Source organism: Amblyraja radiata, chromosome 6 (genome assembly GCF_010909765.2).
Source record: "Amblyraja radiata isolate CabotCenter1 chromosome 6, sAmbRad1.1.pri, whole genome shotgun sequence".
Taxonomy (NCBI): Eukaryota; Metazoa; Chordata; class Chondrichthyes; order Rajiformes; family Rajidae; genus Amblyraja; species Amblyraja radiata.
The window spans coordinates 52675594-52747682 of NC_045961.1; the positions used below are offsets into that span (position 1 = coordinate 52675594).

The following is a 72089-nucleotide window of genomic DNA, read 5'->3' on the forward strand; positions in this document are numbered from 1 at the left end:
TATGACACTTCCAGTTCAGCTCACTGTCAAGCTGCACCCCAAGGTACCTGTGGTTAGCGACCACCTCCACCTCAGTGCCCTTAATGGTGATTGGTGTTGCTTGAGTCCTCCTCCTCCCCCTCCTGAAGTCCACAACTATCTCCTTGGTTTTTTTGGTGTTAAGATGGAGGTTATTGTGTGCACTCCACTCCACAAAGTTACTTATTAGTGATGCTGTCAGATGTAAAACCTCAAAATATTAACGCATCCCCAAGGAAGAAATGACGATCAATCCAAGTGAGAGCAGTTTGTACCAGGCCGGATCAGTATTCAATATTTTTCAGCTGTTTTCCATGTTGCTTTTGGATGCCATCGGTTTGCGAGATGCTGTCTCAGTAAGTTGCTCCAAATGGTAAAGGTGGTAATGAATAGGTATTAGTCAAGTAGACTATTGTTTTGGTGATGGTAAGCATTTTGGAGTATTACAACAGCACACGTCCAGGCAATCATTCTATTATATGCCTGGCAATTATGCTTTAACCATAGTACTGCTCCAAAAATAAATTGTTAGAATAATAATAAATAAAAATTGAGGCCTCCTACTTTGGTGAATCAAGCATCAAATGAGCGACTGTTTTGCAGAACACGTGTACTCTCCACAACAAACACCTTGAGCTTATGGTTGCATATCATTTTAACTCTCCTACTCCCTCATGGACCTGTTCTGTTCTGTTCTTGACCTTCACCATTCCTACAGAGACACTAATTGCAAATAATTTAATATTCCCCTTGGGTGGCATATAACCTAATGGTATGTATGTTGAATTTTCCCATTGACCCACGCTCTTGGGACCAAACATCGCGGAGCTGCGGGTCTGTGGAGCGGCCAGCCGCAGGCGGCGGCGCTGAACTTTAACATCAGGAGCCTGGGATTTCTCACCAAGATCGCCAGTGGTGGAGCTCCATCCAGCGTTGGCTTCGGAAGCCGCGATCTCCGGTAAGAAAGCGGCCGCTCCAGGCATCCCAAGCCGCTGAGAGGGTTCTCCCGACGCCAGAGCACCATCACCCGGCGAAGAAGGGCCTGTAACATGGCCCCCTTAGCGGCGACTGCGGAGGCCTCAATATGCCCGACTATGGGTGGACATGGGGATGGGGACTGGACTTTGTGCCTTCCCTCATAATGGGAACCATTATGGGGGGATGTTTTTTATGTTTTTTGTTAAATTCTTTAATGTGTCTTTTATCTGTGTGCTGCACGGCAGGTCAAATTTCACTACACTAATTGGTGTATGTGACAATAAATGTCCTTTGTCCTTTTCCTGATCAAATTTGCCTGTCTGTCCATTTTTCTTCTCTCTGTTCATCCCTGTCATCTTCTCCTTCCACCTGGTTCCATCTACCCATCTCGTTCAATCTTTCAACAACCAACCTCTATCCCACCTTCTTACATACTGTTATATATTGGCAAACTTTCCTGTTTTCCCTTACTCCCGATGAGGGTGTCAACCCGAATGTTCACTTGTACCTTTTGCTTGCACAAATGCTGCTTGACCCAGTGAGTACTTCCAATGGTCTGGTTTTATTTTAGATTCTAACAACTGCAGTCTCTTGCAGGCCATGTGCATTTGTTCTTCATATCAGTAGTGGTCTTAATCCTGTTGGCAGCTCAGGATATGTATATTTGTGCTTCATATCAGTAATAGTCTTATCACAACATCTGCTCAGGATATGAAATTCAAAGGGCTTTTTTGGAACATTCTACATCTGCCCATTTATATATGGCATTAAGGAAAATTAGTTCTATTTTCTTAGTTTTGTTAACATTTTGTGTATTTACTATTTAGAACAATGTAATTGTATGTTGAATACGTTAAACAAATCAATAAAAAATTAATAATGGTTTTGTAGTTAATATTTTGTTGATCTTTATGTTAACGCCAAACACAGAATATATTTTCTTTAAAGAATCGTGCTTCATATTCTGCAGAACAGGAAGTAACTTGTTTTCTTTTTTTAATGATTACGGAGTTATTTTAAGAATCTTAATGTTTCAGTACCTTGCGTTTCCTGGTTATGGAGCCAAAAATGTCAATTTGGCGGTAAATAAACAATACAAGCTATTTTGGAAAACTAATCAGCTGTTCTTTTTGCAGCCAATGTCTATTCATATTACCTGGTGATGGGTTAGATATAAAATGGGTCAATTAAAATTGCAGTTTATAAACTTTTTGCAGAGCTTAATTAATGTTGCTGTTTTTAACTGTTTGCTCTTGTACTTTAGAAGTTAAATGAATAGACTAGAGGGCATAGCTTTAAAGTGAGAGGGGCAAAGTTTATAGGAGATGTACAGGAGAGGAGAGGTTTTTTTTTTACACAGAGTGGTGGGTGTCTGGAACTTGTGCCGGGGGTGGTGGTGGAGGCAGATATGGTAGTGATGTTTAAGAGGCTTTTAGATGGGCATGCTGGGAATGGAGGCATATGGTTCATGTGTAAGCAGCTGAGATTAGTTTACCTTGGCATTATGTTCAGCACAGGCATTCTGGGCTGAAGAGGCCTGTTCCAGAGCAGTACATTTTCTATGCTTTTAACAGATGTGGGCCACTAACATTTCTGGCCAATCTGCCCAACTTCAGTACTCAAGATAATGAAAAACATTTATACAAATTCTTATAATTTACACCCCATTTCTTTCTCCCGCCCATTCTAATTTTAGTCTGGCAAGTCTCTCTGTGTTTCTTCAATGGCTAGCGTTTTGTTCTAGAACTACAGTGCCCATTGTCAGTATCCAGCTCCATTGGGGTTGAATCTTGATTGTCGGGTCTGTAAGGCAGCAGTACTACATGCTGCTCCACTGTGCCACCAAGCATGAATGAATTAATGCAGAGAGCTGCACTGAGTGGGAATGGATTCCAGGTACCACACACTGCAGGTATGAATTCTGTGCTTGAACCGCCTGGGCAACACTGTGGCGCAGCAGACAATGCAGCAGCTCTGACAGCCTAGATTCCTTTTTTACCTCTGGTGTTGGCTGTGTGGAGTTTTGCATCCTCCCTGTAACAGTGAGCTGCCCCAGTTTCCTCCTACATCCCAAAGGCATGTTGAGTGACAGTATAATTGGCCACTGTAGATTACCCCTCATGTAAATGATGGGTAGGGTTAACGGGTATGTGTGAGAGAATAGGTTACGTGAGAATGGTATTGCTTTGAGAGTCACCATTGTCTCAGTTGGCTGAATTACCTCTGCCTGTATCATAATTAGAAAGAACCTGAAGGGTGTATATATACCAGTATTGTTAAGAATGTTTTAACTCCTTGCAGTCTAATTGATGAAAGAAGCAATACATAACCTTACTCGCTGAGGACATACATGACCTCCTTAGCAAAGAGGTGATAACAAATTGAAAATTAACCAAGGACAAATATTTGGTCTGGAGAAGCAGAGAGTTTCTCTCCATGAGCACAAAATAATAATTTTAATGTTGTTGCAAATGCTAAAAGACTGTAAATATAACATTGAATTCTATTCATTAGCTGGTTTGAGGCAGAAACAGAGGATTCTTGTATACTTCAGTGTTGGATGCTATTTGGTTTTGCTATTCACGGTTACGTTGGTGCTTGCATTTACAATTCAGTATTCATTCTTCTTGAAGTCCAAATGTGTACTTTGGTTGTCAATCAATCTTTGGTTTGCTGAGGATTAAACTGGAACAAATGAACTGTTTTTGTATTATAACATCTTTGCATTGGCCCAGGCAGTGGCAGTGGCAGGAACTGCCCACTACATATTCCATTATGAAGAGATGGGCATGAATATCTCTATAAATCTGCAGATGACACAAAGCTGGGTGGCAGTGTGAGCTGTGAGGAGGATGCTATGAAGCTGTTGGGTGAGTGGGCAGAAGCTTGGCAGATGCAGTATAATCTGGATAAATGTGAGGTTATTCACTTTGGTGGCAAGAACAAGAAGACAGATTATTATCTGAATGGTGTCAGATTAGGAGAAGGGGAGGTGCAACGAGACCTGGGTGTGCGTGTACATCAGTAACTGAAAGTAAGCATGCAGGTACCACAGGCAGTGAAGAAAGCCATTGGCATGTTGTCCTTCATTGTGAGAGGATTTGAGTTTAGGAGCAAGGAGGTCCTAATGCAGTTGTACAGGGTCCCTGGTGAGACTGCACCTGGACTTTTGGTCTCCTAATTTGAGAAAAGACATTATTGCTATTGAGGGAGTGCAGCGTAGGTTCACCAGGTTAATTCCCGGGATGGCGGGACTGATGTATGATGAAAGCATAGGTTGACTGGGTTTGTTTTTGCACGAACTTAGAAGGATGAGAGGGGATCTTACAGAAACATATAAAATTCTTAGAGGATTGGACAGGGTAGATGCAGGAAAAATGTTCCCAATGTTGGGGGAGTCCAGAACCAAGGGTCACAGTTTAAGAATAAAGGGTAGGTCATTTAGGACTGAGATAAGGAAAAACGTTTTCACCCAGAGAGCTGTGAATCTGTGGAATTCTCTGGATGTTTTCAAGAGAGAGTTAGATTTAGCTCTTAGGGCTAAGGAATATGGGGGAAAAAGCCAGAACGGGGTACTGATTTTGGATGATCAGCCATGATCATATTGAATGGTAGAGCTGGCTTGAAGGACCGAAAGTTGCTTGGGGATAAGGGCCCTTTGTTAGAATTGAGAAAGGGAGAATATAAATTAGTTTTAAGTCGCAGAGAGTGTATGAACAAAACATTTGGAATATCTGTGGCAGTGTGACCTTTAACATCGGGAGAAGAATGAAAAACAGGGGAGAGACAATGACTTTGCCTTCCATCCCAGTGAGGAGGAGATTCACTGTGATGGATGTTTGTGTTAATTGTGTGTCTTTTTTTTTTCTTTTCTTTTTCTTCTTGTATGACGGCAGAAACCAAATTTTGTTTATTGTCATTTGAGGTTCAAATGACAATAAACGGTATTGTATTGTATTGTATTGTATAAGGATACATGGGTATTTGATTGGTATTTTCAGGAGAAACGTAATGGAGAAAGTGGACAAGAATATATATACATCCAGGTTCAAGAAAAGCTTCTTACTATCAAACTCTTAAACTACCCTGCACAACCCTAACTACAACCTTAACTCACCAAAAACGACTATGGACTTTACACTACCTACTTTGGTTTGCACTATTGCGGTCTGTTTACCTTATTAAAGTGATAATTTAGTGTATTTTTATTTATTATATATTTGTTGCGTTGATGTGCCTGTTAAGCTGTAGCAAGTAAAAATTGTATTGTTTCATACCCATTGCGTATGACAATTAAACACTCTTGACAATAGAAATAAATATCTTCAGGAGACTGGGCAAGGAAAGAATGGACATGTGTCCTTTTAAAATTGTTGACTACTTTACTCATTCATCTGGTTTAAATAAGTTACATATTTTCTGCTTTTTTTTTTAGATTCTCCAATGTGAAGTCTGAACTTTTGCCACATCATCCCCTGGAAGTTTCAGAAATCAATGTAAGTCTGAAAATGTTGTGCTGTACTGAAATGCATTGATACTGATTTATGTTGTGTCTGCTGATATCAAGTGGGGTAAGATTAGGATGCTTGACTCAGCAAGTTTGGATTTGATGGTAGAATGCATGATTTCTGCTCTTTATTGCCCTAATTCATGTTTTTTTTTTAAATGGAGGTGAATCTTTTAAGGGATGGATGGATGGATTTTTCCATCCAAGCAATAATTTTTCACATTACTCAATGGTCAAAATGTCAATAGTGTTTAATTGTAATATGCTCTCTGATATCTTGGATCTAAATAATATTTGAATCTTTTGAAATTATACTTCCTTATAGTTATATAGCCACAGTTTATTAATCCAAAATGGCCATTTGGTCGTGATATCTGTTAGTTTTAACATTCAGTCAAATTATCCCCAAAAACTGCGAATTGGAAAAATTGTTTACAGCTGCCACACAATCTAGTAAAATTTAGAAATGTAAACAAGATACCTCACACGCAGTGGAGACATGATGCTGCAGATGCTGGATTCTGGAGCAACACTAGAAAGTGCTGGAATCGGTTCAGCAGATCGAGCATCATCTGTGGGTGGGGGAAGGGGTGGTGTGGGGAAGGAATAGTCAACATTTAGGTGAAGACCCTGCATCAGGACTGAGAAAAGGAAGATATCTGGTGAAAAGAGGACGATGGAGAGTTGAGACAGAAGCGAGTAGGTGATAGGTGTACTGAGGAGAGGATAAGGACAAGGAGATGCAGACAGTTAAGGGGGGAAGTAGTAGATGGAGCCTGTGAGGATGGTGGTGGAGATGGTTGTTGGTGGAGACTGCTGTCGCAATGCTTGAGATCCTAGCTGGAGCCAAACCGGGCAGCCTGGAATTGGAGCGGAAGGCACATGAGACTTGATAAAGGCAAAGAATGACTGTGGCTTAAGTAACGAGATTTAGTACACCTCTCCTCAACTTCTCCACTCTTCTCAACTTCACTGTGTCTGAGTACACAGCCTTCCACTCACTTGGCACCAATCGCAACCTAGTCATCAAACCTGCAGACAAGGGCAGCGCCATTGTAATCTGGTGCACTGACCACCCTTGCAATTGCAGGAGGTGGGACACTTGTTCTTGCACCTCTTCCCTGACCACTATGTAGAGACCTAATCAACCCATCTAGGTGAGAGAAACATTTATGTGTACCTCCTCCAATACTGCATTTGGTGCTTCCAATGTGGTCGTCTCCTCATTGACAAGACCTAACTCAGACTAGTGACCTATGTAGAGGTCACCTGCACTTTGTCTATTGTTGCTGTCCCAAACTCCCAGTTATATTGTCATTTTGACACCTCTTCTCATTCCCACTGACCTGTCCTATTTTTTTTCTTTCGTTTCCAATATTATCCACACGGCTGCCTCCCAACTCCATCACCACCCCGCCCAACTGGCCCCATCTGCCCTTTTTTCCCCTTTATTTGCCAAACACCTCTAGCCTATGTTTCCCAACTCCCCCCCCCCCTTCCCCCCCCCCCCCCCCCCCCCCCCCCATGGCTCCTCGGCTTATTATCCTTCACCCTTCCTTAGTCCACCTGTAACCTACTGGCCCCATCTCATCCTTTTCCCTCCCTTTATACTGGCTATCCTCCCTCTCAACCTGGACCGTCAACAAATATCTCCCCTACTTCACCTTTCCCCTTTCGGATGCTGTTCAACAAGCTAAGTATTCCCAGCAGTTCAACAATCATGTTTGATGCAAATCGGAAATTGATTTTCCGATTTCCGATTTCACTGAATTGCTTTCATTTTGCACCTGTGTCCTAGAAATTAATGTTTTCTTTATTCAGTTCCAGCTCAATAAAAATCAAATGAATTTTGCTACATTGAGAAATATTCAAGGATTATCCGCTCCACTAAAGTTACAAATGGAATACAAAGCAGTAAAGCAGGTACACCATTTATTATTTTAGTTAAAACTAGACCAATTGCAGACCCGTTGGGTCTGTTCCCCCAACGTGCGGTTGTGGGGGGGGGGGGCGGCATGCAGCGTCACACACTAACTATTCCCCCCCCCCCCGCACTCACGCTAATTTCCCCCCTTGATATTATATTAATATTATTAATTTGCTCCTTTTACCCCATAACCACCCTATCTACTGATGCATAGCCCCCAACTTGCAGTCACATCTAGAGAGGGGGGTGGGGGGAGGGGGTAGAGAGTGAGGGCAGAGAGAGAAGGGGCAGAGACACAGAGAGAAACAGTACACAGAGAGAGGGGCAAGAGGGATAGTGGGGTGGAGAGGAGGAGAAGAGGGAGGGTGGGTAAGGGGGGAAAGGTGGGGGAAGAGGGGAGGAGAGAGAGGGGGTGCTGAGAGGGGGTGGTGAGAGTGAGATGTGGGGAGCAGGGAGGGAAGAGGTTAGGGGGTGTGGAGGGGAGGGGGTTTAGGGGGGGAGGAGAGGGGGGGAGGGCGTGCTGAGAGGGGGGTGAGATGAGTGGAGGGGGAGAGGCGGGGAGGGAAGGAGGTAGGGGTGTGGAGGGGAGGGGCGTTTAGGGGAGGGATGGTGGGGGAGGGGGAGAAAAGAGGAGAGAGACGGGGGGGAGAGGAGAGAGGGAGAGGGGGGAGGAGAGGGGGGGGAAGAGAGGAGATGGGGGAAGAGAGAAAGAGGGATAGGGAGAGAGGGGGGTGGGAGAGAGGAGAGGGGGGGAGAGAGAGAAAGAGAGAGGGATAGGGAGAGAGTGAGAGGTGGGGAGAGAGAGTGCCTTTTTACTTCAACCCAAACCCAAACAACCATTTGCAGGCAGAGCTTTTTTACTTCAAACTAACTATATTTTCATTTTCAAACCAAATTAAGGGTACTCGCAGTGCTGTAAACATTTGTTCAGTGTCATTCAGAGCTCAGAGTGACAGAGACTAATTGACAGAGCTCCATCTTGCAGACTAATTGAGGCACACCACTTCCTGGTTTTATAGTCCCTCCCTCCCTCTGCTGCCAGCGGGGGCAGCAGAGAGAATGGGGAATTTTGTAAAAACATTAATATCTCTGTCCTTTTTCATCGACTGGAAAAATCCTCGGCACACATGCGGCGGAGGGGGGCTCTGAGCGAGGTGGCCAAAAATGACGGCCGTAGGTGGCGGCGTTCTCTCGGAAATCGCAGCACATATGGCCAAAACCGGTCAAGAACAGACTTTTAGTAATATATAGATAATTAAATTAATTGCATTTGAGGTTTTTGTTTGCTTTTTATGTTGACATACAGCATGAAATCTGACCCTTTGGCCTAACTTGTCCCTGTTGACCAGGTTTTATAACTGAGTTAAGGACCTGTCCCATGAGCATGTGACTCCATGCGGCAAGCGTGACCTAACGTGGTTGCTTGAGCCGTATGGCCTCTCGGGGCCGGTCCCACTTCGATCGCCGGAGCCGTATGGAGTTGTGCGGAGCTGGCCCCGACATCGCGCGGGGCTCCGAAAAACTGACCGTGTTCAAAAATTCTGCGCGGCAATGGCCTGCCGGTCTGCAGCCGCCTCGACGCCGTACACCGCCTCGACGGGCATACGCAGCGTCTCAAAGCTGCACGTCACGCGCGAACTTCCCGCGGACTTCGCTCGAACTTCACGTCACTCACCCGACCTCCGCGCGACCCCCACTTCTGGTTTGGTCGCGCTTGCCGCATGCTGGTGGGACAGACCCTGTACGGGGATCACTCAACCTCCGCACGGCCCCCGCTTCTGGTTTGGTCGCGCTTGCCGCGTGCAGGTCGCATGCTCGTGGGACAGACCCTTTAGTCTCATTTGCCTGTGCTTGGCCCTTATCCCTCTAAATCTTTCCTATTAATGTTCTTTAAATGCTGTTAATGAACCTGCCAGTACAACTTCACGTGGCAGCTCATTCCATATATGCACTATCTGTGTGAAAAAATTACCCATCAAGTCCCTTAAATCTTTCCCCTCACATCTAATGGTGATGTAATTAATGTACACTTTCTGAAAGTATGTGCATTGAAAGTGTAGACACAAGGAAGTGCAGGTGCTGATTTACCAAATTGGACATAAAGTGCAGGCAACATCTCTGGAGAACATGGATAGGTGATGTTTTGGGTTGGGACCCTTCAGTGACTGGACCATTTGAAGCTGCAGTTAATGAAAGTAGAGCATGTCGTGAAAACACACCATATATTTTGGATATTCAGCAGATAAGTTTTGGAAAGAAAATTGAACATTTTGTAAACAGGGCGGTGTCGCTAGTAGAGCTGGTGCCTCATTGTTCCAGCGACCAAGATTTGATTCTGACCACTGGTGCTCACGGTGAGGAGTCAGCACGTTCTCCCTGTGACCACATGGGTTTTGCCTGGGTGCTCTGGTTTAATCCCACATCCCAAAGATGTGCGTCGGCAGGTTAATTAGCTACTGCAAATACCCTGTAGTATATAGGTGAGTGATAAAATGGGGAGCTGAGTGATGGTATGGGATTTGATGTGATTGTTGAGAGAATAGATCACAATTGGTGTAGGAAAGAACTGTAGATGCTGGTTTAAATCGAAGGTCGACACAAAATGCAGGAGTAATTCAGCGGAACAGGCTGCATCTCTGGAGAGAAGGAATGGGTGACGTTTCGGATCGAGACCCTTCTTCAGACTGATTGACTGATCACAATTGGTACTGGATTAATGTAATGCAGCTTTGGTTCGTACTGTTATCTCAATCAAGAATATTTCAGTTCCATCCTGGTTCTATAGAGCAGTGTTGGATTCCAACAAAGTATTGGAATTACCCTGTCCTTTAAGTACGTGATTGAACCTTGTGCACGTGGTAAGAATTTCTTGACAAAAAACAAATAGGTTCTCCTGAACCTGGTCAATATGCGCCCTTCAAATAATAGTTCCACAATTGCAAATGAATTGTCATATTTGTGAAGGCGTGAATGTACTTCAAGGCATGGTGAAAAAAAATAGTTGGATTCAAAATGTCGCTATTATTTCCGATAATCAAGTTAAATATAGTAATACTGTATTTCAAATTTAGGTACAGCGTTTGCCTTTCCTCATAAGCTCAAACATTGCACTGGAAACGCTTCAAGGGAATGATGAATGTCTTGGCTTTGAAGACATACTGAATGGTAATATTTTTATTCCTGGTTTTGTTTGTTTTAACATGGTAACTGAATTCAAAGCTGTACAGCACACGTTTAAGGTTAATCTTTATGTTTAAATCTCTTGCTTCAGTTACCAATAGCATAAATATATTTGGATCTAGAACAGAGAAGTTGATTGGATATCTGTACTTCAATATTTTTCTAAATTGTTATAATAAAGTTGGGTGTCCAGCAATTTCCTGCATCAAACAATTTCAAAATTCTGTGAGAATTGTTACTTAATTTTCATCTCTTTTTAGATCCAACTCAAAGTGAAGTAATGGGAGAACCGCATCTTATGATGGAATACAAACTTGGCTTGCTGTAATTCACCTGCATTCCTGAGAATTTCCCAGAGACAAGTATTGCTTCCCGCTGCTTTGCATAGGAGGTTATGAAAATAACATGAACTTGTAAAATATAGATACTTCATAATGTAACTGGCCTAAAATGAGTGTAATTGAAAACTTTCTCATCGAATTAAGTTAGTAAGAAGGAGAAATTTGTTAGTGACTTGAAGAGTTGGTTTGCGAACAGCCCAAATCCCATCACTGTAACTGACGATAAAACTTGAACCCCAGATGCACACATGTTTAACAAAAGTGTTAATTTGTACACTATTAAATACAATTTATAGCAGCGCTAAATATGAAAAGCACATAATTGGAGCGCATACTAGTTATTTCCAATGTAATCACACACAATATTTAATGGTAATTTTGGATGCAGCACCATTATTTACTCCCTTAGATCTTTGTTTTTATACCAAACAAAACACTGAAGACAAATAGTCCAAGTATTTGTACAACAGCAAAACGTTGTACTACTTTGTATCCAAACATTTGGATATATTTGAAATCTTGTCTACTTGCCAGAGACATTTAAGGAAATATTTTTATTTCTCTCTTTGACTTTGCACGTATTGAGGGAATGTTGTCTCATTAAAACACACCTTTCATGAAAATTATCCATTAAGTTTATACATGCTATTTACTGTCAGATTCCTGCAGATTAATAAAAAACCATTGGGCTCTGTAATTCGCTAATGTTGAACAATTCTGTTGTGGAAAATACATACACATTAAAATTTGCAAAGACAAAGACTTTTAACATCAGCAAAAGAAGTTGATGAGTATTTAAATGTCAGGCTGTTAAAAATTTAAATTTATCATATTCCCAAAAATAAACTGGATTTTAGTTTATTTCACCAATAATGGAATTCATTAGGTTTGCAAACTGGTCACTTTGAAGAGAAATATAGTTGAATAATTTTTTTTTTAATAATAAAAATAATATTTCCGTTTTTTCACTTGTTTGCTTGTCCCGTATGGATGATTAATCTCTACAGTGGATTGTGGAATGAAGAGGGAAAGAGTTTGTAATGTTTTGATTGGTTTGTTTTGGGCTGGATGTCAATGGTTAGTTAGCACTCTAAAAATTTAGATAACTTTGCTTATTTAAAAGAAAACACTCAAGGTAACAACTTATGAACCCCATAAGGTGCAAATAAATCAAGACCCTTACAAATAACTTGCAGGCTTGTTTGCCATAATTATTTCTTCTAAATTGGCTTTTTTTTATGTAAAGATTTTTGTAAGTAAGTTTTTTGTTGCCTGTACTTTCAATCTCTTCACACCAGCCTATCACTGAAGCATCACACAAACAAATGGTCGGTGGTCTGCAACAAGAATCCCAAAGTGTGTTGCTTATCCATTTCCGCAACAGGGATTACTTATTTTCAAAATGGATCTGTCTGAAAAAGATTGGCAACTCAAAATGTCACCGGCTCATTCCTTCCACAGATGCTGCGTCATCCAGTTCCTTCAGCACCTTTGTTCAAGATTCCAGCATCTGCAGTTCCTTGTGTCTCCAAGAATTATTCATGGTGGCTGGAGTAAAGATTTGAAAAAGGGAGATTAATTCTAATTGTCATGATCTGAGAGTCTTGAAGGGTACCTACTCGAAAAATTACTCACCCATATCGACACAAAACGTCACCCTTTCCTTCTATCCAGAGATGCTGCCTGTCCAGCTGAGTTACTCCAGCATTTTCTGTCTATCTTTGGTGTAAACCAGCATCTGCAGTCCCTTCATACACATGCTGCCTGACCCATTGAGTTACTACAGTTCTACACAAGATTTGCGTCTCTGGATTAAAAGACATAGATAGGAACATGGAGAAAGTCTTTAAAGAATATCAAGAATTGGGTTGTAAAAGCACAACCCCTTAATAGTCGTAAACCCTGGATTATTACCTGAATCGTGCGCAAATTGGAAAACAAGCGGACAGATCCAAGAGCATTAAAGTGTGGGAAAGCGTGGTTACTTTTCATGGTGACACAAACACCAATTCTGGGACAGGAAAGAGCTGTTCCTGGTCTAGGAAGCATCCTAGGGTGGGAGCTATAAAATAGAGAACCTAAAAATAATCAGAGCAGGAAATGATAGCATAAGGAAGGATAAAGGATGAGAGGATATTGATGACAAGAGAGCAAATAAAATTGCAAAAGAGTTTAAAAAGATAATCAACCATAGAGTGAAGGGAGACAAGATTAGATGCTGGAAACGCGAGTGGAAAAAAACAACACATTTTTGAGGGAACCCGGCGGTCAGGCAGCATCTGGGTCAAGATTCTTCACCTGGAATTAATAGGAGCAAAGGGGTGATGGGGTTCCATCATAAAAGATGCTAGAGGCAATCATTTATCAGGTCAACCCGGGCATAACAGATGACTAATATTCAGGCCATTCAGACCTTGGCACCTGCTGCAATGTTTGATAAGAGCATTGCTGATCATTTACCTCAGCAGCATTTTGTGCACAAGCCTCATTTATATTTATTCTCTGAATATCCAAAAATCTAACAACCTCAGTCAGCAACTTAAGAAGATAAATTGTATGTCACCCACTATTACAAGAGAATTCTAATTCAGAAGTAAATAATTTTTACCACAATTATACAGGGTTTTGGTGAAACCACTGCTGGAGTATTTTATACAGTTTTTGTCCTTGCCATAAGGTCATAAGGAATAGGAGTAGAATTAGGCCATTCGGTACATCAAGTCCATTCCACCATTCAATCATAGCTGATATATCTCCCTCCAAATCTCATTCTCCTGCCTTCTCCCCATAACCTCTGACACCTGCCATAGCAAGAAAGCAGCAACGGTTCACTAGTCTGGCTTGAGGGAAGGTAGATTTTCCACAATTTCCAAAAGCTTTGCAAGTGCCTCTTTAATAATGCTCTCTTTTAACATTAATGCCATGTTAAGCAGTCTATAATTTCCAGCTTCAACACAAGGTTTCAAAGGTCTTTTGTCAAGTGCACCAATTAAGGTACAGTGAAATGCGAATTACCAAAGTTCAAAGAATGTTTGAAAATGACTACCAATCATCCACTGTTACTATAGTAATTTTCTTACACATTCTGTGACGCAGTTTAGTAGGTCTTAGTAATTTATCAACCTTCAATCCCACCAGTTTTTCTGATACTACTGATTACCATCACTTCTTCCAGGTTCCCTATCATTTCTGGGGGAGCTCCACTGAACACAGACCCAAAGTATTTGGTCTGCTGTTTCTTTACTCTTTATTATAGATTCCCCTTTTTCTGACTCTAAGCACCTTACATTTGTCGTTGGCAATCTCTTTCACTTATCGTATCTATAGAAGCTTTTACGGTCACTTTTTATGTTCCCTGCAATCTTGCTCTCCCTCTTAATTAATCCCTTGGTCCTCCTTGCTGTGTGCCAATCTGATCACAGTTCTTAGGTTTGCAACTTTTTCAGACTAATTTATATACATAGAACATGGAGCAGTACAGCACAGGGATGGGCCCTTTGTGTAGAGTGCATTCAGAAATTATTCAGACCCCTTCATTTTTCCACATGTTGTTACGTTACAGCCTTATTCTAAAATTGATTAATTCTTTTATCATCAATCTATACACAATACCCAATAATAAAAAAACTAAATCGGGTGTTTAGAAATGTTTGCAAAATAATTCAAAATAAATAACTGAATCCTCACATTTATATAAGTTTTCAGACCCTTTACTCAGTACTTTGTTGAGGCACCTTTGGCAATGATTATAGCCTCAAGTCTTGGGTATGGCGCTACAAGCTTTTCTCCCATTCTTCTCTGCAGATCCTCTCAAGCTCTGTCAGGTTGGATGGGGAGTGTCAATGCACAACTATTTTCAGGTGCCTCCAGAGATATTCGATCGGGTTCAAGTCCGGGCTCTGACTGGGCCACTCAAGGACATTCACTGACTTGTCATGAAGCCACTCCTGCGTTGTCTTAGCTGTGTGCTTAGGATCGTTGTCCTGTTGGAAGGTGAACCTCTGCCCCAGTCTAAGATCCAGAACGCTCTGGAGCAGATTTACATCAAGGATCTCTCTCTATTTTGCTCCATTCATCTTTCCCCCGATCCTGACTAGTCTCCCAGTTCCTGCCGCTGAAAAACATCCCCACAGCGTGATGCTGCCACCACCATGCTTCACCGTAAATATGGTATTGGGTTGGTGATGAGCTTGGTGCCTGGTTTTCTCCAGACACGACACTTGCCATTCAGGCCAGAGTTCAATCTTGGTTTTCATCAGACCAGAGAATGTTGTTTAGGTGCCTTTTGGCAAACCCAAGCGGGCTGTCACGTGCCTTTTACTGAGGAGTGGCTTCCGTCTGGCCACTCCACCATAAAGACCTGATTGGTGGGGTGCTGCAGATATAGTTGTCCTTCTGGAAGTTTCTCCCATCTCCACAGAGGAACTCTGGAGCTCTGTCAGAGTGACCACCTCACTGGCCAAGGCGCTTCTCCCCCGATTGCTCAGTTTGGCCGGGCGGCCAGCTCTATGAAGAGTCCTGGTGGTTACAAAGTTCTTCCATTTAAGAATGACAGAGGTCACTGCTCTTCGGGATCTGCAATGCTGCAGAAATTATTTTATACCCTTCCCCAGATCTGTGTCTCGACACAATCCTGTCTCTGAGGTCTACGGACAATTCCTTCGCCTTCATGGCTTGTTTTTTGCTCTGACATAGACTTTCCAAATCATGTACAATCAATTCAATTTACCACTGGCGGACTCCAATCAAGGATAATCATTGGAAACAGGATGCACCGAAGCTCAATTTTGAGTGTCATATGTTATTGGGCACATTGGTCGGTATGGACAAATTGGGCCAAAGGGACTGTTACCGGCTGCACAATTTTGACTCCATAAGCCTATGCAGTGGAAGCAGTGAGGGAAACAAGAGATATAGACGGTGATATAGAGATACTGTATGGAACAAATGAATGTAAGGCAGCGACTCTACCACTGCGCAACCTTTCATTCATTTGTTCCATACAGTATCTCTATATCACCGTCTATATCTCTTGTTTCCCTCACTGCTTCCACTGCATAGGCTTATGGAGTCAAAATTGTGCAGCCGGTAACAGTCCCTTTGGCCCAATTTGTCCATACCGACCAATGTGCCCATCTGGAGGAGGGAGCCATCTTGGGGAACGGCTGCTAACCAACAGCCGTCCGTTTAATCAATTTTTTCCCCCAGTTTTTTAGTAAGTCTTGTTTTTCGTTTGTAGGAGAAATGGACTTCTTAATGTGGGGGGAAGGAGGTAATCTTACTTCTAGGTCCCTACCTGGTTGGTGAGGCAGCTTTTTCTCTGGACTGCCCGTCGACCCGTCCTCGTGGCCTACCAGCGGGCTTGGAGCGCCGTTTCCCGGCGGGGACCGCCCAGCACCTCGGCTTCGTTGGCGGCACAGCGCTGTAGCGCTATCATGGAGCGGAGCGGGCGATGCCTGGGTCGCCGCGCTGGATCGACGCGCTGGAGCTCCGGTGAGCTGTGACCGCTGTGTTCAACACCTCCGGGCTGCGGGTCTGCGGAGCGGAGCGGGCGGCGCCGACTTTAACATCGGGAGCCTGGGAGCTCCAACCCGGTGCGTCCCTGTCGGCTTCGGAAGCCGACAATCCCCTGCTAGGAAGCGGCCGTTCCAGGTGGCCCAGCCACTGTGAGGACTCTCCCGACGCCGGGGCAACTCCACCCGGCCAGAACGGCCAGGAACATCGGGCCTCCGTAGAGGCAATAGCGGTGGCCTCAATAGGCCTGACTTTTGTGAGAACTGGGGATGGGGACTGGACTCTGTGCCTTCCCCCACAGTGGTAACCAATGTGGGGGGATGATTTTTTTGTATGTAGTTACTATGTTAGTCTGTGTCCAAGATGGCTGTCGGAAGGGAGAGTGGACGCTGGCGCGCTTTAGCTGCCGCTGCTCTCTCTTCACATTGTGTTTTTTGATTTTGTGTCTTTGGAGCGATTTCTATCTTTAATTTGTATATTGATGATGTCCTTATTATTTATTATTCTCCGACTATATGTTTTTTCTCTTCTGTTAATCTTTGTAAGGTGTCCTTGAGATTTGAAAGGCGCCCGAAAATAAAATTTATTATTATTATTATTATTATCTAAGCAAGTCCCATTTGCCAGCTTTCGACTCACAAACCTCTGAAATATTCCTATCCATGTCCCTATCGAAATGACTTTCAAATGTTATTGTACCTGCCTCAACCAATTTATTTGGCAGATCATTTCATATATCTTACCTCCATATCATTTAGGAATTATAGAGAATGGAATTGGGCCATTTGGGCCAAATATGATGCCCCATCTAAGTTAGTCTCCAATTTACCTGCACTTGGCCCATATGAATCATCTTTTGCCTGCATTCTTCGTGGTGGACTTGGAAAAGATAACAAGATTTTATTATTTTTTTCAAACAAGTTAATTATGACTGTGCTACCGACATCTGTGCAGAGCAATGGAATCCAATTATGGATTACCATCTCAAGCATTTTGGAGAGCACCTCCATCAACAGCATATGAACAGGTCAAATATGGCCTGGTTCGGTGACTCAAACACCTGAGCATGAAAGAGATTATAAAGAGTGGTAGATACTGCCCGGTTCCTCACATGTACTGGCCTTCCCACCACTGAAGGGATCTACAGAGAGTACCACATCAAGAAGGCAGATAATATCAGATGACCTCTGAATACATTCTCATCTTGCTGCTGTTCTGGGGAGAAGGTACAGAAGCCTGAGAACCATTATCTCCAGGTTCAAGAACAGCTACTTCCCAACAACCATCAAGCTCTTGAACCACCCTGTACAACCCTGTCTCAGCACTGAACTACTGTGGACATTGCGCTATGTTCTTCGGCTTGCACTATCTAGCCCTAACCCACTTTTCCTCATTGACAAAATAGTTTTTATAACACTATTTTCCATAACTCAACGTGTTTCTCAGGAACACAACTCATATTTTAGCAGCACAGCCTATATTTTGTATTCTGCACTGACACCTTGTGGTTAGGATCTGTGCAGCATTATGGTTATTGACAATTTGTTGTTGATGAAAGAAAAATCAATCCATAAAATAAAATTTAAAAAGAATTGACACCATGCAAAGAGAGTTACTGGTTTTTTACTGTAATTGGAAGTATTGGCTTTAGTTCATAGTTTGTTTTAGATAAATAATTGAATAAATCAGGGAAGTAACTGTTATGCGCTCCCTCTGCTGGTGTTATAGGGTACTCACCTGTTTCTGTTTTCTCCTGAGTGCAGGCCTTCACGGGGTTAAAGGCTCCTGTACCCGATTGGCCAAGCTGCATCATGTGACTCATCTGAAGCTTAAATACCAGAGTCTCCCAGGATTCTCTCTCTTCTTCGTAGACCCTGACTTGTGAGCAGCCTGCTGGTGTGAGCTGAGGAAGATCTGGCATAGATCTTTGTGTGCTTTCACCATTACTTGTTAACAAATATTGAATTGGGACGGATAAGGGCTGACCTTAGTGTTTTCGGGTATTTTGTTTCAGGGTTATATCTCTTTAGGCAGGTTTTAGAGTCTCCGGTTCGACGGCCCATTATGTGGCTGGCTGGAGCACTGTTTAATTGTTTGTTAGCCCATCCCTATCCCTGACTGGGTTGTTTGAATCAGGTTTGGGTTTTGTGTTCCATTGAATAATTAAAACTATTTTTGAACTTGAACCTGGTTTTTTGACTTATGTTACGCGGCTCTGAAGTACCTGCATTCGGGAGTCGTAACAGTAACCTTAACCCAAGCACTGGGACCATTTACGATGCCTCATTTTGCAAGGAGAAAGATTTTGTAATTATACTTTAAAAATGGAAACTCTCGGAATTTCATAAGCTGCCCGCCAGAATTATTTATGTTTCAAAAATCACCACTTACTCGACTAAATTCCAGATAGTACAAACCCATTCGGATCACCCCTATTGTCCCATGAATCAATCCACTGAATCTTCACTCCAGTAACTCCAGGGCTTGTATTTGAATTTGATCTTGTAGCATTATTTCTGCATTAACATTTCCTAGAACAAATGATTTTTTTCCTGGTTATTTGCATAATTTTGTGTGACTGCAGTTGATGGGGGGTGCACATGTTTGCTGCCCTTCTCTTTTTTGATTGCCACATTGCAGACTTGGAAAGAGCTGCTGGAATAATTACTTGCTCAATCACCCTATCAAGCCTGTGTTTGCAAAAGACCATGACATACTTACTGAAAAGTATCCATTTCCATTTGTGTACAAGTCTACATGATTCCATGTATCAGATGGAATTATGAAATGACAGAGCATTGAAGATCACATGTCCATCATACCTCTACCAATTCTGAAGAAGCTATCCAGCTAGTCTCATTCCTCTCTTTATCCCAACAATCCTCGATACTTTCCCTTCTGATTTTGACTTCATTTTTGAAAATCACTGAGCAGTTTCCTTTCATACCCTTTCGAGCATGGTATTCCAGACCACGTTCTCTGATCCTTAATTCTTTATACTTTGGTTAGTGATCTTGCGGCCACTGGGAAAATATACTCCTTTCTTCATTCATGATTTTGAACCTTTCTCAAATCGTCTTCAGTCTCACGTGGCCTTTATTGTGGTAAATTATTTTTGTATACTTTCTAAATTCTTTCAAAATGTGATGATGGAATGGAACAAAATAATCCATTGTTGAGCTAATCAATACTTCATAGGATGCAGTGTACCTTTGATGACCTTAAACTCTATATCTCTATTAATAAAGATATTAATATTGATATTTGTCCCTTTACAAAATGTGGAGTAAGAACATGAACGTTGCTGGCATAAAGTTGGGAGGAGGCTCATGTGAAATATAAAAATCAGCTGATAAAGATGTTGCTGGATGTTAGACAGGTACATTGTTAGGAAAGGTTTGTAGGAAATGGGCCAAACGCAGGAAAATGGGATGAGCTTTGTCGAGTATCTTTTGTCGGCATGGACAAGTTGGGCCTAAGGGCCTGTTTCTCACTATATGGCTCTATGAATGTTATATACTAGCGTTGTATATGCCATGTATGTTCATATACAGTCTGCAATTCGCATATAATTGATTTTGAGTTGTAAGAAGTCAGCTGTTGCAGGTAAGTACATGGTTTTCAGATCCGACAGCTACAAAAGCTGTCAAAATTGTATGTATAAATGCAATCTTTAATTACATGGCAAATGATGCCATCATGGATGCACTATAGCTAAACCAGTCCCATCTTTATCACACACGCAATCCTCTGGTGTGTTCCAAGATTTATTCAGGAACACAATATACCCAGGAACACAATTTACCCAGGAACACAATATACCTCTACTCTTGCCCAACTAAAATTTATGAACACGCTATAGACAAATATAGTGAATTTAGTTATTGAATAAACAAGACACACAAGGAACCAAGAACCAGAGGACATAGGCTTAAGGCGAGGGGGGAAAGATTTAATAGAAATCTGAGGGGCAACTTTTTTTGTTTACACAAATTGTGGTAGGTTTATGGAACGAGCTGCCAGGAGGTAATTGAGGCAGGTGCTATAACAACATTTGAACAGGTATATGGATAGGAAAGGTTCAGTGGGATGTGAGCTAAATGCAGGCAGGTGTGTTTAGCGTAAATGGGTCATTTTGGATGTCATGGGCAAGTTAGGCTGAATGGCCTGTTTCCACGCTATATGACTGATTCTCTCCATGACTAGGAACTGCAGATGCTGGAATCACACAAGGTTTTGAAGTAATTCAGCAGGTCAAGCAGCATCTGTGGAGGGAATTAAGGGTCCCGACCCAAAACATCATTACCCCTGTCCTTCCACAGATGCTGCCTGACTGGCTGAGTTACTCCATCTATTTGTGTTTTATTATTGAATTAACAAGCTTTGTTCAATTTTAAGAAACTTCCACATTCGCCCGTCATGGGAGAAACAAAATTATGGCTGCAGTGAACAGCAAGATTTTACTCAGCTTTTTCAAAAATGTATGAGCAGTTTTCTGGTTTTAAAATATCTGCACTTGTGATTTCCGCAAGTTAGATTTTAAGATTAATATTAAAAAATGCAATAAATACCAGCTACCTAATCAGATCCCACAACCGTTAACAGCATTTCAGTGCATGTTTAACCCAGATACAGACTTGATTCATGCAGACACGTCTTAGTGGTTACTACAGGCTATAGCAACTTTTTGTCTTTAGAGCAAGAAGTTAAGTTCACAAGGAAAGAATTTGTGTTTAGGATGAAGGAGGTCACTGACAAGTAGGATTTAATCTAGTCCAGAGCTCCGAGAAAAGTGGCAACACAAGTAGAGTGGTAAAAAAGGCATATGGTATGCTTGCCTTCATTGGTCAGGGCATTGGGAAAAAATGTCAAGAAGTCCTGATGCAGCTTTATACCATTTTGTTTACGCCACATTTTGAGTATTTCTTGTATTTCTGGTCATCCCATTACAGGAAGGGTGTGGAGGCTTTGGAGTGCAGAAGGGGATTACTAGAATGCTGCCTGGATTAGAGAGATTTAGAGGAGATGTTGGATAGACTTGGATTTTCTCTAGAAAAACGAAGGTGGAGGGAAGACCTGATAGAAGTATAAATTAGGGAATTAGAGGCATAGGGTAGACAGAACATATTCCCCCCAGGGATGAAATATCAAAGACTAGAGAGCATAACTTTAGATTCAGATTCAACTTTAATTGTCATTGTCAGTGTACAGTACAGAGACAACGAAATGCAGTTAGCATCTCCCTGGAAGAGCGACATAGAATATGAGCAATAAATACATCTATTTACATGCATACAGTCATAGTGGTGGGAGGAGTGTCCGGGGGGGGGGGGGTGATTGGCAATCACCAAGGTACATTGTTGAGTAGTGTGACAGCCGCAGGGAAGAAGCTGTTCCTGGACCTGCTGGTCCGGCAACGGAGAGACATGTAGCGCCTCCCGGATGGTAGGAGGGTAAACAGTCTATGGTTGGGGTGAGAGTAGTCCTTGGCAATGCTGAGCGCCCTTCGCAGACAACGCTTGCTTTGGACAGACTCAATGGAGGGGAGTGAGGAACTGGTGATGCGTTGGGCAATTTTCACTACCCTCTGCAGTGCTTTCCGGTCAGAGACAGAGCAGTTGCCATACCATACTGTGATACAGTTGGTAAGGATGCTCTCGATGGTGCAGCGGTAGAAGTTCACCAGAATCTGGGGAGACAGATGGACCTTCTTTAGTCTCCTCAGGATGAAGAGACGCTGGTGAGCCTTCTTGACCAGAGTTGAGGTATTGTGGGTCCAAGAGAGATCATCGGAGATGTTGACCCCCAGGAACCTGAAGCTGGAAACACGTTCCACCTCCGTCCCGTTAATGTGGATGGGGGTGTGCATGCCGCCCCTAGACTTCCTGAAGTCTACAATGAGCTCCTTGGTCTTCTTGGAGTTAAGGGCCAGGTTGTTGTCAGCGCACCATGCTGCTAGGAGCTGGACCTCCTCCCTATAGGCCGACTCATCGTTGTTGCTGATGAGGCCAATTACCGTTGTATCATCTGCATACTTGATGATGGTGTTAGTACATTATACAGGCGTGCAGTCGTAGGTGAAGAGGGAGTAGAGGAGGGGGTTCAGCACACAGTCCTGTGGAACGCCGGTGTTCAGGGTGAGGGTTGAAGAGGTGTGCTTGTCTAACCTAACAGACTGGGGTCTGTTGGTTAGAAAGTCCAGTATCCAGTTGCAGAGGGAGGGATCGATGCCCAGGTAACCGAGTTTGGTGATCAGTTTAGAGGGTATAATGGTGTTGAATGCTGAGCTGTAATCGATGAACAGCATTCTTACGTAAGTGTCCCTGTTGTCGAGGTGGGAGAGGGCGGAGTGAAGTGCCGTTGAGATGGCATCCTCCGTACTCCTGCAACTGAATGAAAATCTGACTAATGATCCAAATGAGATTGCAACAGCCCTTAACACGTATTTTATAGATTCTGTGAAGAACTTGACTCATAGTTCCTGTTCTGCAGTCCGACATGCTATGCCGCTGAACACTGCTTCTCCGGTTCTTATTTTGAATGAAGTGTCTCAGCCATGGGTTAACAGGATTATTTGTGGTCTTAAAAATTCAAAAGCCGAAGATGCTTTTGGTATGGATATAATGTTTCTTAAAACTCATAAGCAGTCACCCATTGCTCCAATTACCAGCATCATCAACAAGTCCATAAACGAATGTGTATTCCCAAATTCTTGGAAATCTGCAGTAATAACTCCAATTTTAAAATCAGGAGACCCCACTATAATTAGTAATTATAGACCAATAAGCATTCTTCTGGCAATTTCCAAGATAGCTGAAAAATGGGTTGCAGGACAGATAATTAAACATTTAAACAATAGTCCATATACCCTAAACCCAATGCAGTTTGGCTTCTGAAAATATCACTCCACCGCGACGGCACTTTGCTTCCTTTTGGAAAATATGAAGTCCAAAATTGATGCAGGTGGTGTTATAGGAGCTGTTTTTCTTGATTTACGAAAAGCCTTTGATACTGTGAACCACCAGATCTTGATGACCAAATTGTCCTATTTTAACCTCTCTTTGAGCACGATGAAATGGATTGAGTCATATATGGTACAGAGAAAACAATGTGTTAAGAGTACACAACAGTAAATCTGCAACTTCTAAAAACCCTCTTGGTGTACCTCAAGGTTCAATCTTGGGACCGTTATTATTCAGTCTGTACATTAATGATCTACCAAGTAGCTGTACATCAAATGTAACTTGCCAGATGTATGCTGACGATGCAGTTGTGTATGTACATGCCAAAAACAAACATCAAGCTGCACAAGACCTATCAGCTGCTATGATTAATGTGTCAAACTGGTTGCAGTTTTCTGATCTACATCTTAATGTGTCAAAGACTGTCTGTATGTTTTTCTCCAAAAAGGCAAGTACTCATGGAGATCCTGATGTGTTTGTACATGGAACAAAACTTAAAATTGTACATGAGTTTAAATATTTAGGAATCGTGATCGATTCACAGCTCTGCTTCAAACAACAGGTGAAAAGAACAGTAAATTTAATAAAATTTAATTTGTCCAACTTTAGATATATTAGAAATAATTTAACTATTGATTCAGCCAAACTATACTTTAATGCAATGATTGTGCCATACATGACCTACTGTATAACAACTTGGTCACTGGCATGTAAGTCCACACTAAAGCCTGTTGAAATTGCTTATAAACAAGCCCTAAAAACTCTTGACAAAAATCCCAGAATGTACCATCACTGTAGCATCCTGAAGAAATTTGATCTGCTGAGCTGGGAAAACGTAATAAAATATTCGGACTTGATTTTGGTTTACAAAATCTTCCGTGGACTAGCCCCACCTCCGTTAAAGGACTTCATAAAGAAAAACACAAATAGGTCGACAAGAGCAGCCTCCAGGGGTGATTGTATAGTCCCGTTTAGGAAAAGTGTCTTTGGGCAGTCAGTATTTTCATATCGAGCGTCGCAGACCTGGAACGCGATACCATGCGTTATACGGGATCTGCCAACCCTTACCTCATTTACTAAACATCTAAAAACATGGTTACTGCAAAATCAAAATTGCAATCATAATCTACCTTAAAAATAACCTATGGTACTCTTTAATTGCTACTTTTTTACTTTATTGTTTGTTTTGTTTTTGTTTTTGTCTTTTGTTTTTACCTTGTTTGGGATGTGTTTACCTTGTGTTGGGACTAAAGATTGAAATTAGCTACTGGCTACAATCTTGCATATTACATGCAAATGTTTATTAATATGCACTGTCCCTAATAAAATCAATTCAATTCAATTCTTGCGGTAGGCAAACTGATAGGGATCCAGTGTGGGGGGTAGGTAGCCTTTGAGGTGTGCCAGGACCAGCCTCTCGAAGCACTTGGTGATGATGGGAGTAAGTGCAACTGGGCCGAAGTCGTTGAGGCTTGCCGCAGTGGAGTGTTTTGGCACGGCACGATGGAGGTGGTTTTAAGGCACGTGGGCACAACTGCTTGGGCAAGTGACAGGTTGAAGATGTCAGTCCAGACGTCTGTCAGCTGCGCAGCACAGGCCCTGAGGACGCGCCCGGGGATGCCGTCAGGGCCAGCAGCCTTACGTGCATTAGTCCTACTCAGTGCCACGTACACATCGTAGGGGGTGAGTGTGAGGGGCTGGTGATCGGCAGGGAGCACAGCCTTGATGACCATCTCTAGATTGTCCCTGTCAAAGCGGCCATAGAAGTGGTTAAGCTCCTCAAGGAAGGAGGCGTCGCTGGATGTGGGGGTGGTGTTGGTGGGTCTATAGTCCGTGATGGCCTGGATGCCTTGCCACATGCGTCGGGGGTCGGAGTTGTTGTTGAAGTGCTCCTCAATCCTGAGCTTATGGCAGTGCTTGGCCTTCTTGATGCCCCTCTTCAGGTTAGCCCTGCATGAACTGTAGGCTCGGGCATCGCCTGACCTGAAAGCAGTGTCCCATGCTTTCAGCAGTAGCCTGACCTCGCTGTTCATCCAAGGCTTCTGATTCGGGAATATGGTCACCCGTTTGAGGGAGGTGACACTGTTGATAGCGGAGTTTATAAAGTCCAGAACAGAGGATGTATAGGAATCAATGTCCGTGTGGGAGTCAAGGGTGGCCTGGGCTGCAAATGCCTTCCAGTCAGTGTTTCCAAAACACTGCTGAAGTGTGGAGTCCGCCTCCTCTGACCAGACTTTAACTGTCCTCATAGTGTGTTTAACCCGTCTGATGAGTGGGGAGTACTTTGGGAGCAGGAACAATGAGAGGTGATCAGATCAAGGTGGTGGAGGGGGACAGCTTTGTAAGCTTCAGCCATGTTAGTGTAGACTTAGTCCAGTGTCTTGTCTTCTCTAGTGGCGAAGGAGACATGTTGGTGGAATTTGGGGAGTACAGTCTTCAGGTTGGAGTGATTGAAGTCACCCGCAACAATGAAGGCTGCCTCGGGGTTGTGAGTCTGTTGTTTGCTAATGGCAGTATGCAGCTCTTTCATTGCAAGCTTGGCATTAGCATCAGGAGGAATATAGGCTGCAGTCACAACAGTGGAGGTAAACTCTCTGGGCAGATAGAACGGTCTGCATCTAACCAAGAGGAACTCTAGGTTAGCTGAGCAGCGACTCTCGATGATGGTGGAGTCCGTGCACCATGCTTTATTTACATAATAATATCTTTTATTGTCATTGCACGTCAGTGCAACGAGATTTAGTATGCAGCTTGCAACCGATGTAAAAGAAGAGTAAAATAAATAAATAAGCTGTGTGACGTGGTCCTCCAAGGGAGACAGTCCCGGGGGGTGGGGGGGGGGGGGCACTCAGCAGGGCCGGTTCAGAGCCGCTATAGCTCTGGGAATAAAGCTGTTTCTGAGTCTGGAGGTTCGGGCGTAGAAGGCCTTCTAACGTCTGCCGGAGGGAAGTAGTTCGAACAGTCCGTTACAAGGGTGTGAGGAGTCTTTATGGATGCTGACGGCCTTCCTGAGGCACCGTGTGTGGTAGATGCCCTCCAAGGCTGGTAGCTGTGTCCCAATGATCCTCTGCGCTCTGTGAACGCAATGCACAGATGCACAAGGTGAGGTGAGGGGGCAAAGTTAAACAGAGATGTACGGGACAAGTTTTTTTCTACACAGGGTGGAAGGTGCCTGCGACACACTGCCGGGTATGGTGACGGAGCCAGAAATGAGAGTTGCATTTAAGAGACTTTTAGATAAGCATGTGGATATTGCAAGGAATGGACAAAGATGGATCATGTGCAGGCATGATTGCAGGCAATCTTGGCTTCATGTTTGGCACATACAATGTAGGTTGAGGAGCCTGTTCTTGTGCTGTACTTTTCTATGTTATTTCCAGTTATGAGGTGATAAAAGAGAGGGGAATAAATAAATGTCAATTATGTCAAATTGTTCAGTGAAAACAATGCAGTAGAATTGAACATCTAAAACTTGACAAACAAGTTCACATGATAAAGATTGTCACACAAAAACATTTATATTAAATAATATTTAATTCAGGACACAATTTAAAATATTTGAAGGTTTATTCATAGAATTTATTGAAACAAGTAATACCTATAGAAACTCAGTTCAAATCTTCAAATCTGTACAGTGCCATCATATTAATTGCCTTGTCTCATTCAAATCCCATAGATGCATTTTCTATATCATGCTTACATCCATTCACTTCAGATAAGAAAGATTTTTTTATTAGTTGTCGCTATCTGAGCGGCTGACTTAATGCAGGTTACAATAAAAATAAAATCACACTCAAAATGCTACATCTGAGTTTTTTTTTTAAACATGACCACGATAAAGGAATTTAAAATGCTATGGGATTTATTATGCTGCTAGAATAATTTCCTGCACCCAAATTATTAACTGGAAAAGATGAGCCGAGAAAGCCCTAGAGACAAAGAAATGCATGATTCATGTGTTGAGTGTGACCATCGTTACCACAAATAATCTCCATAAACTAGAACATCAATTTCAGCCATGGTGACAACAGGTCTTGGCTAGTTTCTGCATTAGTATGAGCCTCTATTATTTTGCTAACCTACCAGAAATTAGCACAACTTTATGACCCCCAAGCTAACAAGACCAAACTGGGAGATTAATTCCGGGCATAGGAACCCATAACCATCATATTCTGAATTAATATTGATAAATATTTAAACATAGAAACTAGGTGCAGGAGTAGGCATTCGGCCCTTCGAGCCTGCACCGCCATTCAATATGATCATGGTTGATCATCCAACACAGTATCCTGTACCTGCCTTCTCTCCATACCCCCTGATCCCTTTAGCCACATCTAACTCCCTCTTAAATATAGCCAATGAACTGGCCTCAACTACCTTCTGTGGCAGAGAGTTCCAGAGATTTACCACTCTCTGTGTGAAAAATGTTTTTCTCATCCAAAAGGATTTCCCCTTTATCCTTAAACTGTGACCCCTTGTCCTGGACTTCCCCAACATCGGGAACAATCTTGTTTTCTTGCTTTTGGAATTGGGTTATTGGAGGAACGTACTGTAGATTTTCCATGGTTGGCTTTTAAAATAGCACTATTTACATCATAGATTAAAGGAAATTGTTTTTCAGAAGTCAATATTCATGTGTTGCCAAGGTGCACTGCAAGGCAAGTTTAAAATGTATATGGTTAGTATTTCTATAATTATTCCTGATTTTGTTGCTTTAGTATTTACTTGTGAAATAGTGGTGGAGAAGAGATTTACATTTAGGAAAACATTGCACTACTGTTGATAAACATTTCAAACTGAACCATTTGGAAAATTAACAAAACAAGTCATTTTACAAATTTGATGAAAATCTCCATCGAGCAATTTTTGCAAAATTAATGTTTTGGGTTTTTAAGAACTTAGCACTGCATTTTTACTTGAAAGACTTCTTCGTCTACTATATTAGAAATAATTAATACTGTTGAATTTTGTTATCATTAGAACAACAGCAATACTGTATATAAGCACAGAATTGTTCAAAGTAAAACATATTTAAAAGAAATACATTTTACATTTACCCAGGTAAAATATCTTAACTAATAATATCTGGACAGCCAGATAAGGAGAAAATCATTTGACATCACAAGCAGTGGTGACACATGGTAACTTCATTACAATATTGTTGTGGTCAGTGAAATACTCTGAAAATATCATATTTAACAACATATTGAAAATGTTTGCCCACACACAGTGCTTTACCCCATCTCTCAGTAACACCTCAATCAATCTGTTTTTGTAATACTAGTTGAGGGGAAAGACTGTCCAGGAACTAGAAAATAGACCAAGGTCATTCCAAAATGCTGTAGGGTCTTGGATATTCAGCTGACTAAACTGACATACTCAATGATTAATTCAAGACTGCAACATCAACCTAGTTTATGTTCTGGACTCTTGAAAGTGGAATTGAACCCCATAATTGTGGAGTTAGGGTTGGTTATGTTTGAGGTTCTTCCAGATTACTCACTGGCTTGCCCACGATTGTATCTATTGTCTTTCATACCCTGAATTTACTTCAGATAATTGGTCCATTGTGGCCCATCTTTAATGCAACAACATTTAACAACCTATTTTCCCAAAGCCCTTTAAAATGAGTTTAAATTTCACCACCCTTTAAGGTCAGACTATTCCAGGTTTTCACCATAACATGTGGGAAAAGAAGTGTTCCAATTTCACAATTAATTTAGCTCTGTTTAGGGTTAGGTCCAAGCCTGCCATCGATCACCCGTTCACATGTTCTATGTTATTTCACTTTTGCATCCACTCCCTGAACACTAGGAGCAATTTACAGAGGCTACTAACCTGCACGTCAGTGGGATGTGGGAGGAAACCGAAGTACCCAGAGGAAACCCAGGCTGTCATAGGGAGAATGTGCAAACTCCATGCAATTTACTGCTTCCCAGATACACATTAGTTCAGGATTAAATTACCCCTCAAACATCTCACTTCAAGAAAATTGTTTAGGACTACAAAAGATAAAACCCCAAAATTCACACTAAACGGTCCATTTGACAATTATATTTCATAATAAAGAATTTAATACAAACAGTTCTATCCATGTTTCTTCAAATAAGTAGCTTTTCAGGCTTCTGCAGTATCTTGGTTCCAATCCGACATATTATACGTTATTCACAATGTTCGAGGAAATCAAGTTGATTTTTTAATCTTTTGTGTACCTTTCATTACCAAGGAGGATTGTTCCAAAAAAATACAATATTTAAAAAAAGGAACATACAGATATCCTGGATTATAACAAGGATCTACAAGTGGCAGAACATCACAAGATTACCACTGCAATCTAAGTGACAGATTGCATGAGAACTAACTACTATCATCTTCTTCTATCAGTCCAGTGTATGCTTCCGGGCGAGATTTCCACCACAACAAGACACTGAAGGGAAGGAACAACATACAGAACAATTAATTAAATGATTTCACTCTCACACAAAGTCAGTAATGAGAAATGTGGTAGAAATGTGTCCATGTAAAATACAGCTGTAGCTACGTATTGTATTCTGCTTCTAAAATTCACTTTAATTGATTTTAACGAAACAGACTTTCAGAAGCAATTCAAAATGGACAGCCAATACTTCTTCATGCATTTAGCACGCAAGTCCAAGGATAAATTTCTATCTCGCTTTGATGTTTTATTGACAACAAAATATTTCAGACAAATAGGTTTTACTCATACTTTGCTTTACTTTTACAGTTTTGGAAGACTAAAGGTTTGTAAATTGTTCTTACATAACAAGCTTTAAAATATTTATGTGTAAGGTTGGGCTGTTGGGCTAATGTTGGGCCAATGCCTGTTGGGCTTTATGCAATATTGCACCCTCCCTTGCTTTATATTGGTTGTAACTATTAGACAACAACCAAATTTGAACAGGGATGTGTACTTGCATCCGGGTTGGCAGAGTATATCTTTGTGATACCTCTTCCGTGTTTACCAATTGCATAAGTGGTGGCTACATGACAGCACCAATCATAAGGTTTTTCATTTTAGTCAATAATAAAAGGGAGCAATCTCAGTAGACCTGCACACTGGCTAATATTAACTAGTAAAATAGATTGACATTTTAGATTGGGACCCATTTTCAGACTGATGGAGTCAGGGGGAAGCTGGCAAAAGAGTTGGGGGCATGATAAAGCCTGGCAAGTGATACGTGGATACAGTTGATAGGGATCTGATTGGCAGATGGGTGGAATATGTGACAAAGGTTAGAGGTGAAAAAGAGACAAAAGAGTGTTGGATAAGGAATGAAGAAGGGGAATGCAATGTGAAGCCTGAGGGAAGGATATAGGTAAAAAGGGGCAGGGTAGAGGTAGGAAGAGGGATGAGAGACATGAAATTCTGAAATAAAAACAGAAAATGCAGCAAGTGCTCAGCAGGTCAGGCAGCACTTTTCATGAGTCAATGATACGAAAAAATAACTAATTCTCTCTCCACAAATCAGCCTGACCTGCTGAGTATCTCCAAGATTGCCTGTCTTTATTACTTATCACCATTCTCTAGGTTGGTGGAGTTCAGTGTTTTCAGTTCTTGGTTTTCATTGAGTGATTATCCATGGAGTTCACTGTTCTCAGTTTATTACCTTTAAGGGCCTGTCCCACTTAGGCTATTTTTTAGGTGACTACAGCAGACTAGGCTGTCACCACATGGTTGCCGGGGTGTTGCCTGTATGGTCATGAGTAGTCTTCTCAGTCGCCCAAAGAGACGTAGCGTCTTTCTGGTCGCCGCTGGATTTTCAACATGTTCAAACATTCTCGGCGACAGTGGGTTGACGCCAATTAGCGTAGCTTGCCTTCTCCTGACGTAGTTGCTGTCGTAGGTTGTCGCCAGGTGACGTAGGTTGTTGCCGGTGCTGACTTCAATGAATTCCATTGGCGACTACCTACGTCAACTGGTGACAGGTACCAGCGACTGAATTGTCTTCAGTTGTCGCCGACAGGGTCGTAGTTTGTCTTAGCTTGAGCAGGTGGACATAGGTTGACTTCGGTTGTCGCCTGTGTGGTCGTAGGTTGTCATAGGTGTAGTCGTAGGTGGACGTCCTAATGGGTCGCCGGATGTCGGTAGCTTGACGTCGATTAGGTGGTAGGTTGTTGTAGCTTGTCGTAGACATTGTCGTAGGGGGGCCAGTTGCCAGTTTTTCGGCGACCTGCTACGGCTATGACATTCACCGGCAGTCACCTGAAAAAATCGCCTACGTGGGACAGGCCCTTTAGTCATTCTCTGGGTCCGTGGAGTTCACTATTCTCAGCTCTTAGTTTCCATTGCCTCCAGCACATGTATATTCTTCCACCATCCTTACACTTCCCAATAGCCATATATTTCTCATCATAAACACAATGTACTGGAAGAACTCAGCAGGTCAGGCAGCATCTGTGGAGGGAATGGCTTTCTAGCTTCAGCATTTCAGGTTGGAACCCTTCTTCAGTTGCCAGAGGATCCTGACCCGAAACATTATCTGCCCTTCATAAGTTCATAACAGATAAGAGCAGAATTCAGCCATTCGGCTCATCAAGTCTACCCCGCCATTCAATCATGGCTGATCTATCTCTCCCTCCTAACCCCATTCTCCTGCCTTCTCCCCATAGCCTCTGACACCTGTACTAATCAATAATTTATCTGTCTCTGTCTGAGATATATCCACAGCCTTCTGTGGCAAAGAATTCCACAGATTTACCACCCTCTGACAAGAAATTCCTCCTCATCTTCCTAAAAGAACATCCTTTAAATCTGATGCTATGACCTCTAGTCCTAGACTCTCCCACTAGTAGAAACGTCCTCTCCACATCCACTCCATCCAAGCCTTTCACTATTCTGTACATTTCAATGTGGTCCCCCCCCCCCCCCCCACCTCATTCTTCTAAATTCCAGCGAGTGTAGGCCTAGTGCCAGCTGGCCAAGGTAAACTGGAAAGGGATCCTAGCAGGAATGACGGTGGAACAGCAATGGCAGGAATTTCTGGACATAATCCGGAAGAAGCAGGATCATTTCATTCCGAAAAGGAAGAAAGATTCTAAGGGGAGAAGGAGGCAACTGTGGCTGACAAGAGAAGTTAGGGATAGAATAAAACTAAAAGAAAAGATGTAAAACACAGCAAAGAGTAGCCGGAAGCCAGAGGATTGGGAAACTTTCATAGGACAACAGAAGGAAGCAAAACGGGCAATACGGGCTGAAAAGATGAAGTACGAAGGGAAGCTGGCCAGGAATTAGAAGGACAGTAAAAGCTTCTTTAGATATGGTAAGGGAAAAAGAATAGCAAAGTCAAATGTGGGTCCCTTGAAGGCAGACACGGGTGAAGTTATTATGTGGAACAAGGAAATGGCAAAGAGTTGAACAAGTACTTCGGATCTGTCTTCACTAAGGAAGACACAAACAATCTCCCAGAAGTACTGGAGGACAGAGGATCTAAGGGGGTAGAGGAACTGAAAGAAATTTTCATTAGGCGAGAAATAGTATTGGGTAGGCTAATGGGACTGAAGGATGATAAATCCCCTGGGCCTGATGGTCTGCATTCCAGGGTCCTCAGGGAGGTCGCTCTAGAAATAGTGAACACTTTGGTGATCATTTTCCAATGTTCAATAGATTTAGGATCAGTTCCTGGAGGATAGCTAAGGTTATCCCACTTTTCAAGAAAGGAGCGAGAGAGAGAACGGGGAATTATAGACCAGTTAGCCTGACTTCGGTGGTGGGAAAGATGCTGGAGTCAATTATTAAAGAGGTAATAATGGGGCATTTGGATAGCAGTAAAAGGATTAATCCAAGTCAGCATGGATGTATGAAAGGAAAATCATGCTTCACTAATCTTCTGGAATTTTTTAAGGATGTGACAGGTAAAATCGATGAAGGGGAGGCAGTGGATGTAGTATATCTAGACTTTCAGAACGCCTTTGATAAGGTCCCGCACGGGAGACTGGTGACTAAAATTAGAGCACATGGTATTGGGGGTAGGGTGTTGACATGGATAGAAAATTGGTTGGCAGACAGGAAGCAAAGAGTTGGGGTGAACGGGTCCTTTTCAGAATGGCAGGCAGTGGCAGTTTTGGTCTCCTAATTTGAGGAAGGACATCCTTGTGATTGAGGCAGTGCAGCGTAGGTTCACGAGATTGATCCCTGGGATGGCGGGACTGTCATATGAGGAAAGATTGAAAAGACTAGGCTTGTATTCACTGGAGTTTAGAAGGATGAGGGGAGATCTTATAGAAACATATAAAATTCTAAAAGGGCTAGACACGCTAGATGCAGGAAAAATGTTCCCAATGTTGGGCAAATCCAGAACCAGGGGCCACAGTCTTAAAATAAAGGGGAGGCCATTTAAGACTGAGGTGAGAAAAAAACTTTTTCACCCAGAGAGTTGTGAATTTGTGGAATTCCCTGCCACAGAGGGCAGTGGAGGCCAAATCACTGGATGGATTTAAGAGAGAGTTAGATAGAGCTCTAGGGGCTGGTGGAATCAAGGGATATGGGGAGAAGGCAGACACGGGTTATTGATTGGGGACGATCAGCCAATGGATGGTGATACTGGCTCGAAGGGCCGAATGGCCTCCTCCTACACCTATTTTCTATGTTTCTAAATGTTCATCATATGTATCCCTCCCCTCCTCAAATACTGCCTAACCCACTGAATTACTCCAGCACCTTATATTTTGCAGTGGGAATTTATCATGGAATCCATTGACGTGAAATGCAAGTGAAATTTCCAAATTGGGAACTTTCCAATGATAGTTAGGCAGACAGGGATGGCTTATAGATTATTGGTAGAATAATCTACCAATAATTAAAGGGATATTTTGTTAATATAGAAAATTGTGATCATCTGGAATACACTTCCCAAAAGGCTGGAGGAAGTAATTTAGGAACATGTAGTAATTTCAGCCATGATTACATTGAATGGCGGTGCAGGCTCGAAGGGCTGAATGGCCTACTCCTGCACCTATTTTCTATGTTTCTATGTTTCTAAACCTGCAGGGTGTGGAAAGGAGAACAGACAAAGGACTAATTGGGCACCTTTTTACTCCCAAAGACTTGGCACTGACATGATGATACAAACTAGTGCTGTACTTAAAATGATAGATCCTTACATCATACACTGACTTACCACAAAATGCTAACTGGAATGATGCATGAACAAGCTGCCAGCAAAAAACCAAACCCTGCAAATTGTACAACAGTGGCAGCGTAAATATTATTGAAAATTATGGTGGAAATGGTACCACTAAAATTTTCCAGGCAAGCAACAAGGGCAAAGAGAGCACCTGCAAAAAAAGAGAAAAAAAAATTTCTGATAAATTCATTGCCACAGCTCCAGTCTCCTGAACATTACACTATCAAACATATTTGACATTAAAATAATTTTCTCTGGCACAGGGTTGGAATAGCGATGCGCTAAAGTAGAGTATAAACATGGTCATAAAGTAGTAAGACCAAACGGCCTGTTTGAATGAATGAATAAGTTTATTGGCCAAGTATGTACACATGCACTTGGTCTAGTTAGATTTTAAAAAGATCTCAGATTTGTGAAGAATTTGAAGAAATAACGGGGAATAATGAATCAAATTTTCAGATGAGGCAATTTTTGAGATCATGAGGTAAATCTCTACCGGAATATGTAAAAATGTCACCGTTAGCACATTGGGTTTTCGAGGAGATATGAATCACAGAAAAAGACACAATCAAATAACCAAGCAAACAAACAAATATGTAAACATCCAAGATCAGAGTTTTATAATATAACTAGAGCAAGTGCAGACCTGTTGGGTCTGTTTCCCCAACGTATGGTTGTGGGGGAGGGGGGGTTTGGGCGGAATGCGGCGTCACACACACTAACTACCCCCCCCCGCACAATCTGAGGATGGTGAAAAGCAGCGGGGGGGACCAGCCGATCGTGGCTTCCCGCCAGCGTGACAGAGCTGGGCCGGGCCGGGGGGGAGGGGTGGGGGGGACAGACGATCGTCCCCTGTGACGGGTAGAGAGTAAAGATGTGCAAACATGTTTGTTTTTTTTAAACATAGAGAGTGGTCGGTGCCTGGGCCACACCGCTAGGGGTGGTTGTAGAGGCAGATACAATTGTAACATTTGAAAGGGTTTTGGATAGTCACAAGGATATGCAGGGTATAGCGTTATATGGATCATGGGTCAGGCAGCATAAACCAGCAACTGAAGTTTTTTTTAGAGATACAGCGGGTAAACAGGCCCTTCAACCCACTGGATTCGCGCGGACCAGAGATCCCCGCACATTAACACCATCCTACACACACTGGGAACAATTTTTACATTGACCAAGCCAATTTGCCTACATTCCTGTACGTCTTTGGAGTGTGGGATGAAACGAAGATCTCGGAGAAAACTCACGCAGGTCACGAGGAGAACATAAAAACTCCATACAGACAGCACCTATTGTCGGTATCGAACCCGGGTCTCCAGCGCTGCAAGCGCTGTAATGCCCCTGTCCCACTTAGGAAACTTGAATGGAAACCTCTGGAGACTTTGTGCCCCACCCAAGGTTTCCGTGCGGTTCCCGGAAGTTTTTGTCAGTCTCCCTACCTGCTTCCACTACCTGCAACCTCCGGCAACCACCTGTAATCTCCGGGAACAGCACGGAAACCTTGGGTGGGGCACAAAGTCTCCAGAGGTTTCCGTTCAGGTTTCCTAAGTAGGACAGGGGCATTAGGCAGCAACTCTACTGCTGTGCCCATGCCACGCCAGAAGCCTTGTAACGGACTTGTAACACACCCTTGTAACGGATTGTTTGAACTACTTCCCTCCGGCAGACGTTACAAGGCCTTCTACGCCCGAACCTCCAGACTCAGAAACAGCTTTATTCCCAGAGCTATAACGGCTCTGAACCGGCCCTGCTGAGTGCCCCCCACCCCCCCCCCTGGACTGTCTCCCTCGGATGGTCACGTCACAAGGTTTATTTATTTATTTTACTTTTCTCTTACATTGGTTGGAAGCTGCATACTAAATCTCGTTGCACTGACGTGCAATGACAATAAAAGATATTATCCATAACCCTCCATTCCTTTCCCATCCATATAACTATCCAATTTATTTTTAAATGATAAAAACGAACCTGCCTCCACCACCTTCACTGGAAGCTCATTCCACAGAGCTACCACTCTCTGCGTAAAGAAGTTCCCCCTCATGTTACCCCTAAACTTCAGTCCCTTAATTCTCAAGTCAGTCCCTTAATTCTCAAGTCAGTCCCTTAATTCTCAAGTCAAGTCATATTTATACTTATTTGGAGAAAATGACCTGCAGATACTGAAATCAAAATGCTGGCGGAATTCAGCGGCTCCGGCAGCATCTGTAGAGGGAATTGACAAGCAATGTTCCGGGTCGAGACCCCTTCTTCGGACTGATCGGTCTAAAGAAGGATCTTGACCTGAAATGTTGCCTGTCCATTTCCTCCACAAATGCTACCTGATCCGCTGAATTCCTCCTGCACTTTGTGTTTTGTACATGTATGAATTAAGCAATGACAGACACATTATACAGATACTGAGGGACTAAAATTCCGACAGCTATTGATTGGATCAAGCTGCTTTCATCTATCACCAATCTACCCAGCCCTTTGCAAAAGTGAAACAGAAATAGCATTCAAGTGAGGACTCATTTGCTGCTCTCGCAGAAAGGTGATTCTCTTCCAAATTTAGTTGTTTGCTCTATTTTCCATTGTACATCTGACCCATACACTTGACTCTCATTATTTTGGCAAAGTGTTCACACATTTCCTGTACAGCCAGTACTTTAATAAGCATTTGTTCAAGCAGCTCGAGCTTAATCAGGATGTTGGAGAGAGGGCCAGAGAACACGCCAGTGAACGGGAGACGACCTGGCAAGATGCAAATTATGTTCAGGACCATTGGCTCTTGACATATTACTGTCCAAGGTGGCTTGTTCTTAGAGAGCAATTATAAGCACGGGAACAATTTAACCAATGGACTCTATATTCGTTCCCTGGCTTTGTAACAGCAGTCTTTGAAAAATTGAGCCATCCTGCAATGTCCAGGAAGATAAAGTTCTGCTGTGGACATGGCCTCCTCATCCTTCAAGCTGCCTCTACTCTCTTATATATTCCTCCAACAATAGAGCGGGTCCATCTATCATTACAGTATTCATTTGGATAAGGTCTTGCTAGTCACTTCCATCTACCCGGGTGGCACCCTAATCTAGGAACTTTCTAATAACGTTAACAAAGTGAATCTGTACAGCATGCAGCACAGCAGAGTATAATAGTTGAAAATGAATCTGGTGGTCATTTGTGTGTCCGTGCACACACAACTGTAATAGCTGCTGCCCAGGTACAAGAAGCAATTGAAAACGGTTGTTTATTACTATTATTAAGAGGACTGAAGGAAATTGCCATCAACAATCAATGTTCTCCTATGCTAGTGTAAACATGGAAGAGAAGTGAAATGGGAAGAAATATGTTCCAGTGAATTTCCCAGCTTCCCGAATAGAAAAAGTGACATAAATCTGGGAGTTAAAAAAAATTAACAAGCATATCCAAAGCAAAAATGATATATTAACATTAACTTACCTTGATCACTTGGCAAAACTGACTTGGACAACATAGATCGTAGGACAGGGAATGGCATGAAGGCAAAGAGAGAAACCAGCCTCACTATATAAAAAACAAATTGATCAATCACCAAAAGAGAACTTATACATTCGCCTTACATTTACACATTACATTTATTGTGCAGTATTAAGCCTTCTGTTAATTATACAGATGTTTAGTTATATCATTAAAGTGGGTTGCGTGCATTTTTCATGTGCATTTAATATGCATCACCCATGGTCAGTCATGACAGAGGTGGGCCTATTAATATGTTGATAGACAGCACACGATGACTTAACAGGTCATTGAATTATCCGAATCTTGCGGAAATTAAAGACTACTTAAAATTAAAGAGACATTTTATATTTAGCTCAGAAAATATTTAGTTTATTATTGTCACATGTACTGAGGTACAGTGCAAGCTTTTTTGTTGCGTGCTATCCAGTTTGCAGAAACAATACACATGATTACAATCAAGCTGTCCACGGTGTACAGATACAGGGCTTAGGGTATAACTTTTAACGCAAGATAAAGTACTGTAAAGCCCGATTAAAGATAGTTCGAAGGTCTCCAGTGGGGTAGATGGGAGGACAGGACTGCTCTCTAGTTGGTCAGAGGATAGTTCAGTTGTCTGGTAACATCTGGGTAGAAACTGTCCCTGAATCTGGAAGTATGCGTTTCACACTTCTGTACCTCATGCGGCTGGGAAAAGGGAGAAGAGGAGTTTCAGGGGTAAAACTCATCTTTGATTATGCTGGTAGCCTTGCTGAGGCAGCATGAAGCATAGGTGAAATCTGTGGAAGGGAGGTTGGTTTGCCCGATGGACTATGCTGCATCCACAACTCGGCAATTTCTTGCGGTTTTGGATGGAGCTGTTACCAAACCATGATGGGATGCATCCCGATAAAATGAAAGAAGACCTCAATTTAAAATCACTTTTAAAAGACAGTTCCTCCAAAAATGTAGAACTGTTTTGGTATTCCTATTGGACTTAAATGATACAATTATGTGCAGGTGATGTCTTGGAGGCAATGAAGAATTTTCCAACCGAGTTAAACGTGTAATCAAATGAGCAAACCAAATCAATACTGTAGATAGCAATAGGGTAACTAGTTTTGCAATAAAAAATTTGAAATATTACCTACATTCATTCACAGTAGTACTTATCTTAGACACAAGAAACTGCAGATGTTGGAATCTTGAGCAAAAACACAAACTGGTGAAATGACTCATGGTGAGTTTAAATTACAGTTCATGTTTACATTACAGTTTTATGAAGTACCATCTTCAGTATCTTTCCAATATTGGCACAAATACAGATTTGGAAATATGGAGTGGTCGGGCCGAGGTGTATGGGCCGCAGACCCCCTGCGGGCGGGCTCGTAGGAGCCCTGGTGGTCGGACCTCACCGCCGTGAACAAAGAGGGGCCTTGCTTGGGGGAAGGGGGATCGCTGAGAACTAAGAGTGACCCGGTGCAAGGAGGGGGGAGGTTAAGAACAAGGCGGTGGTGGGGGGGGGGGGGGGTAAAAACGGCGAGAAAGAAGAAGGACCAACATGATTCTGAGTACTTTAGTAACTTTGTCAATGCCAGAAACATGGCGACTCGTTTGTGTGCTTTGTGTATTGTATGCAAAAAACAAAGAATTTCACTGTACCTAGGTACATGTGACAACAAAGTATCATTGAACACACTAGCTTCATTTTTTTGAAATCAGGAAATACATGAATTATGGCTGCAAATGAGCAAAACCTGCTTTTAATCCACAGATGTTAATTTGTTCAATGCAAATTATTTGCAGAGATATGCTCATGGTGAAGAATTAACCCCTGGATATCTACAGCAATTTCCAGCACATTACTAAAGAAAGGCGAGAAGATAAAGTTTCTTAATTTGCAGTTAAGGAACAGGGAATGCTGGTTTACAAAAAAAGACAAAGTGCTGGAGTATCTCAATGGGTCAGGCAACGTCTCTGGAGAATGTTTCAGGTTGGGACCTTCTTGAGATTGAAGGGTCTGACTTAAGTCTGAAGAAGAGCCCTGACCCAAAACATTCACTATCCATGTTCTCTAGAGTGGTTGCCTGACCCGCCGAGTTACTTCAGCACTTTGTGTCAACTTTCGAAGCTTCTTATTTTGATAAAATGTCCAGTGGCTTTGCAGTAGCAATATTAGTAGTGACTTCATGAAGGAGTGGATGAGTCATCAAAATTGCCTCAGAGTAACTTGTAAGGAGAACAAAAATATATAAGCTTTTGCAGAAAGGCATCACTTGGGAGAATGAATGGAGGTGATAACAGCACTGCAGAGAAATACAATCATGACACCTTTCCCCAAAGGAACAACAATGAAAGGAGTTGTAAGAAAGTAGAGTGACGGAATGGATGGGTATAAATGGGTGCGGTCATAAATCTTTAACAGACATGCTGATTTGTTGTTGGACAGAAATGCTGGAGAAACTCAGCGGGTGAGGCAGCATCTATGGAGCGAAGGAAATAGGCAACGTTTCGGGTTGAGACCCTTCTTCAGACTGATGTGAGGGGGGGGATGGGGGGGACGGGAAGAAGAAAGGAAGAGGTGGATTATTTTCTAGCATCTGCTGTTCCTTCTTAAACATTTTGTCTGCTGATTTGTTGTTGTCTATTTTGTGTTTTTGTCAAATACCAACTTTACTCAGTAGATATGCGAGTATAACGAAAAAAAGGCAGTTTTTAATAAATTAAATTTTATATTCAACGAAATACTATGAGACTTGTACATAATGTTGCCGAGAGCATGAATGGTTTTTAACCAGAAACAATGACTATTTTTCTCTCCACAGATGCTGCCTGACTTGCTGAGTATTCCCAGTGTGTTCTGTTTATATTTCAGATTCCAGCATTGCAGGTTTGTTTAAAAAAAATCTGAATGCCTCAGGCATCATTGGAAGAAAAACATTCAAAAGGATATTCGTCACAGAGATTTATCAGAAGATTGTGTGAAGATGTTTGCCGAGAATAAGCATACATAATTGTTTAGAAAGGCTAGAAAAATGTAGCTACCTCCACTCATTATGCCGTACATTAGGGCATATCTACTGAAGATTTTCAACACTGAACATTTTTTAGAAGATAAATTGTTAACTTGTTCCACAGATTACATTGGGAAGAAATGCCCAATATACGCAGTTTCACCAAATGATTAGAAACATGTTAATTGTTTGGAAAAGGAAAGTTGGAAAATAGACGTATGGAAACATTCAGAAACCACACAGTCCTTGGTTCATTTTTAGCCAACTGAAGAGTTACATGTTAGTTACCTTGAGACTTCCTGGTGATTTACGATAATGTTTTGTTTGGTTTATTATTGTCACGTGTGCCCAGATACAATGAAAAGCTCTTGTTTGTGTGCTATCAGTCAAATCAGATACTATACATGAATATAATCAAGTACAACAGGTAGAGGAAAGAGACAATTACCAGCATACAGAATTTCTGTGTTCTACTTAAAATGTAAATTTTTCATCAGTTCCAAAGCCTCTCTGTTTCTATTATGCACAGTAGTATTTACACATTTAATTTACAATTTGTAACTTCTGAAGTCGTAGCGTCAGTTATACTAGCAAAGGCTATTTCAGAACTTGTACCTTCAAAACAATAAGAACACTAAGTTCATCCTCTGGGACCAGCCCGCAAAGATTTTTACGTTTAACTCCTATGTAAATTCTTCTTGGTCATTATCACATTTAATTCTATGAATAATAAAAAGTGTAACATACCCAAAAACATGAGCAGAGTAGTTGTGGCAAAGATAGCCATGATCATTCCTCCAGCAAAGGAAAGTATTCCAATAAAAACTATAAAAATATCTCCAAGATGGTAGGAAAACACTGTCACTCCACAAAAACTCAGCAAAAATATGCTTAAGTCAGTTGCAGAACCCGCTCCAATAAGGATTTCATTCCAGCAAAGAGGCGCATTTAATTCATACAGAGTAAAAAGTCCTAAAGAACCAAATTCAGCAAGAGCAAATGTTGACACAGCAAGAAGCAACAAAACAATCTGGACACGTTTTTCAAAGTCAGAACTTTTAAAAATAATTACGATACTGAACAGTATTTCTTTGACTTTGTCAGAGACCGATGTTTGGTCTTGCTCATTTCTTGACACCTGGGAACTCTCTTCAAAGAAGAAGATGATATAAGCAATATTGACCAGATTAATGAAGAAGATGGTTAAGAAGGGCCAACTAAAGCCGGTTGCTTTTAAGAAGTATCCAGAGGAAAGTGCGCCGATGCCACCCGTTACTCCTACGATCATGTCAAGTAGTGCCATGCGCATATTCTTCTGCTCGCTGGACGAAACATCAGCCACATAAGCAAAAGCTCCTCCAAATAGAGCCGGGAAGCCACCCAAACACGCTGCGAGAATCGTTGGTATGAAAAGGATGTTAATAGACCAAGAAAAATAGGCCACTGCTAAATTTGCCAGGCTGGTAATCACAGCGCCGATAGAAGGAAGGAGGACAAATAGTTTGCGTCCGTAGCGATCGCTGAATCCACCCAATATCAAAGTGACAATTAGGCCAGGTAGAAACTGTACCAAATTCATATACATAAAATAGCGAGAAGATTTTTCCTGGACCTCCTGGAAAAAAGCAAACAACATTTTTGTTTAAATGCAACCATTTCCAACCTCAAACACGAGAAGAATGTCAAGCAAATGGAGCAAGTGTGCTCTCTCCCCCTCCTCCCACCCCCTCCCCCCTCCTCCCCTCTCCCCCCTCCTCTCCCCCCCCTCTCTCTCCCCCCCCCTCCCCCCCCTCCCTCCCTCCCCCTCCTCTCCCCTCCCCCTCCTCTCCCCTCCCCCCCCAATTCAAGTTCAATAAAAGATAATCACAGGCAGATGCAACATATGCAATAATATTTAATAGTATTAAAATGGTTAAATAAATAGCTTATACGTAATAATTATTATAGTAAGAGATTTACAATTCCACTTCAATTGTAACTTCAACGACCAACATTTGTGCAAACTAACCTGTCGTTTCGTATGGCTACTGTGGTTTTTGTAGCAGTTTGATCTATTTTGATTGTCAGTGTAACTGCTGTTAGTTTCATTCTCCCATATCTTACGATAAATATACTGCTGAATTAAGATGGAACCTGCCACGTTAGCCAAGATGTAAAGAGCGACAATAGGCTCTACAGAAAACAGCCGTTTCATTGCTCTCAGGGAAACAAGATCCTACGTACAAGACAAAGCACAAATAAAATGATTGTGAACAAAAATCTGGACATGGAAAAGTAGACCGCAAGAAATCACCATGGCGATGCAAAGCTAACTGATTACATAAGCAAACTGCACAATAAACTTTTTTTTTGCAAGATACTCCTACAGATAGCATTATATTTTGTCACTTAATGAATGACAATGATTAGACAATACCCTTCATAAGAAAATGGAAGTGGTTGATTTTGAGAAGTAATAAGCTATGATATACAAAACAGAATGCTTCATATTTGATGATATTTAAATTGACATGGGAATATTTTACGTTGGGGAAGCAGAGATGTCCTTGAAAGGGAATTATTGAGAACTTATGAGGTGAAGGGAAATGAGGAAATATTGTTTGGAGTAGTTAGAAATGTGGACGTAGTAAGTAATAAGCAGAACGTGGATTGGAGAAGTCAATTTAGGAAAGTAAATGTTGGTGGAAGAGGGGGGAGGACATTTTTAGATTATACACACAGCCATATACAGTGTTAAGTGAATTTGCCCGAAAACATTAATTGGGTGACAAATAATTTGTACATTCACATGTATAAGCATATAATTAATTGGCTTGCTCAATTTTATTCAGTCAGCCACACCTTCTAATTTTCTAGATTCCATCAACTGCGTTTGCGTCACTCCAATTTACTGCCGCTTTACTTTCCCCGACTGACGGTCTCCGCTAGTGAACAAAGTAAAAACTAGGGCTCTTTAGGCAACCTCACCCTAAATACTCATATTCACTCAGTAATCTATTCTTCTTCGGCTGACCACTGCTGGCATCCCCTTACACTATTCAAATGTCCTTCTGACCCAATGCTCAACTTTTGCTGCTTCCAACTATTCTTAACTTTCTGCAAACTGCTAACAGGCCCATTAGATATCTTTACTCATAGGGTGGTGGATATATGGAACGAGCTGCCCGAGGACATAGTTGAAGTAGGTACAATAACAGCATTTAACAGATACTTGGATAGGAAAGGTTTAGAGGAATATGGGTCAAGGGTGGACAAATGGGTCTAGCTTATATAGGGCATCTTGGTTGGCATGGATGAGTTGATCAAAATGGCCCGTTTCTGTGCTGTATGACTGTGACATCTCACATTCGCAGTTGGCCAACACACTCTCACAAACTACATTCCATCTTGTTCACTGTCCAATTATGCAACAGGTTTCTGAAGAACTTACACCAACTTATTTGTCTTGCATCAGGTTAAAATATCAAACCAGTTCACTTTCTCCGATGTATTTCTTACAGTTCTAAGTGGAGTTCCTCCAGAATCATAATGACAACTAAACCCATTACCTTCCTGTATTTCAAACTTTACCAGAAAAAAAAGTTCACTTCCTTAAAACACAGGCTGGAGCTGGTAAAATAATCATGACCACAGTTGGAAGTCCCATTTCTTCTTACAGGCAAGATTATTTTTGGCTGATAACAATGCTTCTGTTTATGTTTTACAGAGAGAGATTTGTCTATTCCCAATGTGAAACAAATTTAATAACCTCAGATTCTGGAATCAATCTTGATGCCATTCACCAACAGTGGGTTAAAACTTTAGTTCTAAATCCTAACATTACCCAAGGAATGTAATGGCTGAAAGATGGACACAAAATGTTGGAATAACGCAATGGGTTATTGTCTCACCTGGTGAATTACTCAAGCATTTTGCGTCTATATTTGGTTTAAACCAGCAGCTACAGTTCCTTTTTATTACAAGTTTGAGCCAAGTAAAAATTATAACATTAAAAAAAGGATTGGGTCATTTGGTGCCAAGGCACCCGCTCCACAATTCAAAAAGATCAAAATTGATCTTTTACTTCTCTGCCACTTTCCTGCACCAACCCCATGATTCCGCCCAATATCCTCTGTGCTGTTGATACAGAATTCCAAAGATTCACCAAGCGCCCTTTGAAAATAAAGTCTCCCCTATGGATAACACCCTACTTTGAGACTGTGATCCCTGACTTTAGACACCAGGATCATCAGAGAGTGGGGAGGGGGGGGGGGAGGGGAAGAGGTTGGGGAATGGGGAACTATCGTTCCTGCACTCCACTAGTCAAAGCCTCCTAACCCTGATTTCCATCTTATTTCTGTTTCCAGATCATCAAACCACACAAATATACATTAGTTTATCTTGCCATCATATTCAGCACAGACATTGTGGGTGGAAGTACCTGTTCCTGTGCTGTACTGCTCTATGTTCTATGTATGTTCAAGTCTAATTCCCCTGATAGGTAGGCCCAACTATTTGGAGTGACCTTTTACGATCTCGGGATGTCTTAAAGTGATCACCAGCCCATGAACTACTGTTACAGTCTAATCAATATTGTAGTGCCTGGAAATACAATAGTCAACAGCAAGGTCCTGCATACAAATATGACGTGAAAGATTAATAAATGTCCTTTATTTAAAGATGTTAGTTGAGAAATAAATATTTTGCCAGAATACTGGGCTTCTTTTTGTAATGATTACGGAGATGCAAGGACACACTTCACTAGAAAAAAAGGAATTGCAGATGCTGGTTTATAAAAGCAGACACAAAGTGCTGGAATAACTGCGGGTCAGGTAGCATCTCTGGAGAACATGCACAGTTGACATTTTGGTTCAGGACCCTTCTTCAAGCTGATAATTCAATGATAAAATGTCTCATCTGAGAAAAGATACTTCTAATAAGGTAGCATTGCTTGGTACTGAATTAACTACAGAGGTCCCAGCATCGATCCTAGTGAACACCACTGGTCACAGACCTCCAGATAGAATACCCCTTCCACACTACCTGCTGTCATCCATGGCCAACCCAATTTTGAATCCAATCTACCAAGCCTCCATGGACTCAATGTGCCTTCATTTTCTGGATCAGCCTACCATAAGGGACCTTGGTGAAAGCTTTATGAAAGTACATTCATACAACATCCACTGTCCTACTCTCATTAATCATCTTTATCACCTCTTAAAAAAAAATCAGTTATGTTGGTAAGACATGATCTTCCTCACACAAAGCCATGTTGACTATCTCTAATAAGTACGTCTTGTCACATGCGAACAGATCCCATTCTTAGGGATCTTCTCCAATAACTTCCTTACGACTGATACAAAGCTCACCAGGCTTTATAATTTCCTGGTTTGTCCCGACTGCCCTTCTTAAACAGAAGAATAAAACTGGCTATTCTGCAATCCTCTGGGAACTCACCTATAGCTAGAGGATACAAAGATCTTCTCTCTTGCCTCTCTCAGTAATTTGGGATAAATACAGGTTCTAGGTTCATCTACCTTCCCCATAATACTGTTTACACCAAAATAAATACAATCCAACCCATCAGCCCCATCACTATAATTACACTAGTCCTACTTTACCTTTCAAACGTATTTGACTTAAGGGCCTGTCCCACTTGGCTGTCTTTTGCACGCCATTTACGCGACCTGCTAGCGTGTGGTTAGCGCGGGACGGGCGCATGGAGTGGCATGGAGGAGTGTGGACTTCGTACTGAATGAAATCTTCGCGCGCCACAAGCCTGTCGTGTAACTGACGGTCAAAGTGCGACAGGCCCAAGACCCTGGCGCGGCGCAACGTCTCGCCTCCAACAGCAGCAGAAGCAGGCAAGCGATCGTCAAACTCAGCATGGGGCTCACGGCCGTTGCAGATCCGGATCCGCTCCCACTCCTACTCCCAGAGCAGGGCCAAGAAGACTGAAGATAGACACAAAATGGAGTAGCTCAATGGGACCGGCAGCATCTCTGGAGAAAAGCAATGGGTGACGTTTCGGGTCAAGACCCTTCTTTCAGACTGAAGAAGAGTTTTGACCCGAAACATCATCCATTCCTTCTCTCCAGAAATGCTGCCGGTCCTGCTGAGTTACTCCTGCATTTTGTGTTTATCTTCAAATGAAGTCACGCGCTCCAGACGGATGTGCGGACGCATGATGACATGCGGGACCGTCACGTGTCAGTCACTACCCTCGCGGGACCGTCACGCGTCAGTCACTACCGGCCTGTCGCATAAGTGACGGCCCAAATGGAACATGCCCTTTAATCTCTACCTTCCCCTTACTCCCTCCACTACTGTTCCGATTCCCATTCCCTTGTCACACTAGTTTAAATCCTCCAGAGTTGCCCCAGTAAACCGCCCTGTAGCAATATTGGTTCCCCTCCAGTTTTGGTGCAAGCTGTCGTTCTTGTACAGATTCCACCCAATGATCCATGTACCTGAAGCGCCTCCTGCTGCACCAGTTCCTTTGCCAGGCACTGCACTATCTATCCAGTCCTTGCCTCCCCAGCACGTGGCACAGGAAGCAATCCTGAGATTACAACCATAAAGGTCCTGTTCAGAGACATCATTGACCCTGGCAATAGAGATGCAACACACCATCCTGGAGTCTCTCTCACGGCCACAGAAATGCCTATTTGTGCCCCGGGCTAAAGAGTCCGATATGACTAGCAAATGGATAGAAAATTGGCTTAATCGAAGGAAGCAGAGGGTGATGATGAGAAGGTAGCTTTTCGAACTGGAGGCCTGTGACTAGTGGTGTGCATCAGGATTTAGTGTTGGGCTCATTGCTGTTAGTCATCTATATCACTAATTAGGATGAGAACATACAAGGCATGATTAGTAAGTTTGCAATGACACTAAAGTGGGTAGTATTGGTGATAGTGAAGATGATTGTCAAAAATTGCAGCAGGATCTTGATCGGTTGGGCAGGTGGGTTGATGGAGTTTAATATAGTGAAATGTGAGGCAATGCATTTTGGGAAGTCTACACAGTGAAGGGCAGGGCTCTGGGGATGTTGTAGAGCAGAGGAATCTTGGAGTGCAAGTACATAGTTCCTTGAAAGTGGCGTCACAGGTAGATACAGAATTCAGAAAGTATTCAGACCCCTTCACTTTTTCCACATTTTGTTACGTTACAGCCTTATTTTAAAATGGATTAAATTCATTTTTTTAATCAATCTACACACAGTACTGCAGAATGAAGAAGCAAAAACAGGTGTTTAGAAATTTTTGCAAAGAAAATAAAAAGAAATAACTGAAATATCACATTTACATAAGTATTCAGACCCTTTGTATGACACTCAAAATTGAGCTTAGGTTCATCCTGTTTCCATTGATTATCCTTGAGATGTTTCTACAACTTGATTGAAATCCACCAGTGGTAAATTAAATTGATTGTAAATGATTTGGAAAGGCACACACCTGTCTATATAAGGTTCCGCAGTTGACCGTGTATGTACAGAGCAAAAACCAAGCCATGAAGACGAAGGAATTGTCCGTAGTCCTCAGAGACAGGATTGTGTTGAGGCACAGATCTGGGGAAAGGTGTGAAACAATTTTTGCAGCATTGCAGGTCCCGAAGAGCACAGTGGCTTCCTTCATTCTGATGGTCACTCTGACAGAGCGCCAGATTCCTCTGTGGAGAACCTTCCAGAAGGACAACTATATCTGCAGCACTCCACCAATCAGGCCTTTATGGTAGAGTGGCCAGACGGAAGCCACTCATCAGTAAAAGGCACATGACAGCCCACTTGGAGTTTGCCCTGAGCAAACTCCAAGTGGGCTGAGCGGTGCGGTGCCTCAACAAAGTACTGAGTAAAGGGTCTGGATACTTATGTAAATGTGATATTTCAGTTACTTATTTTTAATTACTTTGCAAAAATTTCTAAACACCTGTTTTCACTTTGCCAAAAGGCACCTAAACAAGATTCTCTGGTCTGATGAAATCAAGATTGAACTCTTTGGCCTGAATACCAAGCGTCACGTCTGGTGGAAACCAGGCACCGCTCATCACCTGGCCAATACCATACCTACGGTGAAGCATGGTGGTGGCAGCATCATGCTGTGGGGATGTTTTTCAGCGGCAGGAAATGGGAGACTAGTCAGGATCGAGGGAAAGATGAACAGAGCAAAATACAGAGAGATCCTTGATGAAAACCTGCTCCAGAGCATTTTGGACTTCAGACTGGGGCGGAGGTTCACCTTCCAACAGGACAATGACCCTAAGCACACAGCCACGACAATGCAGGAGTGGCTTCGTGACAAGTCTGTGAATATCCTTGAGTGGCCCAGCCAGAGCCCGGACTTTAACCCGATCGAACATCTCTGGAGGGGCCTGAAAATAGCTGTGCATCGACGCTCGACGCTCCCCATTCAACCTGACAGAGCTTGAGAGGATCTGCAGAGAAGAATGGGAGAAATTACTCAAATACAGGTGTGCCAAGCTTGTAGAGTTATACCCAAGAAGACACGAGGCTGTGATCGCTGCCAAAGGTGCCTCAACAAAGTACTGAGTAAAGGGTCTGGATACTTATGTAAATGTGATATTTCAGTTATTTATTTTTAATTACTTTGCAAAAATTTCTAAACACCTGTTTTCACTTATTAAATATGGGGTATTGTGTGTAGATTGATGAAAAATAAAGAATGTAATCCATTTTAGAATAAGGCTGTAACGTAACAAAATGTGAAAAATGTGAAGGGATCTGAATACTTCTTAAATGGCCTGTAGATCAAGGCGGCTTTCGGCACATTGGCCATCATCATCAGTCAGGATATTGAGTATAGAAGTTGGAAGGTCATGATACAATTGTATAAATAATTGGCTGAGCTTAAGTTCATAATGTTGTAGGAGCAGAATTAAGGGCCTGTACCACTGCGGGGACCTAATTTGCAAGTTTAGAAGAGTTTGTGCTCGACTCAAACTCGCAGCATGGTCGACACGTGGTCCTATGAGGTCACTGGAACTCTCCTTCATGCTTGAGGGAAGTTCCCGCATACTCGCGGCCTCAGTTTTGCAGAGGAAATATGTTCAGCATGCTGAAAAATTTACCGCGAGAAAAAATTGGTCGGCATGGGGGGGGGGGGGGGGGGGGGGGAGGGGGGTGCGATGGGTGTGTCTGTGACTGTGTCTGTGTCTGTATCTGTGTCTGTATCTGTGCCTGTGCCTGTGTCTGTGTCTGTGATAAAAATCCTACCCTAACTCTCACCGCAGATTAAAGGCTTCCTCTGTGGCTTGCTATTTATTTCCTGTATTTTAAGCATTTGTTAATCCATTTTTAAGTTGCTCACCGCTATTATTTCACTCTAAAAGTCGCACAAATTTCAGTTTGAAATGGTGTTCTTTCACAGAGAAGAATTACGGATCCAGCAACAAAAATATCTGATTCAACTGCATTGGCTCACCGTGTTTTTTTTTAAACGACTAATCATTTTATACCCTTATATATAGTACATTTAAAGAACCAAATAAATAAATGGTTGAAACTAAGAAATATAAATTATGATTAATTCTCACAGGTTACAATGAAGGATTTCCCCAAACAGAAATGTTATGGGCCAGGGTACACAAAATTGCTGGGGAAACTCAGCGGGTGCAGCAGCATCTATGGAGCGAAGGAAATAGGCGACGTTTCGGGCCGAAACCCTTCTTCAGAATGTTATGGGCCAGTTTGTCATTCCAAGCTATTGTGATAGTAGGTATGTTACAATACTTACCTTCAGCAGCGCTGCAGTTCTGCCACTGGCCGTGTGCGTAATTTTGGCGCGTTTGGGGGGGGGGGGGGGGGGGGGGCGGGGTTAAAACGCGGTTTTCTCCTACCTTGTCCTGGATTATATTTTGTCGGATTGCAAGCTTTTGCTGAAGAATTGTTCCGACGGCCGTTCTGTGCTCAGTCCCGTGCTCTATACTTACTCTATACCCATGTTGATTGTTGACTTTCAGAGAAAGCCAAGATCCATGAACTTGTATTTATAGATGGGATGGTGGCAGAGAGTGTAAACCAATTAATGGGTGTGCATATCTCTGATAGTAGAGAGCATATTGACTGGTTGTATCTCAGCCTGATTCAGCAACTCGAATGCTCAACAAAGAAGAAAATTAGAAAAAGTGGTGGACACAGCCCAGTCCATCATAGGTATTGTCGTGCCCACCTTCAAACAGATGCCTCAAAAATGCAGACAGTATCATCAAAGACCCACACCACCCTAGAAACAATCTCATGTTACACTTACAATTGGGAAGAAGGTATACAAGTCTGAAAACCGCCACTATTGGGTTCAAGAATAGCTTCTTCCCAAAAACCATCAGGCTCTTGAACATCACACAAAACTAACTACAACGATGGACAAATAATTATTTTCTAAATCGGGGGAGAATCCAGAAATTGGAGGTGCAAAGGGGCTTGGGAGTGCTGGTGCAGGATTTCCAAAAAGTTAATCTGCAAGTCGAATCGGTTGTAAAGATAGCAAACTCAATGCTAGCCTTTATTACAAGAGGGCTTTTTTTTTTACCAAAACAGGTAATGTTGAGGCTCTATAAGGCGCTGGTGAGACCGCATTTGGAATATTGTGAGCAAATTTGGGCACCATATCTGAGGAAGGATGTGCTGGCTCAGGAGAGGGTTCAAAAGAGGTTTACAAGAATTATCCCAGGAATGAGTAGGTTAACCTATGATGAGCGTTTGTCGGCACTGGGTCTGTGCTCACTGGAGTTTAGAAGAATGAGATGCAGAATAGTGAAAGGTTTGTGTCGGAGCAATTCATGCTTAGGCTAGTTACTGTTAGCATATTTCATCATTTTGTCTAGACATTTCTTGCAGAAATATTTTGTATGCTTGGGGGTGGGCTTTTGATATGTAAATATATATACTAGAGAGGGAGTGGTCAGATCAGACTGGAGCGGGCACGGGAGAAAGAAACCAGTTTTTACCAGATCAGATTGTAAGAACGAAAAGCTACAATTTGTATATGAATAAAGAGGATCTGGTATGTTCACTTCCGTGTCTGTACAACTACTACAATAAAGAATCAATTAAACTGGAAAGAATGACTGAAGGATTTGTTTTTGTTATCGTCTGCATAAGTTCTACTCCTCCCTGCCTGTGTAGTAACGGCAATGAAAAGCTGAAGCTTGGAAAAGTTTGAAATTGCCATTACATTAAAGTAAAAACTGTATTCTATGAGTGGAACTGAAGCTTAGAAATCTGGAACAAAGGAACAAATTGACGCCAGCAATTGGACAAGGTCGCCACCTGCGCCAAACTGAATAACGAGGATTGGAAAACTGTTGTTTTGAATTCCCGCTTAGTTATTTTGAATTCCAGTCTGGAAGCATATGTCATTACTTCAACACGTCTTATAGGGATAGTGAGCCAGTATGTCTAAAGCTCAGCCACAAGAGGGCGAAGTGGAACAGGATTCTGGAAAAGAAAGAAGAACCATTAAACTCACTGACAAAGGCCAGGTATTGTTCATGGAAAGATGTCAAAAGTCAAGAAATACGACATGTAAACAAGCTGACAAGTTAATTTAAAATCTGAAGGAGCTCATGAAATCAGATGTAAATGTGAATGAAGTACAATCTAACCTGGTTCAAATAACCGAGTTCTGCAATGAAGTCAGAAAAAAGCATGTCATTGCTGGAAATACCACTGCCTGAAAAGGAGCTTGAAAGGCAAGATCAGTGGTTTAAACAAAGAATGGAATCGTTTAATGGTTGTATACAAGATGTAGATAGGTGGTTATCTGAAATTGAACAATAAACTACACACACTATAGTTGGAAGTGCTATACAACAAAGTGTTGTATCCACAGAAGAAATTGGACCTGAAGATAGCGTTTCAAATGTCTCAAACAGATCAAGCCACAAATCTAATTCTTCATCATGTGCATTTTCAAGGGTCTCTTGTCATACTGAACCTCAAGTAGATATGGCTGTTCTCTTGGAACGGACTGCCGCCATGGACAAAAGGCACAAGCTTGAGGCATAAGAAGAACAGTTGAATAGACAAATGGAGCAACTGATAAGAGAGACTGAGGCACAAAAGAGGCAATCCCACACCAGGGGGCCACATGAGTGGCACGGGTGGGGGACAGTTTTGGTGGAATTTGACAAATGTAAAAATATTGTACTGAAAAAAATTTGTATAGTCTCCGAAAATGTCGGATGAATTTTTTGTTCGAATGGTTCATGAATTGTATATATTTATCAATTGAATAAAGTTTATTTTGAAAAGAGATAAGGAACAGCTGGAATTAAAGACAGAGATGGCAGTAGCCAGTACAAGGATCAATATACTTGAGGGCAAGGGTTCAAGAAGCAGCTTGAGAATATCTCACGGGATGAGCTCTTTTATGGAAGAAGCTGCTAAAAGGGAAGCAGCAGCTAAATCAAATCTACAGACAGATGAATACTGGCCTGATCAAGTGCAACAAAGACATAATGTGTTGATGGGAACCGGAACTTACTCCCAGCAACAGGTTGTTAGACAAAAACAAACAACTTATGAACCACCTGTTAGTGCTCATGTTAAGACCCATCCAACTCAGCACTCTTTTCAGAGGCCAAATGTACAGACTCATATGAGCACTACTAATGATGGAAACTAACGTGATATCTGGAAATTAATGGAGAAGCAGAATGAGATTACTACTCTTCTAACTCAACAAAATCTCTCTTCTACCTTACCTCCAAGAGACATTCCTGTTTATGATGGTGACCCTTTGCAGTATGAAGTTTTCATTACAGCATTTGAGAAAGGAGTGGAAACGAAAACTACCAATAAGAGTGATTGCTTGTATTTTCAAGACCAATACACAAGAGGGTATCCAAAGGAGCTATCCTACAGTTGCCGACATTTGCCTCCAGCCGATGGCTATCAAAAGGAAAAAGCACTCATATTTTGGTAATGAACACAAAACTAATCAAGAATCTATCTCTCTGCCTGAAAAATATCTACTGACTTTGCCTCCACAAAATTGCCAATGGATTCATGGTCAAGACTTTTGCTTGGTCAGTGATCAAGCCAGAGGATGTGAAGGCATTGCATGTGTTTTTGCTGTTTCTTAGAGGTTGTTGCAATGTTATGGAACATCTCACCTATATGGAGGAAATGAATGTTGCTACCAATACGAAGACTATACTTCTAAAGTTGCACCTATGTCAGGAGAAATCAAGCTACGCTCATTGGCGTCAACACAATGTCGCCAAAATATTTTGAACATGTTTAAAATCCAGCGGCGACCTGAAAAATGCTACGACTCTTTGGGTGACTGAGGAGACTACTCACGACCATACAGGCGACACCCCAGCGACCATGTGACGACAGGCTAGTCGCCTGTAGGCGCCTAAAAAAATAGCCTAAGCGGGGCAGGCCTTTCACTCTGCGGACAATGTTTTATGTCCTGAAGATCTTCTCAAAACAGAAAACGCAGTTATCTCTTTGTCAAAGACAAAGATTCAAAGAAGAGCTATCAACATTAGAAGCCAAACAAAATGCCAAAGAAGAAGTTTGAATGCCAACACATAGTGCATACCTTTTGTTATTGATAATATGTTAAGCTTTTATAGCTCCTTTGAATGTTTATTGATAATTGCTTCGTTATATACGTAGAACAATTAGGGGCTGGTGTGTCGGAGCCATTCATGCTTAGGCTAGTTACTATTAGCATATTTTATTGTTTTGTCTAGATATTTCTTGTAGAATTATTTTGTACGTTTGGGGGGTGGGATTTTGATACGTAAATGAACGTTACATTTATCTACTGGAGAGGGAGTGGTTAGATCAGAATGGAGCGGGCACGGGAGAAAGAATACAGTTTTTACCAGATCAAATAGTAAGAACAGAAAGCTACAATTTGTATATCAATAAAGAGGATCTGTTATGTTCAATTTTTTGTCTGTACAACTACTTCAATAAAGAATCAATTAAACTGGAAAGAACTTCCGGGGGATTCGTTTTTGTTATCGTCTGCATAAGTTCTACTCTGCCTGTGTAGTAATGGCAATGAAAAGCTGAAGCCTGGAAAAGTTTTAAATTGCCATTACAGCTTGGATATGGAGAAGATGTTTCCACTAGTGGGAAAGTCTAGGACTAGAGGTCATAGCCTCAGAATTAAAGGACATTCTTTTAAGATGATGATGAGAAATTTATTTAGTCAGAGGGTGGTAAATCTGTGGAATTCTTTGCCACAGAAGGCGGTGGAGGCAAAGTCAGTGGATATTTTTCAGGCAGAGATAGATAGATTCTTGATTAGTACAGGTGTCAGCGGTTATGGGGCGAAAGCAGGTGAATGGGGTTAGGAGTGAGAGATTGATCAGCCATGATTGAATGGCAGGTTAGATGATGGCCAAATGGTCTAATTCTACTCCAATCACTTATAACTGTCTTTGGTTGCACCGAGGACTTTTTTTTTGCACAAATATTTGGTTATTAATATATACATAGAAACATAGCGAATAGGTGCACGAATAGACCATTCGGCCCTTCGAGCCTGCACGGCCATTCAATATGATCATGGCTGATCATCCAACTCAGTATCCTGTACCTGCCTTCTCTCCATACCCCCTGATCCCTTTAGCCACAAGGGCCACATCTAACTCCCTCTTAAATATAGCCAATGAACTGGCCTCAACTACCTTCTGTGGCAGAGAATTCCACAGATTCACCACTCTCTGTGTGAAAAATGTTTTTCTCATCTCGGTCCTAAAAGATTTGCCCCTTATCTTTAAACTGTGACCCATTGTGAAAAGGACCCGTTTACTCCTACTCTTTGCTTCCTGCTTCTTTTTTTATTAATATTATGCTTACAAGCCTGTTATATTACTGTTAGTATTAATTTCATTGTTGGTACACAACAATTAAACACACGTCTTAACACTTGAAAATATTTAAAAGGCAGAAAAAGCTATTAAACATACCGAAATAACACACTAGCTGCATGTCAAAATCTTAGAGCAGATTTCCCACTGTCACCAGCTCCAAGGAATGACCAGAACTATTGTTCTAAGAAGACGACAAAATATAAGGCGGTATATAATCGAGATGATTACATCCTGAAGGATTGTAATTAATTATGGAGGAGCAGCTTCTTAGAGGAGAAAATAAACAGAACACGTAGATGCGAATGCAACTGATCAAAAACCAATGTGGCACATGGCCAGAAGTGCTTATGTAATAGATTGTTGTGGTCTGGAATTGAATCAGATACAACAATGATTCCAAAAAGGAAATGAGTTAAAATATAATGGGCTGAAGGGAAAGGGAAAAGTACAGGATAATGTCGTTCCAGTGGATCGTTATGTGAAAAGCAAATAAATTTTTTTTGGTGTAAACTAACCAGGAAACGCTTGAAATAATTTCAAACACTAAATCCAAATAACAGTGGCCGACCTTACAACAAACGCTTCCCAAGGCAAGTGAAGTACATAATGTTGTATCACGAAAATCCGACAGATGAACTCTTCTCAACTAAAATGCACCTGCTCCTTGTCCGCTCAGTATCAGAACATGTACATTTACCTCCAGCCAGTTGCGCGGATCCTTAAAGGGCACCACCAGATGGCCTCCACGCCGAGGCTTCGCTGTCCTACTGTGTCCTACACGGCTGGTTTGGACAAGGCTCGGCACTCACTGTGCAGGAAAAATCAGCTGAGAGCCTGTCATGTAGCCCCAGACTGCCATTGGAACGTTCACCTAGAACCCGCCCCGCGCTCACCGCGCGCTGAATTCGTTGGTCCGCTGCCTTCGTTTAGCGGGCGGCTATTGGATGGTGCGCACGTGAATCAAGGCGAAGGCGGGCTGTGCTCCCGGGGGGGGGGGGGGGGGGGGATCTCGGGGTGACGGTTGCGCCCTCCCGCCCCCGCTGAGTGGCTGCGTGATCAGGGTTTGCCTTAGAAGATACGCCGTAGTAATGAGATAAGCATTTTGTTTAAGTCTGATTCGCCCAGTTTAAACTTGTGGTGAGTGGTACACCGGGCTGCCTTTTATTTACATCCAGATGTGGCACAGTTTGTATTGCTGACCCCATTGCCCCTTCTCTTCATCCACCAATCTGGTTCCAAATGTGACCATGGCCACAAGAGGTGTAATGCCTTGAAAGTCTAGTGAAGTGCAGTAAAAATCAGATTTAAGTGGCACCAGAACACCAATCTTGCTCTCAGTGTAAACAATACCAAGTACGCCTGTACTTCCTGAGAAGATTGAGGAGATTTGGTATGTCCAGAAATATTCTCTTGAATTTCTAAAGGTGTACAGCAGAGAATATAGCGATTGGTTGTATCACGGCCTGATCTGGCAACTCAAACGCCAAAGAATGGTTTACAAAAAGTGGGGGACACTGCCTGGTCCATCATGCATACTGACCGACCCACCATCAAAGGGATCTACAGGATTGTTGCCTCAAAAAGGCAACCAGCATCATCAAAGACCAACATTACTCTCACCACACTATAATTTCCCTCTTGCTATCGGGAAGAAGCCATAGGAGTCTGATATCTGTGACCACCTTGTTAAGAATAGCTTCTTCCCAACAACCATCAGCCTCTTGAACACTAACCTCTGCTATGAACAATAGGCTGTCTTTGTATACATAAAGGTTACTTTTGTGGTTACTTTTTTTCACCAGTATTGGGGTTATTGATTTATTTAATTTTAGTTTATTTGATATCAATGGATGTTGTAATTACAGGCCTGTTAAACTGCTGCAAAGAAGAATTCCATTGTTCGGTTATCAGACAATTGACAATTAAACGCTCTTGATTCCTTTGACAAATGGGTGATGGTTTTAGCAGCTGAATCCGAATTACTTTTTAGACGTGGGCATGTTGAAATTGTATTGGATGTTGCTGAGACTGTATTTGAAGGAGTGGAGACAGCCAAAGTTTTGTTAGCCAAGGATAAGGCTGGTGTTGAGCAGTTTGTAAGTGCACTGGGGAGGATTGACAAGTAAGTGAGGATGGCACACTAGCGCAGCTGGCAGAGCTGCTGCTTAATAGTGCAAGAGTCCTGGGTTCGATCCTGAGCTCAGGTGCTGTCTGTGGAGATTGGGCGTTCTCCCTGTGATCACTTGGGTTTCCATTGGGTGCTCCCGTATCCTCCCACAACCAAAAATACATGCGGGTTTGGAAGTTAATTGGCATCTGGAAATTGCCTTTAGTGTGTAGGCAGTGGTAGAATATGGAGAGAACTGATGACAACATGGAGGGAATAAAGTTAGATTAGAATAGTGTGTAGGATTAATGTAAATGGGTGGTTGATGGTCTACATGGACGGTGGGCCATCGGGCCTTCATTCTTTATCTGTCTATCTAAGATCAGTTTTGAAGTGAGGTGTAGAGCAATGTTGTAAATTGCCATGGGTGAGAGGTTGCAGATAATGATTTAATGGTCTTGGCCTCCATTATGAGTTGGGGCAAAGGTGTTGGCCTCTAGCCTTGGTTTCGGAATGGAGAGTAAGATCCATTACTGCATTGTGAAATCCAGGTGATCCTGGGTATGTTTGACATGCAAAATCACAAAATGTGTGCAAGATGAACAGTGCCTTGAAATAAACTGTAAATATGTTGCAGAGCAAGTAAAGATTGGGACACAAACTTGAAGTATGGTATCTCGAAATGCAAGTAATAAAAATAGTAGGTGCAATAGTAGGCCCCTTGTCAGTAAGATCATGGCTGATTTTCCAAGTGAAGAGGCAAGAGAATTTAATTGTCGTATGTACTGAAGGGGGAACAATGAAACTTACTTGCAGCAGCACGATAAGTTTGTAAACATAGTATTCAATAGATAACATCATAAGCAAACAAGCAAAAAAAAGTTCAACAATCAAAAATACCCAATATATTGTAAAACATAACAAAAGCCTGAAATCCCTTGTGTAATCAAAACAGTTCAAAGTTTAGTTGGTGTTTGTAGTGTTCTATGGCCTGATAGTTCTTGCGAAGAGGCTGTTTCTGGACTGTAGATTGGCTATAGCATGTTAGCCAATTAGAATGCTTAGTAATTATAACCCCGCCTAATTATAACATTCATCGTGTAAGATCCTACCCACCGTCTACCTGTACGAGTAGCGGTGTGAACGTGTGATGTCCTGCTTAGTAGTTAATGACCTGAACAATAAAGATGCTTGTGTTTCAACTTGTGAGAGTTTGAGATCTTTACATGGTGTCAGAAAATCGGGTCTACCCCGCTACTGTTTACCGCGATTTATTTCATTTACCAGTTTTTATTTGTGAGTTTTAGTTGTGATTTGAGGACATGGCTAACTCTTGTTGAAAGCCTAGCCTGCTCGTGTTTGATTCCGATATCGGCTAGCGATGGCAAATGTTTAAGAAGGACTACTCTCATTATATCCGCATTGTTCACCGAAACGATCCCGACGATTTGAAAACTTCTCTGCTGTTGAATTTAGCGGGTCCGGAAGCTATGATCCATGCTGACTCATTTGAATTTGCACCAGCTCAACTAGACGGGAATGGTCTGGTAGTGGTGCCGGCTGAATCTATTGACAACTCGATGGTTTTGCTGAGGAAGTTTAGAGAACTGTGTGACCTGCCGTCTAACAGAATCCTCGAGAAAACAAGATTTTTTGCTCTAATGCAACAGGCTGACGAGCCAGTGGAACGATTCATCAGCGACTTGAGACATATCAGCTCTCGATGCAGATTTGGCGAGTTGACAAATGAGCTAGTTCGTGATAATATTGTGGGAGGAATGAGCGCCCGCAAGCTACGAGTCGAACTGCTGCGGAACGCTGAACTGACTTTGGAGCAAGCGATTCATGCTTGTCGGATGGCTGAGACTGTAGCACCACTGGCTGATTTTGATAGTGTGAATGCTAATCAAAAACTGAATGTAAATCTGGCTAGCTATTCTCCACAAAGATTTCTCAATGCGTCCCGCTAAGATCAGAATATGCCTGCCACGAGGTGCACCAACTGTAACTATTTCCACCCCAGGGGGCGCCAGTTTTGCGTAGCCCATGGGAAAGTATGTCATAATTGCAAGAAACTCAACCACTTTGCTAATTGTTGTCGATCTAGTGAGAGTACAGCTTCAAGGACGAAGATGCAACAAGACCCGTCCGAGTCTGATTCCCATGAACAGGACGAATCTTCCCACGAGGAACGACTCTGATAACACAGACACTGAGTCTACCGTACTTTCCCTCAACCTGCGCATCCCAGGCAAAGTGACTGATCCTGCAGTGACCATGATAATCAATAACAAACCTCTGATCGCCAAAGTCAATACCGGCGCCAGAGTAAACGTCATGTCACTCAAAGTGTTCAACAAGATAAGAACCACTGAGCTCATGAAAAAAGACTCCTCCACTCTACATGCTTACGGAGGAGAAATTCTTCATCCGCTGGGTAAAGCTGATTTCAAATGTACCATCAATGAACAGACCAAGAAATTACTCTTTTACATCGTTCAACCAAGTTCTGAGACCCTGCTAGGCATCAATGCATCCCATGACCTCGGTCTGGTCTATTTCGGGTACGCTGTCCACATTCTCTGTCTGACAGAGGAACCAACGAAACAGATGCTATCCAACTACAAAGACTTGTTTGACGACAAACTCGGCAAACTACCTACAATATATAAGATCATTGTTGACGATACGGTCACCACGATCGTACGTGCCCCTCACCGCGTCCCGCATGGTATGCGTGAGAGAATACACGATGAACTAAAACGTATGGTCTCTATTGGAATTATTGCCGAAGTCAGCGAACTTTCTGACTGGCTCTCCAACATGGTCGTCACGACAAAAAAAGATAAAAAGGAGTTGCGCATCTGCATCAATCCTAAAGATTTGAACACAGCAATCTAGCGCCAACACTACCCAATGAGAACTACCGAAGACGTAGCGGCACAAATCGGTAACGCAACAGTGTTCTCAGTTCTGGATGCCAAAAGCTCTCCCTGGGAAATCCCGTTAGACCGTGCCTCATCGGTGTTAACAACTTTCACCACCCCGTTCGGCTGTTACCGATTCCTAAGAGTGCCCTTCGGTATGAACTCAGATTCAGATTCAGATTCAACTTTATTGTCATTGTGCAGTGTACAGTACAGAGATAACGAAATACTGCTAGCAAAGTATTCCAGCGTGCAATGGAACAACTGTTCACAGAATTTCCTTGTGCCATCATTGTTGACGACATCCTAGTTTATGTCCGAGATGCTACCGAGCATGATGCCAACCTACGTAAGGTGCTGGACCGTGCCAGAGACATTAATTTAAAACTGAACCCTCTGAAATGCAATTTCAGAGTTCCCGAAGTCACCTACGTAGGTCACGTGTTCACCAGCAATGTGCTAAAACCTGATCCGCTGAAGACTGCAGCAATCAACGAGCTGCCAGTGCCAACTGACGTCACCAGCCTACAACGATTTTTAGTCATGGTCAACTACCTGGGGAAATTCATCCCCAATCTCAACGAATTGTCAGCCCCTCTGCATCAACTAACTCACAAGGACAACACCTGGTCCTGGTACCCAAACCACCAGCAAGCCTTCGAGGCTTTAAAACTCCAGCTCGACAGTGCACCCACCCTGTCTTACTTCAACATCAACCTGCCAGTCACAATCACCTGCGATGCATCCCAGTATGGACTAGGCACAGCATGCCTGCAGACCTCCTTCAACGGCGATGTCAACGGCTTTGCGCACCCTAACGGATACTGAGCAGCGCTATGCACAGATAGAGAAAGAACTGCTTGCCGTGGTTTTTGCCTGCTCCAAATTCAAAGACTTTAATTTTGGCAAAACTTTCACGGTGGAGACTGGTCACCAGCCACTAGTCACCATCCTGAGCAAACTGATTCATGCTGCTTCAGCAAGACTTCAACGCATGATGATGCAGCTACAATGGTTTGATTTTCGCATTGTCTATAAAAAAGGTAAAGACATGCACATCGCAGACACTCCATCTCGAGCACCACGCGCCACCAGCGAAAAACACCCATTCGAACAAGACAAATGCTCCGTTCTGAAAATCTCGTTTGTCCCAACTGACCGCTTGCGCCGCCTCGCCGAACACACCGCTGCAGATAAAACCTCCCAGCTGCTAACTTCAATCATTAAAGGCGGGTGGCCAAACAAACAGTTCAACACTCGTTTAGAACTGCGACGCTATTTCCTGGTACTTGTACTACAGGATGGAGTGATAGTAAAGGGTCACAAGACGGTCATCCCCCCTTCTTTGCGTAACGAGTACTACAAGGAGATCCACGGTGGCCACCCTGGCGTGGAGGCCACCAAAAAGCGTGCGAAAGAAATTATCTACTGGCCCGGAATGACCAAGTACATTCGGGAGAAAACAGAATCATGCGCGATCTGTAACAGACAGGCACCACACCAGCAAAAACAACCTCTGCTGTCCCAACCTGCTCCCTCTCTACCATGGTCGTCAGTGGCTGCCGATATCTTCGACTGGCATGGGAAGGACTATCTCGTGTTAGTGGACTCATACTCGAACTGTTTTGAAATTGACTTCCTGCCAACCATCTCCTCAGAGATAGTCGTCCAGAAACTCCGACAACACTTCTCTGTACATGGCATTCCAGCTCATCTTCAGACTGACAACGGGACCCAATTCACGAGCCAAAAGTTCAAAGACTTTGGCAAACGATGGAACTTTCAACATGTCACCAGCAGCCCAGAATACCCACAGTCCAACGGACTCGCTGAACGCGCTGTTCGGAGCGCCAAACAACTCATGGAGCGCTCCTATCTGGCGAAATCTGATGTCTACCTGGACTTGTTGAACCTGAGAAATATTGCGAGAGACAATGTTTTAGGCTCTCCAGCCCAGCGCCTGATGTCCCAGCCGAACGCGACCTCCGCTGCCCGTGACACAGGATCACTTAAAGCCCAAAGTTTTCAGCCCTGCTGTAGTTCAAAAGCGCATGCTGTCCAATCGAGACGCACAGAAACGTACTTACGATAAGACCAGCAAACCACTTAAGCCACTCATCCAAGGCCAAGTGATGCGACTACAGACAGACAAAGGACATACCAAACTGGGGTTCATTCATGGCCCCGCAAAGGAACCACGTTCCTACCTGGTCGATGTCGGTGGTACCATCTACAGACGCAACCGTCAACGCCTGCTTCCAGTGAAGGAACGGCGCCCGACGCCCCAGGATCATGCATCTGCACTCAGCTTGAAAGTGATCGCTGTACCTGCCGTTCCTGTACCTGCAACTGCTACCCCCATCCACTCCCCGCGTCGGTCTGTTCCTCCTTCTCCTTTTGTAACCGATTCAACGGTGTCCCCGTGACAGTCTTCCCCCACGGTATCTCCCCACAGCTCTTTGGCCTCACCGAAACGCGCCCTCAACATTTCGGAGGAAAAGGTTGATGAGGCAGCTCCCTAACGTATGAGAACCGGGGGGGTTAGCAAGCCACCTGTTAGATATGGCGATTATGTATAACCCCATTATTATTAGATGTTTGCATTTAACAATTTATTTACTCAATATAGTTGTAACGCTTTACTTACTTTTCATTTATACAAGAAGAGATGTAGATTGGCTATAGCATGTTAGCCAATTAGAATGCTTAGTAATTATAACCCCGCCTAATTATAACATTCATAGGGTAAGATCCTACCCACTGTCTACCGGTACGAGTAGCGGTGTGAACGTGTGATGACCTGCTTAGTAGTTAATGACCTGAACAATAAAGATGCTAGTGTTTCTACCTGTGTGAGTTTGAGCACTTTACATGGACCATGGTGTTCAGACTCCCATGCCTTCTTCCCAAATACAGGAGTGAAAAGAGAGCGGGACCTCGGTGGTGTGGGTCCCTGATGATGCTGGCTGCCTTTTTGCCTACAGATCCCTTCGATGGTGGGGAGGTAGACTGGGCTGCGTCCACCACTTTTTGTAATGTCCTTCATTCCTGGTTGTTCGAATCGCTAAACCAGAATGTGACGCAACTTGTCAATATGCTCTCCACCATATGCATGTTGAAGTTCAAGAAATTATTCATTGACATATAGAATCTCCTCAGTCTTCTAAGGAAATAGAGGCGTTGATGGGCTTTCTTTATTACATTAATGTTCTCAACCCAGGACATACCCTCAGAGACATACATGTACTGGAACTTGAGATTGGTGACTCTCCACCACCAACCTGTCTATGTGGAGAGGTTTGTGGATCCTTGGCCTTGCTATTCTAAAGTCAACAATCAGCTCCTTGGTCATACTGACTTTGAGAGCAAGCTGGCACCCATTCAATCAGATGATTGATCACTCTCACCATTACCCATAATTCGTCCAACAACGGTGGTGTTCTGGGCAAATTTAAAGATGGAATTGGAACTGTGTTCAGCGACACAGTCACACAGAGTGAGTAGAGCAGTGCACTGAGCACACAGCCTTGAACTGCCTCTGTGCTAATAATTATTGATGAGGAAGTGTTGCCAATTCATACTGATTGTGTTCTGCTGATTAGAAAGTTGAGGATCCAGTTACAGGGATGCGCAGACACCTAGTTCCCTGAGATTGGTACCAAGTTTGGAGTAGATGATGGTGCTGAACGTCAAGCTGCCATTTTTCTACATTTATCCTATAACCTGCAAGTCCCTAAAAATCTACAGATCTTCATCTTGAGTACATATGGTTCAGATCAAGTTAAGTCACATTTAGTTTATTGTCATTTCCATAGGTACGATAAGGTACAGGTACAATTAGAAATTTGGCTTGCAGCAGCTTAACAAACATATGGACTTTGAAAATACACAAAAAACATAAATTGTACACAAATTACACCTACAATTCTTCAAGACAATAATAAAGAAAAAGACTTTGAAAAGAAACAAGACATTAGTGTACAAAAAATTAGAGAGAAAAAAAACCATGGTGGTGCCATGAGAGTGTTTAGTGGTAGAGGTGGGATTAGAATTGTGTGAGTAGGTTGATGATCCTGATAGATATAGAAAAATGTGTGGTTTTATGTAATTGGAGCAAGAATCTCCACCCATGCAATGAAGATCGACATACTGTTTGACTCCCAAAATGCATTTGTTTCTACATGCTAATTTCCAGTGATTTCTGTACAAGAATACCCAGAGCTCTCTGAACATCACCTTTCAATCTCTCAACCTTTTTTTCTACCAAATTGGATGACCACATGTTTCACTTACCAATTCATCTCTCCTCTCTAGACATACAGTTCTCCACTATTTGGGAGGTTTTCTGTGCCCTCTTCCACAAAAAAAGATACAAAATATTGGTTTAATTTCTCAACATTTCCTTAGAAGTACATCACGGAAACAGGCACTGTGGACCAACATGTCAACCAGCTGCCCATCTAAGCTAGTCTCATTTGCTCGAATTTGACCCAGATCTCTTTAAAGGGTCTGAAGAAGGGTCTCGACCCGAAACGTCACCTATTCCTTTTCTCCAAAGATGCACAAGAAGCGGTCTCAATGGGTGAATGGAGATGATGTGATGGACTGGCCCAGTACACCAGATGACGAAGAGAATGGCGCTGGGCTTTGACAAAAGATGGAACTTTAAGCACACATGTGGGGCATTGGATGGCAAGCATGCCATTCTTGTCCCTGTCCCTGTACCCCTCATTTTCCTTTTCGTACAGAATGGCATTCTGCGGGAACCATTCCTCAAGGTCCCCCTCCTGCTGTCTGGTGAAGGTGTAGGGCATAACCTTCCTCCAGCCCTCCCTCACCACCAATGGGGCATCTGCCTCTGATGCTGTGTCAGACACAGGAGAAAGGGCTGCTTTGCTCTCTTCAAATGAGGCAGTGAAGGATGGGGTGGTGGTGGGGACATATACTACCACCCTGGTCTCCTCCTCCAGTGGTCTCTCATGCAGGACTAGCTCCTCCTGCACTATCACCTCCTGTGGCATCACCTCCTGCCACTCCTCCTCTTGGGTGGGCAACACCTGCATGGCCGTTTTTTTTAGGGTTGTGCCCTCCCCCTGCGCTGCTGCCTTTTTGGTGCCATATCTAAAACACAAGTCTCCTCTCCAAAAAACTCTCCAGCTTTGAAGGAACATGCCTTGGAGTGATAGAGGTGATGTTCTGCTGTTTAAATAACCTGTTTTTTCTACTGACCTTTTTTTCACCCCAAAGCTATTACCTTCGACTGCCTCCGACCACCTACGACTATCTATGACTACCTAAGACTAACATCACGACCTACCTACAACCTACCTACGAGTAAAAAGTATCGATTTTTTCCATGCTGACCTTTTTTTTACTCGTGGACAATTTTTATCAGGTTAGAAAAAAACGCCGCGACCTACTTGATGCCACGAGTACGCGAAGACCACTCACGAGCATGAGGAAGACCTCCTACGACATCGTGGCGACCATGCTGCGCGTATGAGTCAAGGGCAAACTCGGCAGAGGTCGCGAATTAAGTCGTGAAAGTGGGACAGGGGCTTTAACAGTATCTGCAGCCTCACAGCACAGGACACTAGCTTTCAATCCTGACCTTAAGGGCTGTTTATCTAGAGTTTGCAAACTCTCCCTGTGGCCATATCGATTGGCAGGTTACGATGCAATCAATTGGCTCAGCTCTGCATAAGAGTGCTAGAATCTGGAGGAGGTTGCAGAGAATATAGGAAGAATATAAAATAGGATTGTGTAGAATTAGTATAAAATGGGTGATAGATGGTCAATGCAGATTCAATGAGCTGAAGGGCCTGTTTCCATGCTGTAATCTCTCCAAGTCTCTAAATACTGTTGATGCAGCTTTCATATATCTGTTTACCTTCTACCAGATTATTATTATTTTGTTTTCCTTTGTTGTCTGCTTTAAAATAGACATGAGCAAATTTATCTGCCTCATTTTCTTTATGCAGTTAATTTGCAGATGGAAGAAATTTCAGACACCAGAGGGAAAATTTTAAAGAGCTGTCAGGGTTAGACATTGCAGAAATGACTATTGATTAGACGTGGGAGGATGCTATTTTAGGCATTAACACTTTAATAGCAATTGAGGTAATCAAGTTGAGGATGGATAATAAATATTAGCTGATAAATATATCATCTTGACAGTGAATTATTATGTAAAATGTACTTGCTCTAGGAAACTTAAGGAAGCATAGGGAGAACACTAGCCCAGCAGAATAATTAATCATTGTTAATCCAAAGCAAAATTATTCTTAACGTCATATGTTAGGTGAGGACAGAAAGTTAATTAACGTACAAGTTAATTAACGTCCATTTTTGCCATGTGCATTAAACAATGGCTCTTTTGACAAATCCATCAACGTGGTCTATTCATTCCCCTCTACAGATGCTGACTGACCCGCTGAGTTCCTCCGGCATTTTGTTTATTGAATTTTATCTGTTCATTCAGAAACGTGTAAAAGTTTCAGTTGGATTATTATCTGAGAACACCACAATGAAATGTAATAGTTTGTCACTATTCAAATGCTTCATTTAAGTGTCTGAATATTTTGCATTTATTAGATAGGAAGCAAAATCAATGCCAGGAGAAAGGTAAAGGCATATCGTAGAACAAGATGAGAGAGGTTTGGTAGTAGAGGATAATAAGAAATTAGTCGGATGGCAGGTGACAGATTGACAGGCTCATAGACTTTGGGGAATTCTGTGAAAAGTAATTTGCTGTATTTGACATGCAAAGTGGTGCTAAGGAATACCTAGAGTCTGATATTTGGTTGCGCTTCTCTATTGCATCGAGGAATTGATCAAATCAAAATACCACATGACTGAGATAAGAACAGAACTATTTTAAAATCTTAATAGAGTCTATTGGCAACTCTTTAGGAATAATTAACTGCAGAGCTTTATCCACAGTAAAATGCATTCTGGGAAATCGTAAACATGCTCTCTCTAATTTCACAATGACTGCCGATGTATTTAAGTGTTTTGCATTAGTGTTTTGTCTGTTTATTATATGAGAAATGTTAGACATGCTTTAATTAATGAAGTACAGTAATGATGCACTGGTAACCCCATGAGCCCATCATGTGTACGATGCATGTCTTGTGAACTTTGGCAAGGCTTGCAAATTTGAATAATCTTCCTTTGTACCTGTTAACTGAGTTTGGTTAGAATTCTTCTGGGTAGATGTAGTCATGAATCACAGAGAAGCATAACAACTTAGAACCTTTTTTAGAAATTGATTAAAATTAAGTAGACCTGAATAAAAACAACTAAAGCATTACAAACTGCAAGAGAGCTATCACTTGTATATTAGCATTACTGTTGAGTAAAGGTAACTACAGGTGCATGAGGGAGGGTCTGGCTAAAGTTGAATGCAAAGGTACCCTGGCAAGAATGATGGTGGAGCAGCGAAGGCAGATGTTTCTAGGTGTAATCACGAGACACTAGATCTTTTCATCCTAAAGCGTAAGAAACATATTAGGGGAGAATGAGGCCACCATGGATGACAAAGGAAGTCAAAGGTAGCGTAAAAGCAAAAGAGAAGGCATATAATATGGAAAAGATTAGTGCGAAGCTGGAGAATTGGGAAGCTTTTAAAAACTAACAGAAAGCAACTAAAAAAGCAGTAAGGGAAGAAAAGATGAAATATTGTATATGAATGCGCGAAGTATAAGAAGTAATGTAGAAGAACTTAAGGCTTAGTTAGAGGTTGGTAGATATGACATTGTGGGGATTACTGAGACGTGGCTGCAGGAGGATCGGGCCTGGGAAGCTAATATTCAGGGTTATACATCCTATAGAAAGGACAGGCAGGTGGGCAGAGGAGGGGGGGGGGGGGGGTAGCTCTGCTGGTGAGAGATGGAATTCATTCCCTTGCGAGGGAAGACATAGGGACTGACGAGGTAGAGTCACTGTGGATTGAGTTGAGAAATTATGAAGGCAAGAAGACACAAATTTGTGTTATCTACAGACCCCCAAATAGTAGCCCGGATGTAGGGTGTAAGTTGCAGCAGGAGTTAAAACTGGCATGTAACAAAGGTAATGCCACTGAGGTGATGGGGGATTTCAATATGCAGGTAGACTGGGAAAATCAGGTTGGTTCAGGACCCCAGGAAAGAGAGTTTGTAGAATGCCCCCGAAATGGATTTTTAGAGCAGCTTGTAATGGAGCCGACCAGAGAAAAGGCAATTCTGGATTTAGTGTTATCCAATGAACCAGATTTGATAAAGAGAACTCATGGTAAAGGAACCGCTTGGAGGTAGTGATCATAATACGATTAGTTTTAATCTGCAATTTGAGAAGGAGAAGGTTAAATCAAAAGTGTCAGTGATGCAGTTGAACAAAGGGGACTATGAAGGCATGAGAGAGGAGTGGCCAAGGTAGACTGGAAAGGGATCCTAGCAGGAATGACGGTGGAACAGCAATGGCAGGAATTTCTGGGCATAATCCGGAAGATGCAGGATCATTTCATTCCAAAAAGGAAGAAAGATTCAAAGGGGAGTAGGAGGCAATTATGGCTGACAAGAGGTTAGGGATAGAATAAAACAAAAAAAAAAGATGTATAACACAGCAAAGAGTAGCCGGAAGCCAGAGGATTGGGAAACTTTCATAGAACAACAGAAGGAAACAAAACAGGCAATACGGGCTGAAAAGATGAAGTACGAGGAGAAGCTGGCCAGGAATATAAAGAAGGACAGTAAAAACTTCTTTAGATATGTTAAGAGAAAAAGAGTAGCAAAGTCAAATGTGGGTCCCTTGAAGGCAGACACGGGTGAAATTATTATGGTAACAAGGAAATTACAGAAGAGTTGAACAGGTACTTCGGATCTGTTTTCATTAAGGAAGACAAATAATCTCCCAGATGTACTGGAGGACAGAGGATCTAAGGGGGTGGAGGAACTGAAAGAAATTTTCATTAGGCGAGAAATATTATTGGGTAGGCTAATGGGACTGAAGGATAATAAATCCCCTGGGCCTGATGGTCTGCATACCAGGGTCTTCAGGGAGGTAGCTCTAGAAATAGTGGACGCATTGGTGATCATTTTCCAATGTTCAATAGATTCAGGATCAGTTCCTGTGGATTGGAGGATAGCTAATGTTATCTCACTTTTCAAGAAAGGAGCGAGAGAGAAAACGGGGAATTACAGACCAGTTAGCCTGACTTCGGTGGTGGGAAAGATGCTGGAGGCAATTATTAAAGAGGTAATAATGGGGCATTTGGATAGTAGTGAAAAGTTTAGTCCAAGTCAACATGGATTTATGAAAGGGAAATCGTGCTTGACTAATCTTCTGGATTTTTTTGAGGATGTGACAAAATGGATGAAGGGATACCAATGGATGTTGTGTATCTAGACTTTCAAAAAGCCTTTGATAAGGTCCCGCACGGGAGACTGGTGACGATGTATATTAGAGCACATGGTATTGGGGGTAGGGTGTTGACATGGATAGAAAATTGGATGGCAGACAGGAAGCAAAGAGTAGGAGTGAAGGGGTCCTTTTCAGAAAGGCAGGCAGTGGCGAGTGGAGTGCCGCAAGACCTGGACAGTTTGAGTGAGTGGGCAGATGCTTGGCAGATGCAGTATAATATAGATAAATGTGAGGTTATCCACTTTGGTGGCAAAAACAAGGGGGCAGATTATTATCTCAATGGGGTCAGGTTAGGTAAGGGGGAGGTGCAGCGAGACCTGGGCATCCTTGTTCACCAGTCACTGAAAGTTGGCGTGCAGGTACAGCAGGCAGTGAAGAAAGCTAATGGAATGTTGGCCTTCGTAACAAGAGGATTTCAGTATAGGAGTAAAGAGGTTCTTCTGCAGTTGTATAGGGCACTGGTGAGACCACATCTGGAGTATTGTGTACAGTTTTGGTCTCCTAATTTGAGGAAGGACATCCTTGTGATTGAGGCAGTGCAACGAGATTGATCCCTGGGATGGCTAGCTTGTATTCACTGGAGTTTAGAAGGATTAGGGGGGATCTTATAGAAACATATAAAATTATAAAAGGACTGGACAAGCTAGATGCAGGTAAAATGTTCCCAATGTTGGGCGAGTCCAGAACCAGGGGCCACAGTCTTAGAATAAAGGGGAAGCCATTTAAGACTGAGGTGAGAAAAAATGTTTTCACCCAGAGAGTTGTGAATTTGTGGAATTCCCTGCCACAGCGGGCAGTGGAGGCCAAGTCACTGGATGGATTTAAGAGAGTTAGGTAGAGCTCTAGGGGCTAGTGGAATCAAGGGATATGGGGAGAAGGCAGGCACGGGTTATTGATTGGGGACGATTAGCCATGATCACAATGAATGGCGGTGCTTGCTTGAAGGGCCGAAAGGCCTCCTCCTGCACCTCTTTTCTATGTTTCTAATGATAGCATTTATTTCAAGAGGGCTTGTATACAAAAACAGGGATGTAATGTTGCGGCTTGGTAAGGCGCTGGTAAGACCACATTTGGAATATTGTGAGCAATATTGGGCACCATGTCTGAGGAACGATGTGCTGGCTCTGGAGAGGGTCCAGAGGAGGTTTATTAGAACGATCCCAGGAATTAGTAGGTTAACTTATGATGAGCGTTTTTTTGGCACTGGGCCTGTACTCGCTGGAGTTTAGAAGAATGAGGGGGGACCTCATTGAAACATACAGAATAGAGAAAGGCTTGGATAGAGTGGATGTAGAGAGGATGTTTCCACTAGTGGGAGAGTCTAAGACTACAGGTCATAACCTCAGAATTAAAGGACGTTCTTTTAGGAAGATGAGGAAAAATGTCTTTAGTCAGAGGGTGGTGAATCTGTGGAATTCTTTGCCGCAGGAGGCTGTAAATGCCAAGTCAATGGATGTTTTTAAGGCAGAGATAGATAGATTCTTGATTAGTACACGTGTCAGAGGTTATGGGGAGAAGGCAGAACATTGGGCTGCTGGAAAATGACACTGGAGAAGTAATAATAGGGAACAAAGAAATGATGGATGAACTGAATACGGTTTTTACATCAGTATACACAGTGGAAGACACCAGCCATATGCCTGAAATTCAAGAGAGTCAGGGAGAAGAAGTGAGTGCAGTCACTATTACTGAGGAGAAAGTGCTTTGGAAACTGAAAGGTGTGAAGATGGGTGTCACCTGGACCAGATGGACTATACCCCAGTGTTCTGAAAGAGGTAGCTGT

General features: G+C 42.5%; 2 protein-coding genes across 5 annotated transcripts in view; one reads left to right on the plus strand and one right to left on the minus strand.

Moving 5' to 3' along the window:
• The window catches only part of LOC116974415 (proteasome maturation protein), a 16794-nt gene extending 4654 nt beyond the window's left edge, over positions 1-12140 (plus strand). Inside the window, exons 4-7 of one of the 2 annotated variants that reach the window (XM_033022840.1) lie at positions 5432-5492; positions 7325-7426; positions 10502-10595; positions 10871-12140. In XM_033022840.1, coding sequence (XP_032878731.1) covers positions 5432-5492; positions 7325-7426; positions 10502-10595; positions 10871-10938 — 325 coding nt within the window. In that variant the 3' untranslated portion in view covers positions 10939-12140. The remainder of the gene's footprint in view (positions 1-5431; positions 5493-7324; positions 7427-10501; positions 10596-10870) is intronic. The other variant, XM_033022839.1, reaches the window with a different exon arrangement.
• Positions 12141-27947: 15807 nt separating this feature from the next.
• Positions 27948-56739, minus strand: slc46a3 (solute carrier family 46 member 3). 3 transcript variants are annotated; one of them, XM_033022841.1, is made up of 6 exons: positions 56571-56739; positions 43047-43253; positions 41786-42653; positions 38010-38093; positions 34566-34722; positions 27948-29854 (listed from the first exon to the last, which is right to left on the minus strand). In XM_033022841.1, exons 2-6 carry the CDS (start codon positions 43230-43232, stop codon positions 29785-29787), a joined length of 1365 nt encoding a protein of 454 aa, XP_032878732.1. In that variant the 5' UTR covers positions 43233-43253; positions 56571-56739; the 3' UTR covers positions 27948-29784. The 3 variants fall into 3 exon arrangements, with proteins under 3 accessions (XP_032878732.1, XP_032878733.1, XP_032878734.1); XM_033022842.1 differs by lacking the exon at positions 56571-56739 and adding an exon at positions 56389-56531; XM_033022843.1 differs by lacking the exon at positions 43047-43253.
• Positions 56740-72089: the final 15350 nt, after the last annotated feature.

Coding starts and splice junctions, on each gene's coding strand:
- slc46a3 (XM_033022841.1), bottom strand. CDS start 43,232: ATGAAACGGCTGTTTTCTGTAGAGCCTATTGTCGCTCTTTACATCTTG. Junction 34,723..38,009: donor AGTTTTGCCAAGTGATCAAG/GTAAGTTAATGT, acceptor CTTTTTTTGCAG/GTGCTCTCTTTGCCCTTGTT. Junction 29,855..34,565: donor ATTCCAGTTAGCATTTTGTG/GTAAGTCAGTGT, acceptor CCTTCCCTTCAG/TGTCTTGTTGTGGTGGAAAT.